This window comes from Heterodontus francisci, chromosome 25, assembly GCF_036365525.1.
Source record: "Heterodontus francisci isolate sHetFra1 chromosome 25, sHetFra1.hap1, whole genome shotgun sequence".
Lineage (NCBI taxonomy): Eukaryota > Metazoa > Chordata > Chondrichthyes > Heterodontiformes > Heterodontidae > Heterodontus > Heterodontus francisci.
In genome coordinates, this window is record NC_090395.1 from 32,951,727 (window position 1) to 33,023,815 (window position 72,089).

At 45.0% G+C, this 72,089-nt stretch overlaps 1 protein-coding gene across 1 annotated transcript; it reads right to left on the minus strand.

Annotated features, from left to right (window-relative positions):
* Positions 1-11,738: 11,738 nt before the first annotated feature.
* On the minus strand, positions 11,739-45,474 carry LOC137383808 (uncharacterized). The gene is made up of 5 exons (XM_068057046.1): positions 45,394-45,474; positions 17,400-17,442; positions 15,021-15,140; positions 13,205-13,279; positions 11,739-12,247 (listed from the first exon to the last, which is right to left on the minus strand). Exons 1-5 carry the CDS (start codon positions 45,398-45,400, stop codon positions 11,854-11,856), a joined length of 639 nt encoding a protein of 212 aa, XP_067913147.1. The 5' UTR covers positions 45,401-45,474; the 3' UTR covers positions 11,739-11,853.
* Between the last annotated feature and the right edge of the window lie 26,615 nt (positions 45,475-72,089).

Sequence of the window (72,089 nt, forward strand, 5' to 3'; positions counted from 1 at the left end):
AGAAGACCCGAGAGTTGTACAAGGTATTACTACAACAATTGCTGAGACAGAAATTTGGTGAAGAGGGAATAATAAAGGGAAAGAGGCGAAAACGTAGTTTAGTGAACGACGCAGCTATGGTCTTTAATATAGGAACTTCAATTGTCAATGCTATAAATTTGGAAAATGTGGACCAGAAGGTTAGAACTCTCAGCCAGATAGTAAAGCATATTTTGAAAAAGGAACAAAAGGCACAGAAGTGGTGTAGCTAAAGTAGGACAGGATTTGACGAATGCTGTGACAGGACTGGTGAGAGTACTGGAAGGTCAAGCTCATACTATTAATGATATAATAGAAAAGGTAAAGGAAGTCCATGACATTTCAAATAATGAAAATGTTTGTAGTGAATGCAGGTCATAGATGTTAGAACAAACGAAAGACAGAAATGATAACAGTGACAGAAAGTATTAAGGAGAATTTGACAAATTACCTCCGGGAATACGAATATACTATTCAGCCATTGCCCACGCGCTTGGGTAAAGAGAGACAGCAGCTAGAAGCCATTGGTGTAGTGTACTATAATCTGGAACAACAGTCGAAGATACTACAAGATGAGATTGATGAAATAAACGATTCTACCTGGTGGGAGGACTTACGGAACTGGGGATCAAACGTGCAGATACACCCCTGATTTAGAATTATCTCCCATGTCCTGATAATGGTTTTGGGTGTCGTGGTTATATGTGACATACTTAATTTTGAAACTTAAGAAATGAATTAGGCAATGTGAGAGGATAAATGAACACAGGTTGAACTGCTACCTTAAAGGCTATCAGTGTTTGAACTTGCTCTATAAAAGGATAAGCAATTAGTTATGCCACACAAGGGTAATTGTATAACCTATTCATATATACTTAAAATGAGTTAATGAATGATCAATGTACTCTAAGAATGAAATTACAACTGTATTATGTTCGCACAATTGATTATGTAATAGTGATGCTTAAATTGTGCTTTCTTTAACACCACACTGCTTATGCTGTTGCTTTGAAAATGACATTGTAATTGCACAAGTGTACTACCTAAGAGACATGAGAGTGTGATCCCTTGGGCATAGCCCTGCAGGATCAAAGGGGGGACTGCAGACCCAGCAAAAACACATATAGTAAAAACACATAAGAACTTAATTAAAACAAAGGGGCCAGTAACACAACAATGAACAGTGTGTTGAAACATAGGGAGGATGAGTAGAAAGGGGCACAGCACACAGATAGCCGAGGAATTGTAGATAGTATAGAAAAGGTATTGAGGAGGATCCCAGAAACTGTCCTTGCACGTAGCAGATATAGGGAGTTGTCATGGACACCAGATATGATTAAACTCATAATAGACAATGGGAAACTGTGAAGTTTTGAACAGGTTCTCACTGAGTCAAATAAGGAATTATCATTACGTTATTATACCAGATCCCTATGAGTAAGTAAGAGGGGCGGGTCTTAGAAACAAGATTTAACCCCTGACTGAATCTGAGGAAGGTACGAGAACCCTGGGGAAGAACACTCGAGAAGATACCCTGAGCCAGGGGCTCAGAGAACAGAAGAGTAGCCACAAGTCTGAGACTGATCACCTTGTGTCTTGACGGGTAGTATACTGTGCAAGTAGTGAGAGTTTGTACTTTGATGAGTTTTGATACTGTGCAAGCAGTGAGAGCTTGTACTTGATGATTTAGTGTGTGAATAAAATATTGATATACTTTTCACCAATTGAATTCTGTGGATTATTTAAGAGTAGAGTGCGTGTTAGGCACAACAACAGATCCAAAGAATGTTTTAACCAGAGTAGATTCGATGCCTTGGCTTGGGTAGGATGGTGTGGTTCATTAGAGGAGTCAGAGGAGATTTGTTAGTGGTGTTGCACCAGACAATGAAGTTAGTGAGGGAGATGTGGCGGAGCTTAAAGAAATTTATGAGAGCGTGGTAGGAAAGTGTGGTGCACAGAGAGGGAAGTATGGAAGTTTCGTGCTCATGTGCGAATGATGGGCATGCTGGAGGATGCTTAGATTGAGACAAAGGGAAGCTGTAGGCCTGGCCTGAGGGGCAAAAACAAAAAGAGAGAAGTTGAATGAGGAAGAACTCACTGAAGCAGATAGTGAGCAGTTCATCAGGTAAAGTTGGGGTATTTGACATTTAGAAAGGATAGGAATAAAGGAAAAGGAGGTCGGATAGCTCTGTTAATAAAGGAAGAGATTAGCACAGAAGTAGAAAATGATCTTGGCTCGAAAAATCAAAGTTTAGGATCAGTCTGGGTGGAGGTAAGGAAGATCAAAGGTAAGAGGTCACTGGTATGAATAGTTTATAGACCCCCTAACAGAAGCTACACTGTAGGACAGAGTATAAATCAAGAAATAATGGGGGCATGTAAAAAAGGTACTGCAATAATCATGGGAAATTTTAATCTTCATATAGATTGGGGAAATCAAATTGGCAAAGGCAGCCTTGAGGACGAGTTCATAAGAGTGTATTCGGGACAGTTTCCAAGAACAATTTGTTGTGGAATCAACCAGGGAGTGGGCTATTTTAGACTTGGTAATGTGTAATGAGACAGGGTTAATTAATGATCTCATTGTAAATGATCCTCTTGGGAAGAGTGATCATACCATGATAGAATTTCACATTTAGTTCAAGGATGAGAAACTTGCGTCTAAAACTAAACTTAAATAAAGGCAATTACAAAACTATGAAGACAGAATTGGTTAATGTGGACAGGGAAATAGGTTAAAAAGGTAAGATGGGAGATAAGCAGTGGCAGACATTTAAGCAGATATTTTGTAACACTCAACAAAGATATATTCCATTTAGAAAAAAGATTCAATGGGAAGGATGAACCATCCATGGTGAACTGAGGAAGGTAAGGATGGTATCAAATTGAAAGAAAAGGCATATAATTCTGCGAAGAGTATTGGCATCCAGAAGGTTGGGAAAATTTTAGAAACCAGCAAAGGATGACTAAAAATAAATAAAGAGGGAGAAATTAGAATATGAGAGTAAACTAGCAAAAAAAGACAGTAAGAACTTCTACAATTATATAAAAAGGAAAAGAGTAGCTAAAGTTAACCTTGGTTGCTTAGTGGATGAGACTGAGGAATTAATAATGGGAAATAAGGAAATGGCAGAGACTTTGAACAAATATTTTGTATCTGTCTTCGTGGTAGAAGATACTAAAAGCAACCCAATAAAGTAGAAAAGGGAGGAAGGAACTTAAAACAATCACTGTCACTCGAGAAAAAAATACTAGGTAAACTCATGGGAATAAAGGCTGACAAGTCTCCTAGACCTGATGGACTGCATCCTAGAGTCTTAAAAGAGCTGTCTGCAGAGGTAGTGAATGCATTGGATGTAATTTTCCAAAATTCCCTAGATTCTGGAAAGGTCCCAGCAGATTGGGAAGCCACCAATGTAATGCCCCATTCAAAAAAAGTGGGAGACAGAAAACAGGAAAATATAGGCCGGTTAGCCTAACATCTGTCATTGAGAAAATGCTGGAATCCATCATTAAGGAAGTACTAGAAGGACATTTTGAAAATCGTAATACAATCGAGCAGAGTAAACATGGTTTTATGAAAGGGAAATCGTGTTTGATAAATTTATTAGAGTTCTTTGAGGATGTAACAAGCAGGTTGGATAAAAAGGAACCGGTAGATGTAGTGTATTTGGATTTGCAAAAGACATTTGATAAAGTACCACATGAAAGGTTACTGCACAAGATAAGAGCTCATGGTATTGGGGGTAACATATTAGCATGGATAGAGGATTGGCTAACTAAAAGGAGGCAGAGAGTTGGGATAAATGGGTCACTTTCAAGCTGTCAAACTGTAACTCATGGGGTGCCAGAGCGATCAGTGCTGAGGTCTCAACTATTTACAATCTATATTAATGACTTGGATGAAAGAATCGACTGTGTTGTAGCCAAATGTACTGACGATGCAAAGATAGGTAGGAAAGCAAGTTATGAGGAGGACACAGAGTCTGCAAAGGGATATAGGTAGGTTAAGTGAGTGGGCAACAATTTGGCAGATGGAGTACAACGTGGGAAAATGTGAGGTTCGCTTTGGTAAGAGGAATAGAAAAGCAGAATATTATTTACGTGGAGAGAGACTGCAGAATGCTGCAGAGGGTCTTCCTGTACATGTTAGCATGCAAATACAGCAAGTAATTAGGAGGGCAAATGGGATGTTGGTGTTTATTGCAAGGGAGATAGAGTATAAAAGTAGGGAAGTCTTGCTACAACTGTACAGGGCGTTGGTGAGACCACACCTCGGGTACTGCGTATTTAAGGAGTGATATACTTGTATTGGAGGCAGTTCAGAGAAGATTAACTCGGTTGATTCCTGGGATGAAGGTTTTGTCTGAGGAACGGTCAAGTAGGTTGGGCCTATACTCATTTGCGTTTAGAAGAATGAGAGGTGATCTTATTGAAATATTTAAGATTCTGAGAGGGCTCGACAGGGTAGGTTCTGGGAGGATGTTTCCCCTAGAGGACTTGATGTCGTCGAGCAGAGCTCCTCTGTCCTTTTGTTCCTGTTGGCCTTTGTCACTGTTGTCACTCGTGGGTGGTTTATCCTCACTTTTGGGCATTTTGTCTGGCTTTTTCCACCCTTCTAAAACCAGTTGGATAATAAATCTGTTGATAAAAAAAATGACACGTCTTCCAAAGTACTGCTGAGCCACACGTTTTCTGTCATCCAATCAACAGCACTTTCCTAATTCCCTGTATTTTTAGAATGGTTACCTCAAGGACTAACAGTTGCATCATAGGAGACAAACAGCTAAATCTCGCCTCCGTGTTGCAAAACTCACTTTTAAAATCGGCTCTCAATCATAGAATCATATCATCGAAAAATTTTCTGGAAAATAAATTGCTTGTGGTGCTGTATCCTCACACACAAGTCCTTGCATGTACAGAGGCCCACCTGCAGCCTTGCTGTTCCTGAGACCCTGGCAACTCTCAATCGTGCAGAGTGTAAACATCATTGCCCCTTCGGCTCCTGATTTTTTTTTAAAGCAGATGGCCCTCAAAACCCTTGTCAGTTATACATTTGTACAGCATGCCCTGAATAAAAGATAGCAATTCACATGCTATTATTCCTTTTTCTCCTAGAATGCCTCTCCTTGCTGACTTCCACTGCCTCACCATCTCTTATTTTGGAATCCTTGTCCTTCTTTATAAATTGCTTCATTGCCACTTCCCACATCACCTTTCTAACTCCCTCCAGCCCTACTTCCCAGCTTGCCCCCTGGACTCTTCCAACTCTGGCCATCTATTTCCCCCCTCTAACCATCACCACCATCCACCTCATCCCCTTTCCTCTCCAGAATTGATGGCTTCAGTTGTCACACCCCTTCACTCTGTGCTTCCCTCCTACAGCCCCCTGCCATGCCACATCTTTCCCCAGTTTCAAATATCTCTGCAAAATCTCTATCGCCAACTCTGTCTTTGGTCACCTCCCCAAACATTCCTTCCAAACTGCAGCTGAGAGACTGTTTCTTGTCTTTCCCCCTATGTTTGATGTTACACTACATTAAAGATTTTATAAGTGCCATTGTTCTTGTTGAGATTGAATATAAATGACCAAATATCCACAAGTTTGTGCAACGCCATTGATTGAGGAAATGATTTCCTTTTCAATTGAGTTAATTCAAAACTATTGCTTTTTTATAAGTCTTCCCTGTGTTTTATGATTCCCCCTTCCCTCTCTCCCCCATCCCCCCATCACCACCCCCCCCCCCCCCCATACTGTCCGGTCAGTGCTGACCCAGGCTCGGAAACAGGTGCTCAGGCTACAGCCACCCACCAAAAATAAACCAAGCTGCCATCTTCCATCTGTGAATCTAAACAGAGAACATGGGAACCTCAGGGCCATTACAGTCAAGTCCAATCCTGTCCTCACCGGACATCCATATATACAAGACTCACCTGGAGTTCAGGTACTTTTCTCTCATCTGCTACTATTTTTGGCTCAGGATTTGGTGCTGGTAACATCTTCATACAGGCTCTTGTTATGTTTAAAATTGGGTTAGAAGTCATGCTTCAGCCATACAAAACCCTGGTTAGAACACACCTGGATGGCTGTGATCAGCTCTGGGCACCACACCTTAGGAAAGATATATTGGCCTTGGAGGGAGTGCAGTAAAGATTTACCAGAATGACACCAGAACTCCAAGAGTTAAATTACAAGGAGTGATTACACAAACTAGGGTTGTATTCCCCAGAATTTGGAAGGCTAAACTGATATTTGAACAAAGTTTTCAAAATAGTAAGGGGAACTGAAAGGGTATGTTTAGTTTAGTTTAGTGATACAGCACTGAAACAGGCCCTTCGGCCCACCGAGTCTGTGCCGACCATCAACCACCCATTTATACTAATCCTACACTAATCCCATATTCCTACCACATCCCCACCTGTCCCTATATTTCCCTACCACCTACCTATACTAGGGGCAATTTATAATGGCCAATTTACCTACCAACCTGCAAGTCTTTTGGCTTGTGGGAGGAAACCGGAGCACCCGGAGAAAACCCACGCAGACACAGGGAGAACTTGCAAACTCTACACAGGCAGTACCCAGAATTGAACCCGGGTCGCTGGAGCTGTGAAGCTGCGGTGCTAACCACTGTGTGTAGATTTCTCTCTTGGTTGAAAGTTCAGTTGAAGCTAACAGATCACTCCTAGTTCACTGCTGTGCAGTGTAAATGCAGAATTCTACAGCAGGGCATGTGGCTTCTTGTTCACTGGAACCAAGCTTCTGAATGCTGTTTTTCATCTTTCTCTGGGCTGCTTTTTTAAAGTAAAGCCGTGTTACTACTCACCACCTGGTAGGAGACGCTTTGCTCTCTTCCCTATGGTGATCGCCCAATGGCCCAGTATGTGATTACTTCACACCTTCTTTGTTTCAGACGAAGACATGCAATTTCGGAATGTTTTAGGATGGGTGTAGGATGGGTGCAATTGACACCTCTTAGTTTTGAAGATTTTCCTTTGTCCCTGTTAGACAGTTTGAATATGCAAAAGCCGAGTCCTTTTTTTTCTCTTTGGTGGCCATTTTGGAACATTGTTTACTCTTTAAAAGAAAGGTTCATTTTTAAAATCAGAGTCAGTTTTTATAACTCTTCAAATTTTGTCCATAATATTTGTGTCATCACACTGCTTGGGCTGGATTTTGTTCCCAGCCTGTTGTCGTGTTTCGTGGTGGGGTGAGGAGGGGAGAGGGGTTGGTGGTGGGCTGGCACCGGAGATTCAGAGCGGCGATGGCCACCATAGAACCCGACACTGGAATTGCCAGGGCGCTCCATGGCGGCCCCTCTGCTGCTCTGCGACGGGACCCGAGTTTGCAAATGCAAATGCAAAAAAACCTCTCTGCATAAATTATCATGTGTCCCGGTGCGATCCTACCAGCAGTTTCCAATCTTCAGCTGGACCTGCGCCAGTCGCATGCCTTCACCTTCGCGTCCTAGAAAAGCCGGTGCCACTGAGGCGAGTGTCCTCAGAGCCTGTGAAGGTCAGTAAGTAATGTCCAGCTCCCCTCCGTGTTCAGTGCGAAGCCGGGTTAAATTGCCTGAGGGAGGTCGGAACTCTGTATCCATGCTGTGGGGGCGGGGGAGCCCTGCACCCTTGTTTTGTAAAGGAGGCCACTCTGCACCTGTTCATGGATGAGGGAGTGTAGGGGGCTCACCCTGCATTTGGGCAGGGGGGCAACACTGAAAGTGGATGAACTGTTTCTGTGGGGGAGGGGGGAGGGCACAAATTTGAAACGTTATACACTCCTGTTGCTGGTGGTCCACTGCAGGCAACTCGAATGATATTACAGCAGTCAGGCTGGCTCACTCTTACTTAAAGTTAATGCGGGAAACGTCATGCCATGCCATACAGCTGATGCTGCAACACCGCTGGAGCATGAATTAACACAACCTTTTGCCCAGATAGATGCTATTGACCTTGTGAAGGAATCGAGTTTACCAGGAGCATGGAGATGGGGATGGTCCACCCTGTCTTTCTGGATCCTCGTGCCATATTGAGGCATATCTGTGGGAGGCGGAATCAAGAGACAGGTGCGGCCCATGTGGAAGCTCCCAGATGCAAGCAGCAGCAGCCACCAGGCACAGACTAGCTCAGAGACGCCAGCGGGTCTATGGGACTTGGATGACTTACCTGTAGATGTCGGAGTGCCAGTGTCAGAGAGGTGGTCACAAATCTGTGCACTGCTGAATACTAACCTGTAGCCACTGGGCTTTGGTGGTTCCCCTATGCCTGTGGCCCTCAAACTGACAGTGGCTTTAAACTTCTGTGCCTCTGCATCATTCCAGGGATCCGCCGACGACTTGTGTGGGGTCTCTGAATCCGCAGTACACCGCTGTATCAGAGAGGTTACTGATGCTTTGTATAGGAGGGCTGGCGACTATGTCTGCTTCAGGATGGACCTTGAGAGTCATGCCGAGATGAACATTGGATTTGGGGCCATTGCAGGATTCCCACAGATGCAAGGAGTCATCGGCTGCATGCATGTGCCATCAAGGCTCCCACAGAACAACCAGCCGCAGAGCTCAATGGAAAGGACTTTCACTTGCTCAATGTTCAGCTACTATGTGACCACAGAAGTGTGTGCTCGCTTCCCAGGCAGCTGCCATGACTCCTTCATCCTGCGCCAGTCCCAAGTGTGGCTGCTGTTCACTCCACCCGCTCAACTTCAGGGATGGATTCTTGGGGTACGGGCTACCCCTTGCTGACATAGCTTCTGTCGCCAGTGAGGAACCCCAGCAACAATGCAGAACAGCACCACAACGCCTGCCACGGCTCCAACCGAGCTACCATCTAGCAGGCCATTAGCATGCAGAAGATGCGCTCCACTGTCTCGATAGATCGGGTGGAGCCCTACAGTACATACCAGGCAGGATTGTGCGCATTGTTGTTGTATGCTGCATTCTGCATAACATCGCAGTACAGGGGGGGAGGCCTTGCAGAATGAAGAGGTACGGGATGATGAGGACACAGAGGGCATCAAGTAACAACCATGCGTGGGCTTTCAGAGAGCTGTGATGGAGGGCAGACATGGCGAGAAGCGAGCAAGGGATGCAAGACAATGCCTGATTCTTTCGTGCTTCCACAATCCCTGAAGTGTGACATATGCTCCTCACACCACACACCACCATCCTGCATCTCATCTGAAATCTTCTGCCTCTGTAACATCTGCCTCTCCAGCATGACTGGCAGCAGCTGACTGAGGCATTGCCCATGTGACTGTATCAGTGCAGTGCCACATCATGCATATTGGCATGGCAATGATGTTATTCCTTACACTGGCAGTACTATACTGCCAGGCGTATGATGCAATGGGAAGACACATAATCGATACATGGTGGTAAAGCCTGGCTCGGGTATAAAATTAAAACCTGACCCTGGCCCAACCCGACAACAGCCAACCCGAACCCAACCCGGGCCCGAGTCCTTTAATTTTTTTAAATGCCTGACCTGACCCCAAAATAACAAACATATTATTGAAACAGAAAAAAATCGTACATTAAAATGAAAACAGTACGAAACAAAACAGTACAGATCAGCCCGACCCGACCCGAGCCTGGATGCTGGACACGGAATACAGACCTGACCCAACCCAATACAGATCGTCGGGTTTGGTCGGGTTCAGGTCGAGTAGCCAGGCTTTACATGGTGGCATGTGTTATTCACACAGGAAAGGCTGAAGTTATCAGAAAAGCACATTTAATTAAACTGCATGACATATCTGTCTCAACCATGAAGACCCATATGTGTCAAAGTGTCTTTTGAAAATGTTTATGGGTGCTCCTTTACAGTGTGACCTCTGCATTAGCAGCTGGACTGGAGGCATGCTGCTGGCTGATTCCCTGCTGTTATGGGTCCTCTTCTGAAAAAGCAAGGATGCAGATAGTGAACAATGCCAAACGTCAACATCACGGTTGTACCAACAAGGACGTGTCAGCAACACCTGGGAGATGCTCTGTCTGGCTCAGACCTGATGAGTATTTCTCGGACTTTTTTGTTCTTATTTAAGGTTTCCAGCATCTGCAGTATTTTGCTTTTAATTTATTAACGAGAGAGACTTGATTCACATCTGCTGCCACTCATGTGCCATCAACCCTCCCTGACCTCCTTGTCTCTGAAATGGCAGTGGCACCCATTTGGCATACCGTGTGGTGCCAACCAGACCACACCGAGTAATGTGGAAACGTGCCACTTACCTTTGCTGAACGCAGGAGGTCATTGACCCTCTTACGGCACTGCACCCAGTCTCGTCTGACGACCCCACGACTGCTGACCTCTTCCAGGCCTGCTTGGTCAGGTGGGAGAGCCTCTTCTTGCCGTCACTGGGGAAAAGGACCTCCGGCCTTTCCCTTGCAGCCTGGAGGATAATCATCAGGGAGGCATCACAGAACAATGGGGCCACCCTTGGTCAGACCTCAGGCATCATACAAACGTTGATCAGTGGGGCTTCTTGCTGAGTTTGTGGTGTTTTCCACACTCCTACAATGCTGCTGTCAGAACTGTCACTACAATGCAGGGAGAGAGTGAATGCAAGGCTGGCAGCCTTTTAAAGATTGTGCCAGCACCTACTCCTGCATCAGGTGACGCCTTTCACGTGTTGCCAACGCCGTCCCTGCCACGTGATTGTGGGGCAGGGGAGTGGGGAAGGGGCCAACTCTGCATGTTTTGCATAGGGGCGTGGTTAGGGGCAAACTCTGCACCTTTGGAACTGTCTGCAGGGCTAGCAGGCTTTTAAAAATGGTGCCAGCTCCTGCTCCTGTCTCAGGTGACACCGTTCGCGGCGTCACCGAGGCCGCCTCCGGCACATGTTTGGGGGGGGGTGAGTGGGGCGGTCACCATGCATATGTTAATGAGTTGCTGGAAATAGGATCAGGGCAGCGTGACAGCAGCAGCCCGTGCGTGCAGGCCGCCATTTTTTCGCCTAGCAGCAGGACAAGAAGATTCAGCCCCTTGTGTGCGTGAATAAGCGGTTTCCCATTTAAGACAGAGATGAGGAGGAATATCTTCTCTCAGAACGTTGTTAATCTTTGGAATTCTCTACCTCAGAAAGCAGTGGAAACTGGGTCATTGAATATATTCAAGGTTGAGTTAGACAGATTTTTGATCTACAAGGGAGTCAAGTGTTATGTGAGGCAGGCAGGAAAATGGAGTTGAGGCTACGATCAGATCAGTTATGATCTTATTGAATGGCAGAACAGGTTCGAGGGGCTGAATGGGCTACTCCTGCTCCTATTTCCTACATTGTTATGTTCTTATGAATGAAAGGGGTAGAACTGGGGAAAAAGAGGGAAATAGAGCGGAGCATTGCATGGAAGGAGGGAGATGGATAAGGGGACAGAAGAAGTCACTGCATTGTGTCTTTGGAAATAACAGCTGATACTGTGCCAGCACTTTCAGTGTTAATAGATTTTACTTCCCTTTGTATTTTAAACCAATGCTCCTCTGTTTTAACTTTGGTTGGCATTTACAAAGATGTATTACACTGTTATGAAGTTCTGGTGTGTGAGTCTTTGCAAAGGACATCTAAAGAAATATTTGTGCAGTAGCAAAGTTGGACTAAATTAAAACAGGAAAGAAATCATAAAATATTAAGTGTGTATAGTTATAATCATTTCACAGAAAAACATTTAGCACTGGATTGTGAGACACCACTAAAACTTTACAGAAAACGCACATGCACACACATATATATCGGTCATGAATGTTTATTTAGGGTCTGAACTAATGATACAGAGCACAGACTGTTAGGAGTGTTTCATGATCCTATTCAAAGATTAATAATGATTATTTGTGACTCCTTTTCTAATTTGATACGGTTACACCTAAAGAAGCAACATCCTCTAACATAGTAGTGACTTTCAGGCCGTGAGTCTCCAGGCTCTGCAGATACTCAATTTCTGTGATTGATTTCCTGGTAAACATGCCTGAGCTTTCCATCTCATTGTGCATGGCCTTGTACAGATTTTCATCCAGTATTATTTTGTCATCTCGAACATTCACAGCGCACACTGGAGGGTCTGACTCACTGTAGGCAGATGGTTTGTAGAATAGCACAACCAGTTGCTTGTCACCACACTGGTAGCTGATGAGCCCTGCACAACCCTTGTCTGAGTTTTCCATGAAGGCAATTTTCTTTTCTTCTCCTTTTTCAACAGGCTCCAGTGGTGACGTTGCCTTTCCAGCCATGATAAAAAGTCTACAAACAGTAAAGAACATTAATTCATCCATGTTGTATTGTTGCAATAAGAGAACTCAACAATAAACTGCAAAGAAATTTTCTTCACTATAATGTCGTTGTTCTTGTGGCAGGTTAGAGAGGAATTTGGGTCCCTACCACTTTACTCATCCATCAAAATTTCTGACTCATTTAGGGGTCGTTGCATGAGATATGGTAATGACATCAATCCTGCTTTTGCTTCCTTATCAACACTGGGTAGTAGCAGCACCTGGGGTATAGGCCATCAAAGGTTTTCAAATTGTAAAAGGCCAGTGTCTCCGCACTGCAATTCATCTCAAAGAGATTGATTCTGGTACAGAAACTGGCCTAATTATCAAAGGCAGCAAATGTTTGATTTCCTGCTATTGGCAGCCCCAGTTCTGAATTTTCTGTGGTTTGTGCCCAAAGGCACTAATACAGTCACGTGTCCCTGATCCCAGGGATTGGGACAGATCAGGTCCACATTCATGGGGTGACAGAAGTTTTGTCTTGCTTGAAATCTGCACACCCTTCAACCCAAAAGGAAATTTGGGGCAAAAGTCCATCAACTTACAAGGAGGTGTGAGCTTAAATTATTTTGTCATCTCCAATGTTAAAAGTGTTGGAGATGATTTTAACATGGATGTTATCAGAACTGATCCTGAGTCTGTTTGACTTCCATACTTGTGATTTTCTGTACAGTTCACCTCTCCCTAGACAAGAGACACTGCGCTCCATTGTAGCACCTTTACCACTGCGCTGACTGAGATTAGGTAACTCAGTACAGATAAGCAATCAAACTTGAGACCTTACTAGTCTATATGACTTGGTACCAAACTGACCAGTACATTTTACACACTGAGCCAGGAGGAAAGCTGCCTGTTATTGTTTCAGGAGGGAGAAGAGCTATATCTGTTCTCACCATAATAATGCCAGAAATTTGCAGAACATACTTACTCTGGATCAGTCAGCTTGATGGTGCCTGTATTATTTTTAACGTAAATGTAGTTGGTTTTGTCACCGGTCTGGCCCCTGTAAAATAGAATACAAAATAACACTCAGATACAAACTCAGATTAAAAAGAGGAATAGTGCAATGCTGGCAGGCTTGTCAATCTCTTGAGGAATTGAAGATTAATCATCAGGACCCTGCTAGGACCAACACAGGAGAAAAACGATAGGTGCAGGAAAAAACATTGTGTGTTTGTTTCATTCCCTTTTACACTTCTATTTATTTGTTGTAAGAGTACAGGAGATTAGAAAAAAAGGCTGTTTGACTGACAGTCAATAATCATGCAATCAGGTAATAAAGAGTCATTTTACTTCCCAGTTGAGCATGGGATGGCAGTGTGCCATGAGTTTGGACGGGTTCAGTCACCAATGGTGGGAGGGAGGGGCAGGCATTTGGAGGCTGGAAGTCATGTGATGAAACCTCCAGGAATATGTTCAACTGGAGTTGGCAAACTACCAGGTAGATCAGTTTATAAAAGCACTGACCAGTGTAAAACATGGTTTGATCCATGTCTGAGCTGAGGGAGCTGATTTCAGTGTTAGGGGTGTAACAACTGTCCTTGATGTACCCGTGCTGGGACCAGGATAAAATCATCCCGGGCTCTTGGTCCTGTTGGCTATCCATTGTTAACTACTGGAAAGTTCATATCTATGTATATTGTATAAAAACTGGTGGTAATACCCCCTTGGTTAAATTGCTTGCAGAGATCCACTGTCCAGACTGATTATATGAAGATTATACCAGAGCTGCATACAGCAAATGGTGCCCACAGATTTCAGGGTGAATTCTAATCCCATTGCCTGCCCAGATGAAGAATTGAACCTAGGTCAGTATGACTCAGCTGGTCCCTGATTCATAATCTGATAAATATACATAACTTGTCTGTGTGGCCTGGTGTTCAAATCATTCTATTCACAGTGTTCAAAATCTGCTTTTTCTTAGAGCTTAGTGTTTCAATATATATATATGCTTTTTCAGATGCAATTCTCATCATTTGCCATTACCATTGCTGTAAGACAATCTATTACACTATCAACATATTAAAAATAATTTCTCCTTAAAAGAGAAATTATTTTACTTAGAGATACAGCACTGAAACAGGCCCTTCGGCCCACTGAGTCTGTGCCAACTAAGAACCACCCATTTATACTAACCCTACAGTAATCCCATATTCCCTACCACCTACCTACACTAGGGGCAATTTACAACGGTCAATTTACCTATCACCTGCAAGTCTTTGGCAGTGGGAGGAAACCGGAGCACCCGGGGAAAACCCACGCGGTTACAGGGAGAACTTGCAAACTTCGCACAGGCAGTACCCAGAATTGAATCCAGGTCGCTAGAGCTTTGAGGCTGCGATGCTAACCACTGCGCCACTGTGCCGCCCAATTAGTTAATGTCTAGTTAGTAATTTCCTATTTTGCTGACTAAATAGCAAAATCACATTAGAACAAACCTTGTGCTTTCTTTTTTCTATAACTACAGTCCTGTTCAGGTCTTGAACTGGTAGAATGGCAATTAGCAGCTAAATAGAAGGACCCCATGCCAAATCTCAGTGGGAATCATAAATCAGTATATCAATTGACATAAAAATAGCCAGTAAGCACCAACCTTTGCTGTCTACGTAAGTCACTCATTTAAAGAATTCAACCTGAACAAGAGTACAGTGAAAATACAACACATGCAACTTGACTTATACCATGCCAGTTTCTATTAACTACGAACCATGATACTGTACTGAAGCTAAATGTATAGAACATACTTAGACGCTTGGTCGGTTGATGTGACAGCGCCTGCATCATTTGTGGGGCAACTTCTGACAATGTACCCAGAATTACAATTGATGCTTGAATTGTTTCCCATTCTGATAACTTCTTGGTACCTGTAAAAGAGAAAAGAAAGTTACCCTCAGATAGAAACACAGTTTAACAAGATAAAATTGTGGGAGGATTATAAATCCTCCAGGATTGTCCTGGAGTCTCCAGACATTGAAGATTAATCTCCAAAACCCGACTGCGGGAAATCCTGTAGAAAAGTCATTGGGCCAATAAAACACATTGGCCGGAATGTTATCAGTGTGGTGGGCCTGAAAGCCAGGATCAACCCGACCTCAGACATTTTTGGGAGACCTGGCTGCATTTTCCGGATGTCCGGCAACGAATTAGTTGTCGTTGGGGCTCCCGTTCCTTTAAAGAATGAGCACCTACCCCGAGGAACTGCCGGCCAATCGGAGGGAGCAGTGGCTACTAATGGGACTGCACCTGGAAGAGAGGACGCCATGGAACCAGGCCACCCTCCCAAACATGCAAGTAGGGTCTGGGGTGTTGGGGACAGTCAGGCAGCCCCTGATGAGTGGGGAGAGATTGGGAAGGCTGTGGAGTGGTTGCTGTGGGGGTGGCCATTGCTGCTGGGGGGCCCACCCCGAGCCACAGAGTATCTGAATAGGAGGGCACCCCCACCCCCAAGCCTGCAGGGAGGCCGCCAGAATTTACCAGGCAGTCTCCCCATGCTGCGGAGGGCCCACCCGCCACTCATAAAATGCCAGCCGTGGCAGGAAGAGCCACTTAATTGGCCACTTAATTAGCCTCTAGGCGGGAGAGCTGTCCTCCACCTTCCCTGCTGCTGGTAAAATGGCTTGGTGATGACAAGACGACAGGCACTCCGCTACCCCACTTTTCCTCACCATTTTATGGGCCCCCCTGTCTCCCAGTCTGTCCCCAGACAGTGGTAAAATGCAGCCCGTTGTGTTTGTTTCATTTCCTCTGAACTCTTCTGTTTATTAGTTCTAAGAATGCCAGAGATTAGAAAAATGGCTGTTTGACTAACAGTCAATAATCATCCAGTCAGGTAATGAAGATTTTTTTACACTTTCTAATTGACAGTGGGAAGGCGGTAGGGAAATGGATGGGTTAAGCCACCGATGGTGGGAGGGTGGGTGTGGGCAGTCAGAAGTCGGGGGTGGGGGGGGTGGGGTCATGTGATGAAACCTCCAAGAGTACATTCAGCTGGAGTTGGCAACCCTAGCTTATGGATCGATTTATAAAAGCACTGACTGGTGTAAAACTGAGCCATATGCAGCAGGAATGTCCATGGTTTGACCCATGGTGTGAGCTAAGTTAGCTGACCTCAGCTAAGACAGTGATAGGGATGCTGCAACTGACCTTAAATAAAAACAAGAAATGCTGGAAATACTCAGCAGGTCTGGCAGCATCTGTGGAGAGAGAAGCAGAGTTAACGTTTCAGGTCAGTGACCCTTCTTCGGAACTCAACTGACCTTGCTGCTTCTGTGCTGGGAACAGGATAAAGTCAGATTGGGTTCTTGGTTCCGTTAGGTATCCATTGACCTCTATGGGAAATTTCATATCTATGGATCAGTGTAAAACTGATTGTAACAGCCCCGTGGATAAATTGCTTGCAGCGACTTACCATTCAGACTCACATGTGATATGAAGGGTGATGTACCAGAGCTCCATAGAGCAAATGGTGCCCATGGAACCCAGTGCGATTTAGGGGCTACAAGACAGACATAGAGAAAATTGAGAGGAAAGCAAAGAAAAAAATAAACAATTTCCAGAAAAATATCAAAATGAAAAGCATATTCTTAAATCCTTCACAAAAATCACAATAAATCAGAGTCAGAAAACAAATCTTACAGCTAAATACAGAAAGAGACAGAGTCTGGCTGCTGCAAATTGCTTCATTATTTGGCACTACATCAATGGGGACATCGATGGAAATTTCAGTCAATGAAAATTCTGATTTTACTGAGTTTCATAGATGATACAGGCCATATTCCAGGAGACTCCCAGGTATTCCGGGGGATTTGGCAATCCCAACTGTGCTCTCGAGGCATGGGTTTGCGCCAGAAAAATGACCCGTCCTCCCCCAACAGAAAATGTTTGAGGAACTTCCTGCCCGTGACCTTGTACTAACAGAGAGTGCCACTCACTCCCTTCAGCAATTACTTCAAGCCAGACCTACCAGCACTATTGTAATTGACAGAAGTCTGATGTGGGAAATTACAATCTCACATCTTATTGCAAATTAAACTCTGGCAATAAAGAGCTGCTTCATCCAATACTCACTTAGATTTTACATACAAATGGAAGAAGAACTCAAGTGTTAGTTATTTTAATCTTACCTGGCTCTTGGAAGTATTGCTGTGATGCTACAACTCAGGATTCCTGTTTGATGAAAATACTGAGAATCACCAGCTCTCATTAATATATGTTGCACACTAACAATAAAAATGGTATTTGAGCCAATCACATTATAGTTACCGGGAATTTCAACAAATGGTGATTATGTCAACATTTTTATTCATTCACAAAGTGTGGGCGTTGCTGGCAAGGCCAGCATTTATTAAAATCCTCCATTGCCCTTGACAGGGCAGTGGTGAGTCATGGGCAGAAACTTTCCGACCAATATGACAAAGAACAAAGAACAAAGAACAAAGAAAATTACAGCACAGGAACAGGCCCTTCGGCCCTCCAAGCCTACGCCGATCCAAATCCTCTATCTAAACCTGTCGCCTATTTTCTAAGCGTCTGTATCTCTTTACTTCCTGCCCATTCATGTATCTGTCTAGATACATCTTAAAAGACGCTATCGTGCCCGCGTCTACCACCTCCGCTGGTAATGCGTTCCATGCACCCACCACCCTCTGCGTAAAGAACTTTCCACGCATATCCCCCCTAAACTTTTCCCCTTTCACTTTGAACTCGTGTCCCCTTGTAATTGAATCCCCCACTCTGGGAAAAAGCTTCTTGCTATCCACCCTGTCTATACCTCTCATGATTTTGTACACCTCAATCAGGTCCCCCCTCAACCTCCGTCTTTCTAATGAAAATAATCCTAATCTACTCAACCTCTCTTCATAGCTAGCACCCTCCATACCAGGCAACATCCTGGTGAACCTCCTCTGCACCCTCTCCAAAGCATCCACATCCTTTTGGTAATGTGGCGACCAGAACTGCACGCAGTATTCCAAATGTGGCCGAACCAAAGTCCTATACAACTGTAACATGACCTGCCAACTCTTGTACTCAATACCCCATCCGATGAAGGAAAGCATGCCGTATGCCTTCTTGACCACTCTATTGACCTGCGTTGTCACCTTCAGGGAACAATGGACCTGAACACCAAAATCTCTCTGTACATCAATTTTCCCCAGGACTTTTCCATTTACTGTATAGTTCACTCTTGAATTGGATCTTCCAAAATGCATCAGCTCGCATTTGCCCTGATTGAACTCCATCTGCCATTTCTCTGCCCAACTCTCCAGTCTATCTATATTCTGCTGTATTCTCTGACAGTCCCCTTCACTATCTGCTACTCCACCAATCTTAGTGTCGTCTGCAAACTTGCTAATCAGACCACCTATACTTTCCTCCAAATCATTTATGTATATCACAAACAACAGTGGTCCCAGCACGGATCCCTGTGGAACACCACTGGTCACACGTCTCCATTTTGAGAAACTCCCTTCCACTGCTACTCTCTGTCTCCTGTTGCACAGCCAGTTCTTTATCCATCTAGCTAGTACACCTTGGGCCCCATGCGCCTTCACTTTCTCCATCAGCCTACCATGGGGAACCTTATCAAACGCCTTACTGAAGTCCATGTATATGACATCTACAGCCCTTCCCTCATCAATCAACTTTGTCACTTCCTCAAAGAATTCTATTAAGTTGGTAAGACATGACCTTCCCTGCACAAAACCATGTTGCCTATCACTGATAAGCCCATTTTCTTCCAAATGGGAATAGATCCTATCCCTCAGTATCTTCTCCAGCAGCTTCCCTACCACTGACGTCAGGCTCACCGGTCTATAATTACCTGGATTTTCCCTGCTACCCTTCTTAAGCAAGGGGACAACATTAGCAATTCTCCAGTCCTCCGGGACCTCACCCGTGTTTCAGGATGTTGCAAAGATATCTGTTAAGGCCCCAACTATTTCCTCTCTCGCTTCCCACAGTAACCTGGGATAGATCCCATCCGGACCTGGGGACTTGTCCACCTTAATGCCTTTTAGAATACCCAACACTTCCTCCCTCCTTATGCCGGCTTGACCTAGAGTAATCAAACATCTGTCCCTAACCTCAACATCCGTCATGTCCCTCTCCTCGGTGAATACCGATGCAAAGTACTCGTTTAGAATCTCACCCATTTTCTCTGACTCCACGCATAACTTTCCTCCTTTGTCCTTGAGTGGGCCAATCCTTTCTCTAGTTACCCTCTTGCTCCTTATATATGAATAAAAGGCTTTGGGATTTTCCTTAACCCTGTTTGCTAAAGATATTTCATGACCCCTTTTAGCCCTCTTAATTCCTCGTTTCAGATTAGGCCTACAATCCCGATATTCTTTCAAAGCTTCGTCTTTCTTCAGCCGCCTAGACCTTATGTGTGCTTCCTTTTTCCTCTTAGCTAGTCTCACAATTTCACCTGTCATCCATGGTTCCCTAATCTTGCCATTTCTACCCCTCATTTTCACAGGAACATGTCTCTCCTGCACGCTAATCAACCTCTCTTTAAAAGCCTCCCACATATCAAAAGTGGATTTACCTTCAAACAGCTGCTCCCAATCTACATTCCCCAGCTCCTGCCGAATTTTGGTATAGTTGGCCTTCCCCCAATTCAGCACCCTTCCTTTAGGACCACTCTCGTCTTTGTCCATGAGTATTCTAAAACTTACGGAATTGTGATCACTATTCCCAAAGTAGTCCCCTACTGAAACTTCAACCACCTGGCCCAGCTCATTTCCCAACACCAGGTCCAGTATGGCCCCTTCCCGAGTTGGACTATTTACATACTGCTCTAGAAAATCCTCCTGGATGCTCCTTACAAATTCTGCTCCATCTGGACCTCTAACATTAAGTGAATCCCAGTCAATGTTGGGAAAATTAAAATCTCCTATCACCACCACCCTGTTGCACCTACAGCTTTCCATCTTATCATCTTTGGAGATTTGCTTGAAAGAAAATGAAAGTGAGAAGTGAATCAAAATGATTAACCTGAATTAATTCAGTGCTTGAGCTGTACCTAAATTCTATAACCAGCGACTCTATTGTCCTACACATTGAGAGTGCTCTTGCTTAGTTACATTCTTTCCTGTCTAATCCCTTCCCAACCCCATCATTACTCTCAGAGTTACCCAGCAATCTATCCTCAGAGCCCCCTCTTCCTCATTTGCATACTGCCCTTGGTTGTTGTAACCATAGTCCAAAAGCATCTCTCCCCATTAGAAGGAGACAGTTGGAACATGGAGCTTGAGGGTCACTACTTCACAAACATAGAGCAAGGCAAGGAGGCAGGCCTCCCTAAACCAATACAGCTAGTACAGGAATTGAACTCATACTGCAGGTATCTTTTTATATCACATGCTAGCTATCTAGCCAACTGAGCTAACTAACCCACCATATAGCACGTGATAACTTCAATTGAAAACATGGGTCCAATTCATGGCAACACCCAACTTTACCTCTTCAGTAGCTCTCCTGGTGCCTCTTCTGTCTGTGTTGTCAGACTGGTAGTCCAACATCCAGTACTGGATGAGCTGGAATTATTTCAGTTAAACATTGAGAAGACCAAAGCCATTGCCTTCAGCCTCGCTATGAGCTCCGTACCCTCACCATCGATTCCATTCCAATCTCACTTTTGCTTCCTTCAACCCAATCAGATGGTGGAGTTTAGCTGGAAGATAGGGAAATTGGCTGTTGTCCAAAACCTATTCTTCACTGTCGTCTGAATGTGGCAGTGCAGGCGAAGGGCGATACTATTGTATTTACCTCTACTGGCTAAAATTTCAAATTGAAGTTAACTACACTTGTATCATATAACAACAACAACTTACATTTATATAGCTCTATTAATTTAGTAAAACTTCCCAAGATGCTTCACAGGAGCATCATCAAAATAATTTGACACTGAGCCACATAAGGAGTTATTTGAACAGATGACCAAAAGCTTTGTCAATTAGCTAGTTTTTAAGGAGCATTTAAAAGAAGGAAAGGGAAGTAGAGAGGTGGAGAGATTGAGGCAATTTCAGGGTTTAGGTAAGAGACAGCTAAAGCACAGGTGCCCAATGGTGGAGCAATTAAAATTGGGGATGCACAAGAGGCCAGGATTGGCCAAGCACAGAATCATAGAGTCATAGAGAGATACAGCACTGAAACAGGCCCTTCGGCCCACCGAGTCTGTGCCGACCAACAACCACCCATTTATACTAATCCCATATTCCCTACCACATCCCCACCATTCTCCTACAACCTACCTACACTATCCCGCTGCTGTCCTTGCTGAGATTAGCTAACTCAGTATCAACAGTTTTATTTTAGTCCAAACGTAGCTCATAAAAGTACACTCGATCTTCTGATTTTTGTATGCTTTTCATTAGTTGTGCTGCCAGTCCTGCCCATCTGCTCTTTATGCCAGACATCACAATTTATTATTCATTAGCCAAATATAATGGGCAGGAAGGCTTCCCCCTCCCCTCTTCTCCCCCACCACCCTACCCACCAACCGCTCCCTAAAAGAGTCTGTGTAGAGATCTCCGATGGTTGTAGGGCTGGATGAAGATACAGAGATAGGTAGGGATGAGACCATTTGAAAAAAAGGATGTGAGTTTTAAAATCAAGATGTTGTCAGACCAAGAGCCAATATAGGACAGTGAACACGGGGGTGATGAGTGAACGAGGCTTGATGCAAGTTAGGGTCTAGATAGCAGAACTTTGTATGAGCTCAAGTTTATATAAGGTAGGCCAGCCAGGACAGCATAGGAATAATGAAACCTAGAATTAACAAAAGCATGGATGAGGTTTTGAGCAGCAGATGACCTGAGGTAGGGATGAAGTCAGACAATGCTATGGATGTGGAAGTAGTCGGTCTTGATGATGCAGCAGATATGTGTTTACAAGCTCACTGTAGGGACAAGTAGCCCACCAAGGTTGTGTACAGTCTGACTTTGCCTCAGACAGTTGCCAGGGAGAGGGATAGAGTTGGTGGGTAGGGAACAGAGTTTGTGGACAGGACTAAAGACATTGGCTTCAGTCTTCCAGTATTCAGTTGGAAGAAAATTCTGCTCACCCAGAACTGGATTTCAGACAAGATGTGTGACAATTTAGAGACAGTGGTCAAGAGAAGTGGAAGTGAGGTAGAGTTGAGTGTTGTCATCTTCAAGGTGAAATCTGATGTGTTTTGGGATATATATTCCTGTGGCTGGGGAAGCAGTTATAGTTTGATGTCAAGATTAACAATCCATTCAATGGCATCAGCTGATGCAGTGTGAATCATTGTGATGCCTCCAGGAATGGATCTCTCAGGGCGAGAATTCAATGGATGGGCAAAGATCTGACTTGGGTGGCTACAGTCATAGATAAAATTGCACAGAAATGTTAACATGGAAACAGGTCGTTAGCACCACCATCACCCAGTGCACTACCATCAACATTAACCAAAAGCTTAACCTGAATAGCCATTCCAGTATCATGATTACAGAGCAGGGCTAATGGTTCAGATCACTGAACAAAGACACTTTAGCCAGGATTTTGCCCTGGGATCGCAAAACCCAAAATCAGAAGCATTTCTGGGTCCTGACAAGACAGTTTACTACTGATCCTGGAACATTTGTCCTACATTATGTTGCCTAATGCTAATAATTCGGCTATATTTACCGAGTATTTCTTTGATATCTTCTATCATTTTGATTCAACGAATATTGTACTCTGCAGTTCAATCTCCTGGTATTTCAGATGCAAATTGCAATAGCCATCTTGGCTGCTTGTTTTTCAAAAGTTACTGTAGTATTTCTTCCATTAAAAGTCTAATGTAAGTTTCCAACCAATGAAATTCATATTTCTGATTTGGCATATGGGGTTTTCTTGACAGTGCCCTTCTATGTGCCAGTTTATCCTGTCTCTCAATTGATTCCACTAATTTGCCCACTACTGAGGTTAGACTGATTGGCCTGTAATTATTCGGTCTATCCCTCGCTCCCTTTTTAAACAAAAGTACAAAGTGAGCGTCCTCAATCCTCCGCCACCACACCAGTATCCAGTGAGGACTGGAAATTTATCCCCCTGCAGAAATGCAGCTTTTATGTCAATTGATCTACACTGCCATGAATATGCAGCCTATAGAGCGAAAAAGATTTTAAATTACTTTTCCAGCTGTGGGAGACTACACTCTAACTTCTGTATCACCGAGTCACTATTCAAAGCTCCGAGCAACGAGTGTCACTTGAGCCATGTAAGTTCCACCTGCAAGGACATTACAGTACAATTAGCTGGAGCTGTTACATGGTATCCATGAAGGAATCAGTGTTTAAGAGAAGAATAAGGAGGAAATATTTGGCTAAGAAAATTGACAAGCAAAGTTTTAAACAATAAATGGAGGTAAATTATAACTTCACTGCCAAGTGGTCAACTGGCAGTAGTGGATTGGCCACTTTTATCACACCGTGGCCAATATTCCTTTCCAATTCTGGGTGTATGGCAGGAGGCTGGTCCACGACTGCTTGTATTCAGTCCTATTGTGAAAGCTGAGATCTACCAGACTGTGTCGAAATATGTTTGTCGAATCCAAATTTAACCCCAGTACTCTTTGTTGTAAATCAGTAACAATATCCAGATTCATTAACCAAGAAAAGGTGTGTTCTTATCAAGACTATTCCAAGGAATTGTAGTCATCAGTTAAGAGTATGTTAACACTTTATTTGCTGAACTAAACTTGTCAGCTGCAAACTCCTCATTTCCTGAGGATAGTCAGAATATATTTCAAGTAATTGTCGATACTATGTAATTGATAGCTAAAATTGCATAGAAATGTTCACATGGAAACAGGTCGTTAGCACCACCATCACCCAGTTCGCTACCATCAACATTAACCAAAAGCTTAACCTAAATAGCCATTGCAGCATTATCATGATTACAGAGCAGGGCTGACGGTTCTCGACAATGAGTGGTTCATCTCACCGAACAAAGACACTTTAGCCAGGATTTTGCCCCGGGATCGAGAACTCGATATCAGAAGCATTTCTGGGTCCTGAACCACTACAAACAAGACAGTTTCCTAGTGATCCTGGAACATTTGTCCGACATTGTGCTGCCTAAGAGTAACAATTTGGCTATATTTACCGAGTATTTCTTTGATGTCTTCTATCATTTTGATTGAACGAATACTGTGCTCAGGATCCAACTCCACAGATTAAAATTACACTCGGATGTTATTTATACTTTAACATATGTACAAAAGCAGGGATCCTAGACTTTATTGCAAAGCACAAGAAAATGTCATATCTGTACAAATGGCTGTGTAATTTCCAGGAAGGGAGGTATATTTCCCTTTTTAATCTCCTTTTGCCCGACCAAGGTCGTAAATATACAGGAATGCTTTATTAAAAATGATCTTTAAATAGGGTTCTTAGAAAACATGATAAATAAATCTCCAGCTTCTGGATTCTGGCAGCTGCTCAATACCTGAATGGAACTGGCTTTTCTACCTGATCCACTGGAAAATGTCAGCAATTGGAGCAACCTCCAGCTTGTTCTTCATCATTATAAAGCAAGGTTCTTAGCTGAGCTTGACTACACCACCAAACACAAAGCACCGTGCAGGTGGTGGAGATGGTGGATGTTGAGTCAAGTGGCGGGGCAGCTGATGAAGTTGACTACTTTCTCCTAGATGGTGTCAAACTTCTTGATTGGTGTTGAGGCTGCATCCATCGAGGTGAATTACAAATATTCAATCACACATCTGATTTGAGCCATGTAGAAGGTAGAGGGCAGGATACGGAGGAGGGCGGGCATGTAATTTCACACCGCTTTCCGTTGTGCCAATTTGCTGTTGCCATTCTACTTCCAGCAATTTTTCTCAAGAATCCGTTAAGCGGGACCCAGCAACCCACCTGCTTCAGATAATTGACCGACTGATCTTGTTAACGAGCTTGTTGTCAGCCCATCAAAGGCCAGTTTATTTGTGGGGCACACGGATGATACAATGGATCAGGAACACTCCAAGTGGAAAGCGATGGCAACACAGCGGGGAGCTAGTCATAGCTGTGCCACACAATTAGGCGGACCCATAAATGGTACACGACTGAAGGGGTTACTTATCTATTGTGGTACACATTTCACCTGAGCACTTCTTATCCAGCAGGACTGCATGCTCTGAATTCACTTTGATCTGCCTGTGAGAATACTTCCATTGAGGATGCATCCTTGAATAGATCCACTCTTACCAAGGATTTATGGTGTGCACCTGTCCAGCAGTCTCACTCAACTTCATCCTTCTTTTCCAGACAGGGGTCGGCAATGTGTCCATACACGAACACCAGTGCCGGCGGTTAAACATTTTGAGGTCCATGACTGGCAATTCCGGGAATGAAAAATTTCCCATTGCCTTCTTCTTTCCAGATAAGTCCAACTTTGAAAAGAATTACAGCGGTCAGTTTCAACTTCACAACTGACAGGTGCTGGGAGTGGGAACAGCGACTTCTAAACTCAGGGCAAGTTTGGGTTTTGTCGGCGGGTTCTGATTTTTAAAAAAAGCCACCCCTATCTGTGTCTCTCTGTCTCCCACCTTCTCTGTCTCCCCCATCTCTCTGTTTGCCCCTTCACTCTGTCTACCCTCTCAGTATTTCCCTCGCCCTTCCCTCTGTCGTTCTCCCCTCTCTCACAGTGTCTCTCTCTCGCTCCCAGGTCTCTGTGCACTGACCATAAATGTGGATGATAGAGAATGCCGCCTCTCTACTGGTCCCAGCCATGTTGTATGGGCGCAGGGTCATGACAAACCTGTAGCTGTCCACCAAGGTGCCTGACATTCCGATAGTGCTGGGTTGACCCCGGAGCAGCCGCGCTAAGAGGAGTTAAATTTGAAATTCCGATTCAGGGGAAGGACAAAGAAAATGGATGAGGGCAGAATCTGCACAGTGAGGAGGAATAACCAGCTACGGTATCTCACATGATTCAGCTGCATCCAGTTTAATAATCAGCAAAATTAGAGAAGATTTATGAGTGAACAACAGGCCACGAACTAGTCAAGAGGATCAGGCTGTGCCTGTTACCTTGTACAGAATTTCAGGGATTTTTATTTGCAAAATGGTTTCAGGCATCATTTACTTTAGTGATATTTTTCTGCTTTTATGTAGTCAGTCTTACCATCTAGAACCCATTCAGAAACTTAATACATTAACAAACTATAATAGTCTGCGCACTTTAACATGTGTGCCCCAAATGATGATGCTATATACTTTAATACCAACATTTTCCTTGCTGTAACCCCACACCATACCCCAACCCAACACCAAATGGAGAGTGAACTACAGCCTGGACTAGCCCATTCAATATATAGTGGAGTTAAATTTAAACATGCTAACTTGGACCCCTGCAAACTCTGCTCTACATTGACTGTTTATTAAACCCATGATCAAAACTAACCCAAGTAAAGACAACACAGGATCCATACTTCATATCCTATGTCACATACATTCCATCACTGGAGTTTGAACACACCACTCCTTGGGCATCCCAACCTTCACCACCTTGGTTATCTCAGAGGCGATTTACTGCCTGAAGTATCTGGGGACGTTCATCCCCATTATCTATAATGTGAGCGTTTAGCAACTTAGTCAAGGTGACCTTAAATATTATTATACAAAGTGACTCCTGACAAAGCAAAGCATGCGCAGAGCGATTGCAGGCGTCATCAGTGCATTCAAACATTTGCCAGCTTGCCAGTATGAATGCGTGCGCATGACGTCACCACTCAATGATGTCCTCACCACTCAATAGTTGCCTCCATTCCCCTGAACAGTACCCCGCTCCCTCCCACCATGTCTGTTTCAGACACCGCTTCACCCCCTCAGCCGCTTGCTGCTGCCTTCTCTCAGCCACTCGCTCCCGTCCTTGCCATTTCCCCCAAGCCCAGTCTGCTTCCCCCCCACCTCAGCCACTCCCCCTCCCCACCACCCCCTTGACTGCTTGCTCCAGGCCGCGCCGCCCAAAGAAGCGACGGGGAACAGACTGCCAAAGCGCAAGGCAGGGAGCAAGGGGTGACGGGGCAATGCAGAAGTGAGTGGCTAAGTGGAGGGAAGTGGCGCGGCCTGGAGCGAGTGGCTGGAGGAGGGGGGGAAGGTGGGGAATGAGCGGCCGAGGGAGGAAAATAGCAACGCTGGGAGCAAGTGGCTGAGGGAGGGCAGTGGTGAGGTGGGAAGTGAGCAGTGAGAAGACGGGCGCAGGAGGGAGTGGTGAAGAGAAGCATGATGGCAGGAGGCAGCAGGGTAACTGTTGGGGGTGGGATGGAGGCAGTGATCGCAGCCTTTGAGGGGATTTGAGTTTAATTTGTCTTTTGTGACGTATTGAGCAGCGCCATCGTTATTACTGGCAGCTGCCTGAGACATCACAGACAGTGATGTTTTAGTGATGAGGCTGCATTTGCACGTGTGCTACTACTGCACCACCTAATGGTTGCATTGTCAGCAAATGCAGCCATATTATTATTCTGTATAGCAGTCAAAACATTTGTGATAGAGCATTGCTATCCGACCCGAACCCGACCAGGCCCGATGACATGTGTCAGGTTCAGGTCGGGTCGGGTTGCTCTTCCTTGTCCGGCATTCGGGCTCGGGTGGGGTCGGGCCCGGTCGTAAACAATGACAGCCAGGACGTCAAGGCGGGAAATGTGCATCCGGACTCCACACTAGTCTGCAGTGAGCGATTCCATCGAAGATAGAGCACAACCTCTTTAAATATAATCAACTGCAGTCCAATGGTTGGGTCGGGTCGGCACGAAAAATAATTAAAGGACTCGGGCTGGGTCCGCCTCTGGTCGGATGTGGTTCTGTTGGGCTCGGGTTGGGTTTCAATTGCAGACCTGAGCAGGCCTTTAATTTGTGGTACAAACTTTTGTGATTTTATGTGTTTTAGGGAAAGGGTACTGCCTACCCGTGGAATCTGCAAATAATAAGAAAGAAAGAGGACTTGCATTTATATATAGCCTTTCACAACCTCAGATCCCAAAGCATTTTACAATTTATTTATTTTTATTTAGAGATACAGCACTGAAACAGGCCCTTCGGTCCACTGAGTCTGTGCTGACCAAGAACCACGCATTTATACTAACCCTACAGTAATCTCATATTCCCAACCACCTACCTACACTAGGGGCAATTTACAATGGCCAATTTACCTACCACCTGCAAGTCTTTGGTGGTGGGAGGAAACCGGAGCACCCGGCGAAAACCCACACGGTCACAGGGAGAACTTGCAGACTCTGCACAGGCAGTACCCAGAATTGAACCTGGGTCCCTGGAGCTGTGAAGCTGTGGTGCTAACCACTGCGCCACTGTGCCGCCCTTGATGAAGTATTTTTTGAGGTGTTGTCACTGTGGCAATGTGGGACATGTGACAGCCAATTTGGGCACAGCTAGATCCCACAAACACATTGTAACATGGTGCTGTGCACAGTATGTTTAGTTCCATTTACATAATACAAATAGAGTGTTAGAGAATGACCTTATACAATGAAAAATCATATACAGTTCCTTCATAAATTGTCTAGGCAACCAATGGTGTATTTTTCTAGCACCAAGAGCATTAATTTGTGGTTTCCTTTGTTTGGCCCACACCTCACGATCTCCTGTCTTGATGTTTCTTTCCATATTACCATTATTGGTTTATTTTTGCCCCAGTCTGACTTTTATGAACTTGTATGGCAATTCACCTCTTCCATGCTCAATTTAGTTTTGTTTTTTTAATTTTCTATTTTTTCCTGTTGTGTTGTAGCTATGACTTTTGAATTCAAAATTCAGTTTTCTTTTGCATTATTTGTCCCCCAAAATATTGAGAGACTCCTTGGAATATTGACTGATATTCAAATATTTATTTGCAGTCTTCTGGTGCTGTGGCAGTGCATGTTTGTACAGCAAACAGAGTCAGTAGCAACCCATGATTACACATTGAAATGTAGAGTGATTAAAACAAGTGGGTAGAGTTTCTGCGCACGTTTACGTACAAGATTCAATTTTCCCGAGTCAGGTTCCTCTCGCAACCTGGCCACACCCCCAGGTCGAAAATGCAAGCTTACACTAATAGCGCTGGTTCGGGAAGGCTCTTCAAATTACATTCATTTTCTTCGGAACATGAGCACATTTAAAAAGTTTTACCATATCAAGAAATATTTAATTTTCGAGGAAAGTGGCTAGTGTATGCCAATGAAGCTATTAAATGGTTCAGTATTGTTTTTTTTTAAGTCATTTTCAGTGATTTTAAATAACAATATTCACAGGCAGAGGATTGGAGACCCTTATTAAAAATGCTTAGTTTTCTCAATAAACCCAATTTAAGCAGTCTTAGTAAAACTACATCTTGTTACCACTCTGAAATACATCAAGGAAAATGTTAGAATGGAAAAAAAATGAATGATTTTGTTCTATTATACTACACTGCATTCTTTGAACATTTTGGGTGGAATTTTCTCGGCCCATGGTAGTGGGCTTAGAGGCAGGGGGCTGGAAAAATGGGGGTGGGGGTTGGGAGGGGTGTCAGGATGGCTCCCTGTTGCATTCCCGCCGTGGGGAACTTTGCCAGCGGCGGTTTGGGAATAGGATTGGCGGCTCACGCCACTAAGGTAGGCAGCCAATTATGGTGGTTAAGGCCCCAATTAGGGATGATTTTGTGGCCTTGCCAGAAACTAGCTGCCACCGGAGCTGCCCCCACCCCATCTTGTGCGGACACTGCCAGCTCAAAGGAGGCGGCCTCCCTGCAGCAGACCAGGGTGCTATCGGAGCTGAAGGCTCCAGACCCTGATGATGGGGCTGCGGGCAGGAAAAGCCACATCCGCGACCCAAACAATTCCTCCAGATGGTTTTCCCCTTCACTCTGAGGGGCCTAGCAGCTTCAGGCCCCATATTTGTTAGATTTGGATCCACCCCTCTGAGGGTGCCTCCGTGTTGAGGCGCCCTCGTGGTTCCTAACCTGCCTCAGCAGTGCCACCTCTCTTGGGGGGCTACCAAGACTCCAGAGCTGCTGACCCTCTGATTGGGCATGGAGCATTGAGAGCCCACCCACCACCCTTAAATGCATAGGGAACACGGAGGCAGCCAATTAGGAGACTGCCTCCCGGAAGATTGCTGAGCCAGTCTTACTGCCAGAAAGTGCGGGCTCGGGACCCCCATTTAATCCCAACATCGGGGTCCCGAAGCCCGTCGCAAAATCCAGCTCTTCATGTTTGTGATTATGCAAATTAGTTTTTGTGGAAAGTTGAACTGTAAATTCAGCAGCACAATTTCAAACACATTTTGGATGAAATTTCCTGATTGCACTCGAAGTGGAAACTCTACCCCATAAACCAGAGTCAATCAGATTTATTTCCCAGTAAAATGATTACAGGGCTTTCATTGGAATGGTACAGTCAGTAAATTGTTTCAATGATGCTCAAAGCTCCCTTCACTATATTCTGTCCACCATTCAGCTCTAAAAATTTAATCACTTGGTTTTGTGCAAATGTTTTAACCTGAACAAATAGATAAAGATGAACTGATTTCATGCTGGTGCTTCGGAAATTGATGTTGTCAATGGTTTAATAAATTCTAACACTTCACGATATTTTTAGGCACAATAAAAATGTTATAAATTGTTAAAGGATGAGTGGAAACCTCCTTAATGCTGATCAGAATACAAATCATGAAGGAAAATTGCATTGAGTTAATCATGAACCTCATTCAGACTTCCGCTGGTCTTTACCAGTGCGCTAAGCATCTCTAACATCTATTTTGACTATGGAACGAGACTCATTTGACATTGTGGCAGAAATAATCAGACCTTCTCCAGTAACAGAAATTGCTTCACTTTTTGCACCCAGTACTTGTTTAGCATAGTTCTTTTGTGGTGTCAGCTGTGAATACATCTTCCTGTACAGATGTTTGTCAGTGAACTCTGGTGTGTTAGTGATGTATAAAGCAAACTCAATGGAGTATAAGTTATAATCAAAGGGGTTGGAGAACATCAATGAAAACTGGCTCGCACCAAACTTATAGGACAGTATCCCAACACTGCCACGTGCTGCAGATTTGGTCTTGACAAACATCGCATCACCTTTCTCCCCGGGGCTGATAACAGGTGGTGCTGGATTGTACAAATGACCACTGTAGTTATATGTCCTATAAAGATAATGACATGTAGAGTATTAGAGAATTAGTTAGCTGCCCTTATTTCATGTATTTTAGTCAATCACAAATCAAAACAGTTTGTCTGTACAGTTAAATTTGCACAACCTGAGTCTTCTCCAAACAAACTCCTTGAGATTTCCTTTAACCTTGAATTGAAGTTGATTGCAATTCAAGCTAGAATCTGCCACTGCCTCATTTTATATCAACAACAACTGTATTTATATATCGCCTATAATGCAATAAAGCATCCCAAGGTGCTCCAGAGGGGCATTATAAAACATTATGACACTGAGCCACAAAAAGAGATATTACAGTAGATGACTAAAATATTGGTCAGTGAGGTAGGTTTTAAGGAGTGTCTGAAAGCAGGAAAGGGAGGTAGAGAGGTGGAGAGGTGTAGCAAGGGAATTCCAGAGCTTAGGACCTAGGCAGGTGAAGGCACAGCCACCAATGGTGGAGCAATTAAAATCAGGGGTGCTTAAGAAACTGGAATTTGCAGACCCTCAGATATTTTGGAGGGCTGTAGGGTTGGAATTGCCCGGGTGACTTACCTGTCAGGGACCACAAAGAACACACATTTTTGACCTGCACTACTCAGCAGGCAGCAAGGCACTGGGCCTATTTCAAGCATCATTGGGGTGCACAGCATCGCCCTGCAAAATGATTCGCCATTGCTCGCATTTTTCACAATGAGGGCCAATTTTTACCCCAATGACTCAGGAGCCAGGTCCCAATATGAATAATAAGCTCACTAAAGGAAAGACAGAGACGTTCTGCTGTGTACCACTTTGAGTTCACATTAGATGTAATATAACTGCAGCCCAGTGCAAGACTGCATTTTAAAAGTGCCGAAGTGATCCACGGCATTCAAGCCTTTATGTGAAACTCATACTCATTGCAATAAAAAATTAGCTGCATAGAAAGTGGATCTCAGTGCAAGCACAGAGCTCCTTTATTGCAAAATTCAGCTGGCAATGATACCCACACATTCACACATTGCATCATCCAAGTACCGTTTTGTCAGTATTGTCAGCTCTGATTCTTACATCTGATATCTTGCAATATAATTACCATTTTTACTCAAATATAAGTCACATCTTTTAATGTAACAGATATTTTTCAGTTTTAGCTAAAGCTTATGTGTCAGTTGTTAATGATAAATAGTTTTCCCAGGAGAGAGAGATGTTGCCTATAAGCAGATCCAAGCTATGTTTTTAATAGACTAAACTTCTTCCTTACACTTTATTGATTGGCTTAAAGTAAAACAGCAGCAAATCAGAATTGAAGAGGTAGGGAATGCCCGTATCAAAAGCAAAGAAAGGGGCTAAAAAGCCAAGAGTACATTCAGTGTCTCATAGCATTGCATTCCCAATAATACATTCTCCCACACCTGGCATCCCATCCATGCTGTTGCTTGTCAGCCAGCCAGCCCAGACTGCTGCTGCTCATGCCGAGATGGTTCAGTCTTCAGTCAGGCTTATAGAATCAGAAATATTTACAGCATAGAAGGAGGCCATTCAGCCCATTGTGTCTGTGCCAGCCAGAAAACAGTTATCTAGCCTGCTACCACTTTCCAGCTCTTGGTCAGTAATTGTGTGGGTCCATATCCTTTTAAATGTTATGAGGATTTCTGACTTTAACTCCCCTTCAGGCAGCGAGTTCCAGACTCCCATCACCCTCCGGGTGAAAAACAATTCCCTTAACTCCCTTCTAATTCAACATTAATTCTCTGCCCCCTGGTTATTGGCCTCTCTGCTAAAGGAAATCCTATCCTATCCACTCTATCTAATTTTATACACTTCAATGAAATTTCCTCTCACCCTTCTCGGTTCCTAAGAAAACAGCCCCAACCTATCCAATCTTTCCTGATAGCTAAAATTCTCCATTCCCAGGATCATCCTCATAAATCTCTTCTGTACCCTCTCTAGTGTGATTACATCCTTCCTGTAATGTGATGGCAAGAACTGTATGCAGTATTACAGCTGTGGCCTAACTAGTGTTTTATATAGTTCTAATATAACCTCCTTGATCTTATACTCTAGGCCCTGGCAAATAAAGGAAAGTATCCGGTATGTCCTCTTGACCTTTTTATGCGCCCATAGCAATTTCCTATGAGCAGTGCTGTACACCTGGACCTTTCATTCATGGAAGCAGGCCCTTGACTTTGCCCTCTCAGAATATCAAACCCTCCGTTTTCCTGTTGAATCATCCAGTTACATCTGAAATAAACCTCAGTGCTGTGTCTCAAGCAGCCATCCAAGAAAACATCATTCATCTGTTGCGAATGAATACATTATGAAATCTATCCTAAATTAATTCTTCACAACCCCAAACCTGTGCTCTATTTCCTCTCTCCTGTTATTTCCAAGAATAACATTTTAAGTTGACTTTTTCGTTAAGTACTTTATATAACTTTATTAAGTCCCACTTGAGACATTTGTTTTCAAAGCTGAACAGCTCTAGTTTATCCAATCATTCCTTGGAGCCTTTTCCTCTGAAAATGGGGATCAATCATGTTACTGTCCTCCACAGTGTCCCGAGAGATTGGATGGTCTCCTTGGTGGTGCTAAGGTTGCAGCCACCTCGAACGGGGAGGTGTTGAGTCAAGGTTGCGATATCTAGACCAGTAATTAAGGTGATGGAGGGATTATATTGTGACCAGCGACTATGACAATTGTGTATGTTCTCACTGGAAAAGAGATGGTTGAGAGGTGAAATGATCGCTATTTTTAGGATTCCAAAGGGAATAGATCATGTAGACAATGCCAAGCTGTTTCACCCTGTCCAGAACAGTAGATCCAGATACACATAGACTTAAAGGGGTGGTAAATTCAAAAGGAATTTGCAGGAACAATATTTCAATGAGCGAGTGGTCAAGCTGTGGAACAGGCTCCCTAGGGAGATGGTGGATGCAGTTAGTATTGATTTATTCAAACACAAATTAGATCGATTTATTTCAGAAAATAACATTTTAGGATACATTATATGAATAATTTGAGACATAATGGGTTGAATCTTCTGTTCTCGCACCGCCATTGGCGGTGGGCGAAGAGAATGGCGGCCTGCCCATGTTGTCAGCATGTCGCGGAGCTGCCGCAATCTTCTGTGCGGCGGCTCATTATAATAGCTGGGGCGACCCCCCTGAGGGGGCAGGGGGCAGGCTGTCCGTCCCCAGCAATGGTGCCAGCTGCCTGTGCGTAGGTGCTGATACCATTTCTAAAGGGTATTGGGCCCTACTGGTAAATTTAGATATTTAAAGCACAAATGCATTTTAAAAAGACATTTCTTCTGTCCCTCTCTTACTCCCCCAATAACAATTTAATTAATTATTTGCACTGTCCCTGCCAAAATACTTACCTTGTCCACCTGACTTTCCCCCCCACCCCAAACTAAATAAACTTTAAACTATAACCCTTCCAACCATCACCTACACCAATGATGTAACTTTGAGCCCGCTCCCCGCCCCCCTCCTGCACTGAGAAACTTACCTCCTCCCCCCTCCCCACCAGAGTGGCGCCTTGTTTCCCCAGACGGGAATCTGAAGGCACTGGAGTGACAGCCACCGGACTGAATATCGGAGCAGGAACTCAGGTGGTGACATAAGTATCATTAATGCATTCATTTTAATTTATTTAAATATAAAAATGGAGATCCCATCACCAAGTGCTGGGGGAGCCACCATGAGGCCTCGCCGCCACCGGTAATATCGGGCTAGGCCCTCCCAGCATCGGGGTGCATGGCGACCCTCGCCTGGAGGCATCTTCAGGCTCTCTACGCCACGGACCCATGCCTGGGGGAGAACTAAATCCAGCCCAATAAGTGGTAAATGCAGCATTCTTCGGAGGAACGGATAACTGTTGAGGTGCAAAATTACTTCATGTAGTGGCACTACAACGGCCTCTCTGAGGATTTACAGCAGTGGAAACAGCACTGGCTGTTACCCCCACTGCCCGCTTGGCATGACTGAACTGGAGTGGCCCATACAGGTACATCCCCTGTGTGCTCCTGAAGTCACTGAATGTGCACGATCATGATGTCATTGATGTCAACGGGTTGATGCCACAAATGTACAGGCAATGTCATCCTTATTCACTCCTGAAACAACAACTATTAGGAAGCAAGATGAATCCTGTTCTGGGGCTATTTAAAAGGGCACTCAACAAGTTGCAGCTGAGATGCATTTGACTTACTTGTCCTCAGGCAAAGTTAGTGGAAGCGTTATGGTGAGTTGCTGAAGCAATTTGGAGATTGTTGCTGACCACAGAAAGACAGAAAGTAACATTGCCTTGCATAGGAATGGGGGCAGTCGTTGCAGTGCTACTTTCTCTGCAACATGAGCAGGACATGGAGAGAGGGAGACAGAGAGGGATAGCTCTGTGAGAATTGAGGAGTAGGAGGGCTCTCTGTAGAAGGCCTTACTCCAAATGGGTCTTCCAGGAGCACCACTCCTATGTCGGGATGAGCCAGGAGCAGTGCCTCAGGGGGCTTCGCTTCACAAAGGATCCCTCACAACAACCTGGAGCCTCAAACTAGGACGAGGATGACCCTCTCAGTGTCTGTGAAGATCCCCATCGCCCTTTCTTTCTAAACAATGGGATCCTTCCAGGCGGGATCAGCAACATGCTGCAGTTTTCTGTTCATAGAAATATCAGAGGGGTGACATAGGCGCTCTCCAGGAAGAGAGGGGACTTCATCCTCTTGTCCCTGAGGAGGGAACAACAGGACGAAAGGTCACATGGGATCACCAGGATTGTGGGCTTCCTGATGGTGCAGAGCGTCATTGACTGCATCCATGAGGCTCTGTGGGCTCTCCCATGTCAACCAGCAAGGGCTACCACTCTGTCAATGTGCAGTTGGTGTGTGTTCATACCAAGAAATTCATCTCAGTGAATGTCAACAACAACAAGAACTTATAGCTATATAGCGCATTTAACGTAATAAAACGTCCCAAGACACTTCACAGGAGCAGTGTAAAACAAAGTAATTATACTGATCCACATAAGGAGATATTAGGTCAGGTGACCAAAAGTTTGGTCAAAGAGGTCGGTTTTAAGGAGTGTCTTAAAGGAGGAGAGTAAGGTGGAGAAGTGGAGAAGGATGCAACCAGTACTTGGGGCCTGGCCAACTAAAGGTGCAGCCACCAATGGTGGAGCAATTAAAATCAGGGATGCTCAAGAGGAAATTACTGAGATAGGGAGGGGTGAGGCGATGGAGGGATTTTAAAACAAGGATGAGAATTTTAAAATCAAGGCATCGCTTGACCCGGAGTCAATGTAGGTCGGCGAGCACAGGAATGGTAGGTGAATCGGATTTGGTACAAGTTAAGGCACAGGCAGCAGAGTTTTGGATGACCTCAGGTTTACGGAAAGTGGAATGTGGGAGGCCAGCCATTGTTTATATTTTATATTTTTTGCCAGCACTACATTTTTATCCTGTGACTGTCAGCAATTCTCACTGTCTTCAGGTCTCCAAGGCAGACTGCTCGCTGACAAGGGCTCTGTATGGCTCATGATCCCCTTCTGCCATTCCACCATGTGAGGTCAAAGGACCTTCAATGAGAGCCATGGAGCTACCTGCAACACTGTGAAGGAAGGCATTGACCTCCTAAATCAGAGATTTCACTGCCTAGATCACACTGGATGATCTCTGCAGTACACGTCCATGTTTGTGGTAGTATGCTATGTCCTCCACCACCTTGTAATAATGAAGGCTCAACCATTAGCTCCTGGGATCTGGGGCCACCTCGGCAGGAGGAGGAAGAGGAGGACGGGAGGAGACCACATTCACCTCGTGTAATTGGATGGAGCGAGAGGGACCACATTGTGAGACTTTGTTTCAGTTAAAAGGAACTTCCTCACCTCCAACATGGATCCACCATTCCCTAACAGTACATCCATTTCAGATCCCCTATCTCAAAGTCCCCTTGGCCAACATCATTCAATAAGGCCAACAGCAAAAGCTGTCACTCAACAGCTTTATCCAGCAACACAAAATACAAAAAAACCCAGAACTAGTCATGCTTGTGCATCCCTTTAATGCCTTTCTTATGGGTTCCCTTGCTTGGCCTTGTGCTCCTATGCAGTGCTACCCCAGTGGTTGCAACATGGCTGGTGGAAGGCTGCTGACTTTAACAAGGGGAGACTGTACATGGCCTTGCAAGAGGACCTTGAGCAGCTCTGGGCCTTGAGGGACCGGCTACAGACTGCACCACCTCGACCTGGGTGGCAGCAGTCTGGGCTGGCTAGCTGAGAGGCAACAGCCAGGGCCCTGGTTGAATGGCAGTGATGGAAGCACAAATGCTTCATCCTGAGGTTTGAGCTGCCCGGTGCCTCAGCCACTCCCACGGGCAAGACCTCAGCAATCCTCGTAGCCTGCTGGAGGGCAGATTGCTGGACTGCTGTGAAAGCCTTCATTCCCCTTTGAGGACTGAGATCCACATCCAGGATGGCAACAGTCTGAGACTGGATTGCAGCAGTCTGAATGCCTGCAGACAGGGATTTCATGACTTTTGTCTGAGCTTCCACTGATCTATCAGGAGGGCTCCACCAGTGGAAGCTGAGACAGCAGCCAGCAGATGTTCCATCATGGGCCAGTCTGGCAGTGCTGCCATAAAGTTACCCACCACTTGCATGATGGAAATGATGGGCTTCAAGCTCTGCATGATGCTCTGTGCCACAGTGGAGCCAGACTCCTCCTTGTTCCTAGCCAGTGACTGGAGGCTGTCCGGCAGGCTTACCAATGCACCACGTGTCTCAGTATTTATCAGAGTTCTCCTGTAGTCCACTCCAACAAGTTCCTCATCTGAGTTCCCTGCAGCAGAACTGGTATGCAACCTAGCTCTGTAGGGGGTTTGCACATGAGCTGACCCATTCACCCTGGCCTGGCTAGAACCCACTTGTGCCTGCTGACTCACCACATGCAGATCTCAACTCTAAACTAGCCTCCAACGTTCATGCAGTGCCAGTTTCTGAGCTGGTGGCTGCAAGTGTTAGGTCAAGTGACGGTCCTCCTTCATCAGAGCTCTCTTCCTGCCCTCGCCCTTCCGCTTGAGGCTGTAGTGGATGAGCAGTTCTTGACTATCTGAAAGCACAAAAGCATAACGGGAGGGGAGGGATGAGGTAGTGGGTGACAGCAAAATGTCCACGTCACTCCATCAGCAGTTTCTATTTCATGGCACTATTCAGGATGACGATGAGGAGTGAATGGAGAAGGTGCATAGGCAGCAACTCACCATCATCCTCGATGGGCTCAGCAGCACTGGGTGCCACAGGCTCTGTGGCACTGGTGTCCATTATTCTGTGGATCATCTCCTCGAGGGTGTTGAGGGATGGATTAGTGATGGTCCTCCGGCAGTCTGCTAGCTCTCTCTCCTGTTGTGTGCAACTTTCTCCTGAAAGCGAGAAGGCAAAATGTCAGTGCCTGTGTGTCAGTGTGATTGGGTGATGTGCCTGCCATAGCTGAATAGCTGTAGGTTTGTGGATGCATATGAAGTTGTGTGTGCGGCAGGCATGACTAGGAGGTGTGTGTGGGTGATGTGCAGAATCAGGATGTTAGGAGTGAATCCTGGGTATCAGGATGCGCTGCTGGGTGAGCGATGGGGGTGTGGTGCATTGAGCAGTGTGAGAGGTGGGTGGTGTAGTTTTTCTGAGATGTGATATATAGATGCATTCACTCACCTTGAACACCTGAGTGAGGTCATTAAACTTTTTCTAGCACTGCTGCCAGGTTCTAGGACCAAGGTCTGGGCATTGACCAACCTCAGCACATTCTCCATTCCCTTTGGAGGCTTAAGCTGGAGGGCTTCCTGCCCACTGCTGGAAACATTGCTTCCTTCCTGGTCTCCAACTTACAGCATAATGCATCCAGTGTGGTGTCACTTAAGCAGGGAGCTTTCTCCTTCCCCTGCTAGGCCATACCTCTTATCTCTCAGTAGCATAAATCAAATATCCAGCACCCTGCCATGCATTGGTACAACTTCCCTTTTATCAGGACTACACCTTTAAAAAGGGAAGGCTGCTCGGACCATGTGGTTTTTCTTCACAACACTACTCGCCCCTCTGCAATGTGCAGAGGACACCGGCAGCAACATGAAGTGCAGGACTGCACAGGAGCTGCTAATGGTCATGCCACCATCAGGGCAGTGAGGAGGATAGATGAATTTTACATCTTACCCATCTCGTTCCAGCAAGCGCAGGCACGCCACGAATCACAACCCTCATGCCCAAAGATTGGGGTGAATTCATTTTGCACTGCGGTTCCCAAAGCTCTCCCCCACTGGAGTGTTTCCACATGCTTGAGTTGTGTACCTATCATAACCTCTGCATCACCAACTCATTCTTTCACACTAAACCCTGTCATCAGGTTTCTTGGAGGCACCCAAGATCACGTCGTTGGCACCAGCTGGACCTCATCGTCACAAGGCGAGCCTCTTTAAACAGCGTTCAAATCACACGCAGCTTCCACAGTGCGGACTGCGACACTGACCACTCCCTGGTGTGCAGCAAGGTTAGCCTCAAACCAAAGAAGCTGCATCATTCCAAGCAGAAGGGCCACCTGCGCATCAACACTAGCAGAATTTCTCATCCACAGCTGTTACATAAGTTTCTAAATTCACTTGAAAAAGCCCTTCAAAGCACTCCCACAGGGGATGCAGAGACCAAGTGGGCCCACATCAGAGATGCCATCTATGACTCAGTAATGACCACCTATGGCAAACGTGTGAAGCGGAATGCAGACTGGTTTCAATCTCACATTGAAGAGCTGGAACCTGTCATAGCCGCTAAGCACATTGCACTGTTGAACTACAAGAAAGCCCCCAGCGAGTTAACATCCGTAGCACTTAAAGCAGCCAGAAGCACTTCACAAAGAACAGCCAGGCACTACGCAAATGACTACTGGCAACACCTATGCAGTCATATTCAGCTGGCCTCTGACACTGGAAATATCAGAGGAATGTATGATGGCATTAAGAGAGCTTTTGGGCCAACCATCAAGAAGATTGGCCCCCTCAAATCTAAATCAGGGGACACGATCACTGACCAACGCAAACAAATGGACCGCTGGGTGGAGCACTACCTAGAACTGTACTCCAGGGAAAATGTTGTCACTGAGACCACCCTCAATGTAGCCCAGTATCTGCCAGTCATGGATGAGCTGGACGTACAGCCAACAAAATCAGAACTCAGTGATGCCATTGATTCTCTAGCCAGCGGAAAAGCCCCTGGGAAGGACGGCACTACACCTGAAATCATCAAGAGTGCCAAGCCTGCTATACTCTCAGCACTGTACGAACTGCTTTGCCTGTGCTGGGACGAGGGAGCAGTACCACAGGACATGCGCGATGCCAATATCATCACCCTCTAAGAACAAGGGTGACCGCAGTGACTGCAACAACTACCGTGGAATCTCCCTGCTCAGCATAGTGGGGAAAGTCTTTGCTCGAGTCGCTTTAAACAGGCTCCAGAAGCTGGCTGAGCGTGTCTACCCTGAGGCACAGTGTGGCTTTCGAGCAGAGAGATCCACCATTGGCATGCTGTTCTCCCTTCGCCAGCTACAGGAGAAATGCCGTGAACAACAGATGCCCCTCTACGTTGCTTTCATTGATCTCACCAAAGCCTTTGACCTCGTCAGCAGATGTTGTCTCTTCAGACTACTAGAAAAGATTAGATGCCCACCAAAGCTACTAAGTATCATCACTTCATTCCATGACAATATGAAAGGCACAATTCAGCATAGCGGCGCCTCATCAGACCCCTTTCCTTTCCTGAGTGGCGTGAAACAGGGCTGTATTCTCGCACCTACACTGTTTGGGATCTTCTTCTCCCTGCTGCTCTCACATGCGTTCAAGTTTTCAGAAGAAGGCATTTTCCTTCACACAAGATCAGGTGGCAGGTTGTTCAACCTTGCCCGTCTAAGAGCGAAGACCAAAGTACGGAAAGTCCTCATCAGGGAACTCCTCTTTGCTGACGATGCTGCATTAACATCTCACACTGAAGAGTGTCTGCAGAGACTCATCGACAGGTTTGCGGCTGCCTGCACCGAATTTGGCCTAATCATCAGCCTCAAGAAAACGAACATCATGGGACAGGACGTCAGAAATGCCCCATCCATAAATATCGGCGACCACACTCTGGAAGTGGTTCAAGAGTTCACCTACCTAGGCTCAACTATCACCAGTAACCTGTCTCTTGATGCAGAATTCAACAAGCGCATGGGAAAGGCTTCCTCTGCTATGTCCAGACTGGCCAAGAGAGTGTGGGAAAATGGCGCACTGACACAGAACACAAAAGTCCAAGTGTATCAAGCCTGTGTCCTCAGTACCTTGCTCTACGGCAGCGAGGCCTGGACAATGTACGTCAGCCAAGAGCGACGTCTCAATTCATTCCATCTTCGCTGCCTCCGGAGAATACTTGGCATCAGGTGGCAGGACCGTATCTTCAACACAGAAGGCGGCCAACATCCCCAGCATATTCACCCTACTAAGCCAGCGGCGCTTGAGATGGCTTGGCCATGTGAGCCGCATGGAAGATAGCAGGATCCCCAAGGCCACATTGTACAGCGAGCTCGTCACTGGTATCAAACCCACCGGCCGTCCTTGTCTCCGATTTAAAGACGTCTGCAAACGTGACATGAAGTCCTGTGACATTGATCACAAGTCGTGGGAGTCAGTTGCCAGTGATCGCCAGAACTGGCAGGCAACCATAAAGGTGGAGCTAAAGCGTGGCGAGTCGAAGAGACTTAGCAGTTGGCAGGAAAAAAGACAGAAGCGCAAGGGGAGAGCCAACTGTGTAACAGCCCTGTCAACCAATTTTATCTGCAGCACCTATGGAAGAGTCTGTCACTCTAGAATTGGCCTTTATCGCCACTCCAGGCCTGTGTCGCCTGAGCCTACGGAGGATAGGGTTCTCCACTTCTTTGGACTGGCTGCAATGGAGCCCGTGGCATCAGGCATCACTAAGAACATTGAGGATGATGGTATTTTCCTGTTCTATGTCCCTTCTCAACTCCCAGCTCACCCCCATCTTGCTATCTAGCATGATGAGCAAACTGCTGATAGTGTGACTGAACCTCTTGCTTCCTATCTCAACCCTCTTCCCTCACACCAACCTTCCACTTCTGATTTTCTGCTTTCTGCCACCTTCCCAGCCACACCAGCTCAACAAGGAAGAGGAAAGTAAGCAACAGCACAGCACTAATGAAGAGGCCCCGTCACTCGATCAGGACACTCACAGCCACCAGCTCAGGTACTGGCAATACGTACCTTGGAGGCAGGTACAGTGTTGCGATCGGCACATGATGAGTCATTTGGGAACAAATGTGCTGCAGCCAGGCCAGGGGACAATGATGGGTTGTTTGCCAGCTCTCCAGAGAGTGAGGTCACAGATGAGTTCTGATGCTGAGGACACAAATGAGAACCTCGATGAGGCTGCATCCAGCAGAGCACTGATGGGGAGGCACACCCAGATGCTGGCTGGCATGCCAGACAGCCTCCTCTCACTGCCAATGAGCATGGAGGAGTCCGGCTCCAAGTTGGTAGAGGTCACCTACTGCTCTGCCCTCCCAGTGAGGATGCAGCAATTCTCCAGCAAATTCAGGAATTCACCACAGCACCTCTCAAAACACTTCAGAGTACTTCCAGACACCGCAACAGCAGAAGTTCTCAAAAATGATCTTACCTACAATTTGTGTGCCTGGCCCTTTAAGCAAAGCTAATGCAGGGCCCATCCTGTAGCTTAATGCTTGTTGTTTGCAGAGAAGCCTGCAAATTCCTGGTCCGGACCTGTGTGCTCCAAACCAGGTATCCTGGCACTGCATTAGCCTTTTGGCTACGTGACATTGGAACGGCACTCCTCCACAGGCTTCCAGCACATGCATGGGCACCATTCTCAAGAGGGCGCAGTGCATGCACTGTGATGGAATTGACTGGCAGCATTGTATGCCCCAGCAAATGGCGTTAGGCCTCTAGCACCACACAGAGATGAAACTCGCGTCCAATATTTTTGTGTTAACTCCCTGTTGGATAAACTCAGTTCAGACACTTTCCGGCTCCTGTGGCTCAGTTTGGAACTGATCCAAACAGATGAGGCAGGAGTGCAGTTTGATCCTGTTTGCCTGTTAGCTGATGGAAGTGGAACTGGCACCAGGAACGCTATATCTGTGCTAGTGATCCAGGGTTATTATCCCAGGTCACCATCAAGTGATGTGTGTGCATGTAGATTAAGTGAGGACAGTCTCAAATCAATCTGCCCTCCCAGACTGAATAACCTGTGTTGCCATTCACTTATAGACTCAGAAATTGAGTGGTCTGAGCATATGGAGGAACCGTACCTCAACATGACTCAGCACCTTCAGAAAAGAAAATCGCAGCTGCAGTGGGAGTTAAGGAAAACTGCACATTTCAATTAAACTTGTCATTGATTTATTCATAGCTACACTCCTTTAGTTAATGAATTGTGCGGGAAGTGTTTCATAACACTGTGGGAGGAATCAAAGCTTTGGCTTGTTTGAGAGGGCATGAGATAGACTTACCGGAGAAATAGTAAACATATTGAGCTGCTCCTACACCTCTAAAAAGTGCTAACATAAACTCTGTTTAGCCATGCTCTTCCCCATTGGATTCCCTGCACCTCATAACAACCCCAACTTTGAGACTGGCTATCAGCCTACTCCGGTGCCTCGGTTAGTGCAAGTCAACAGCTAGACACTGAGAGTTGAGTGAGCGAAACCCCATCTTATGCTGACCCGAATGCAACAACAATAATAACTTGCATTTATACAGCTCCTTTATAATAGTAAATGACTTAAGGCATACCGAGGAGGATTATCAGACAAAATTTGACACCAAGCCACACAGAGATATTAGGACAGGTTAAAGGCCTGCTACCTGACCCGGACCCGACGACATGTGTCGGGTTTGGGTCGGGTTGGGTTGCACTTCCGGATCCAGCATTCGGGCTCAGATCGGGCTGGGTCAGACACGATCTATCACAGGTAAGTGGCTCCAATGTTAACTTAATTTTTGGACTAGAAAGGTGGTTTTGCTACAGTTATTTTAAGCTTGTGCAGATCAGCAACAAAGTGAAAAACTGAAGGTTAACTGATGGTCGGGTCGGGTCGGGCACAGGAAAAAATGGAAGGACTTGGGCCGGCTCGGGCTCAGGTCGGATGTGGTTCTGTCGGGCTCGGGTCGGGTTTTTTTTTTGCAGACCCAAGCAGACCTTTAGGGCAGATTACCAAAAGCTTGGTCAAAGAGGTAGGGTTAAAGGAGTGACCTAAAGGAGGAGAGGGATGTAGAGAGGCGAAAAGGTTTATGGTTGCCAATGGTGGAGCAATGAGAATCGGGGATGCTCAGAAGGCCAGAATTGGGGGTATGCAAATATCTCAAAGGGTTGTAGGGTTAGAGGATATTATCAAGGTAGGGCGGAGTGAGACCATGGAGGGATTTGAAAACAAGGATAAGAATTTTAAAAGTGATGCATTTCCAGGCTGGGAGCCAATGTAGGTCAGTGAGCACGGGGATGATGGGCGAACCGGACTTGGTGCCAGTTAGGATACAGGTAGCAGAGTTTTGGGCGAGCTCAAGTTTACGGAGGTGAAAGGACAGTGAGGAGAGTACAGGAATAATTGAATCTGGAGGTTTCAAAGGCATGGATAAGAGTTTCAGCAGCAGATGAGCTGAGGGAGGAGCAGAGAGGAGCAATGTTACAGAGGTGGAAGTAGGCAGTCTGCTGTCTTTACATTGGCAAATACCTTCCAGGGCTGGGTACCTCTATCTGATGGCATGGCCTAGTCATGAGTACAATGCCATGCCCTTCCACACAGTGGCACACCCCATTCACGTTCCAGCATGCAGAAATAACATTGCGCCCTGCATTGGCTTTCATATAAAATGAATACAAAATTCTTCAGACATTTACATGCTGATATGGCGATTGGCTAAGGAAAAAGAAGCGTACTGTCTTCCAATACTTACGCAGCATCGAAGAGAACTTGACTTTTGCTGTGGTTCTCGATGTGAACTTCAACAGTTCTCTCAGAAATAGGTTGTCTTGCCCTGGCTTCTGCTTCAGATGTCATTCTGTAACAAGAAGACAAAGGAGATTCATTCAGCACAATGAATGAACAAATAGAAATGACAACATTAGCAATAAATATTTGTTTAACACACTCATAAATGCATGTAACTTGTCTGTCTTCAGAGGATAACCTTCTCCTTTTGTTCTCTGTGTTCGCAATCTTTCCTATTGTTGGGCTTGGCTTAAATAGGACCAGTGAAGAAGCAGCCGGACATCAAATTCTTGTCTCTGTCAAGCTGATAAAAACAGGAACTCCTAATGAGTACTGACAGTTGCTAAAGATGTATCTAATTTCTCCCAAAATTCTGCTTCAATTAGGATAGTGTATGAGCCTGGATCTCAGTGTGTTCCCATTTGATGCAGGACATTGAGAACTTGTTTTGTTACAAGCTATACAGATCAGAAGAAAATGTAATATTACACCAGAGCCCTGAGATCAGAGCAGGGAAGACTTGGAGAAACATTGTAGTCAACTGTGAGTGAGGGTTTCCTCTTAATACTAGAACTTAATGGTCAATATTGGACAAATCCTAGGAGTGAAAGTTTCAGCCATGAAGCATGTACCTGAGGCACTAACTCATAGAATCATAGGATGATGTAACACCGAAGGAGGTTATTCAACCCATCGTGCCTGTGCCAGCTCTTTGAAATAGCTGTCAAATTAGCCCATATCTCCTGCCCTTTCTTCATAGCCCTCCTTCAAGTATTTATTCCTTGTGAAAGTTACTATTGAATCTACTTCCACCAGCTTTTCAGGCAGTGCGTTCCAGATCATAACAACTTGCTGTGTAAATTTTCTTTTCCTCATGTCACCTGTCACCTTTGGTTCCTTTGCGGTCACCTTAAATCTGTGTCCTCTGGTTACTGACATTTCTGCCTGTGGGAACAGTTTCTCCTGATTTACTTGAGCAAAACCCTTCATGATTTTGAACACCTCTATTAAATCTCCCCTTAACCTTCTCTGCTGTGAGGGGAACAACCGCAGTTTCTCCACATAAATGAAGTCCCTTCTGCTTGGTACCATTCTAGTAAATCTCCTCTGCACCCACTCTAAGGCCTTGACATCTTTCCTAAAAGGTGATGCCCAGATTTGGACACATTTCTCCAACCAGGGCCTTTATAAAGGTTTAGCATAACTTCCCTGCTTTTGTACTCGCTAGGTGGAATCTTACCAATTTATTCCCTGGTGCAATAGCAAGACCATTTTTTGGGTTACAAATCCAACCTCCTGATTAGTGGGTCTTCCAGTTGCTCTTTACCAGAGCAAACCAGTTAAGAGCCCTCCTCCAGGTTCCCTGTCCAATTAGGGGGACGGGCGGAATGACAGCCATTAGAGGAAGAATTTCTGTTGAAGGGCCCACGGCATGTTTCAGTAAAGCTCAGCAGCACTTGGATATTCAAGGCTGCAGCACCCACAGGAATGGAGAGGAGACCCAGGAAGGCTGTCCCCGGATCTCACTCTTACCCGAGATCCTGCTGTGGGATCTGAGGGGCTGAAGTGAGGTGAGCTCTCCCAAGGATGGAATGAGAAGGACAGACTCTTCAACCAAGCAGACGTGGATGGAAGCGCCCGAGGATGTCATCAGTCGAAATGTGTTCCCTACAACCTGAAGACCGTATACCAGGAGTATCAAGGACCTCAGGAGGGCATGGCAGGTGAGTTGCATAATACAGTCAGGTGCCAATCCCCACACTCTGACATGCCCAGCATTCTCCTGCACAGAACTCCTCAAGTCAGCACACTTTGCAGCTCCACTCATTCCTCTCCCTGCAGGCACCTCACAGCCCCATCTGAGAAGCCAACACTCACCCTCAGCCTACTGACCTCTCAGAAAGACGGAAGGAGGCAGGAATACACCAGGATACCAGCCACACCGCATTTTCTGCAATTTTCCCAGCCCCGTCACCCCTGAACTCACCACCCACGGCCTGGGAAAATTCCACCCTCTGCCTTTATTTTGTAAAGCCAAGGATCCTGTATGCTTCAGTAACAGTCTTCTCAACTTCTCCTGCCACCTTCAAAGATTTATGTACATACTCCCCCAAATCTCTCTGTTCCAAAACCCACTTTAAAATTGTACTGTTTAGCTTATATTGCCTATCCTCATTCTTCCGACCAACAATCACTTCACACTTCTCTGCAAACTAACATAACTACGGTTGCAACCCGCGTGCTGCATTTATCATGTAGGTTGCAGGACAGGATCAAATGGAGTTAATACATTCTCCTTTCCTCCGTCACTTAAACTCTCCATTGCACTGCTCCATCTCATTTTGTACTTCGTGTTATCAGTTCCCTCTCTGGCTGTAAAATTTCTTAGGGACTAAGTTGGAAAGCCCCCAAAAGCGGGCAGGGGGAATCGTGATGTGCAATTATCCTGTGCCCGTTGACTGAAATGCAGGCAGCATGACAACTTCGTGCTGCCCGCACATTAGAATGATTTTTATGTATCACCAGCATTAACCATGCTGTTCACTGGCTGCACACATCAGCAGGGGGCCCAAAATCATAACTTCTTAGCAATGCTTTAAGATAACCATAACTGCTTAAAGATAGCTTACACCTCTTAAAGGGGAGATCCATTGTGGCTAGAGCAGGAGCTGGCAGTTGTGCAAGAAGTGGATGTCCTGGTAAGATCCTGCACAACTGGAGGCACTAGAAGCTAAGTGGAGACAGACAGGCATACCTGCATGCCCTAATGCCCATGGAGGAGACAGTTGTGGCCAATATTGGAGTGCCCATTGCGGAGGTTGTGGCCAGTGGTAGAACTGAAACCATCAAAGGTGATGGTATCTCATGGGCTTTTACTTTTATGACCAGTCTGCTATGTGGAACCTTGTCAAAAGCCTTACCAAAATCCATGCAGATGGATTCATCCATCCCTCTCGGCTCAGAGCTGCTCAAGGTCTGGCACAGACACAATGTGCTGTAAATCTTTCTATGTTTCTATTAGGTCGCCCTCCAAGGCCTTTTGCTGCCTCCCCCACTTAATGTCATCAGCCTTTCACCAGTCATGCTGCAGCCAATAGGGTAGCACCTTTTAGGAGCACTAGAACAGGCAAAGAGAAGTAGAAGACAGGCATTGAGCGAATGCACAAACGTGAGTAGTTTACATTGATATACAATATGTCATGATTTCAACTATAAATTTGACTTGAAATATTTATTTTGTGTCGGTTTTAATTTTTACATTGTGACCAAGTGGACACTGTAATGGTCAGTGACAGAGGGAAGATTAGTTCTTCTCAGACAACCCTCCTAGAAAGGCTGTCAAGGTTTCATTCTCCTTTTTTTCCTCTCTTCCGTCTCTTGCACCTCCTTATCCTTCTTCTCCACCTCATTCTCTTGCTCCTCAGCTGCTCACGGTATAGCTGGTGGCAAGGGCTGTCCCCTCATGATGGCAAGGTTGAGTAGCATGCAACAGACCACCACAAATCTTGAAAAGTGTTCTGCCGAGTACTGCAGGGCTCCAGACAGTGCAAGTGTTGTTTTAGCAAGCCAATGGTCTGCTAGCCACATTTCGTGTGGCAGCATGGCTTCCATTGTATGCATAATGTGCATGTGTGCAATGGCTCCACACTGGAGTCATGAACCACGTGGTCAGTGGACAGCTCTTGTCAGCCAGTAGCCACCCTTTGGTTTGCCGTGGTGGCTGAAATGCAGTTGGCACAGTGATCTGCCACAGAATAAAGGTATTGTAACTTCTGCCAGGATACTGGGTACTAACCTGCGTGATGTGCTGCTAAGGTCACACTGGCTGGATGTTGAAGGAATGGAATCTCATTTGGTTCTGGTATAGTTGACATGCTGTACCCCCCAAGAGATGTGCCCACAATTAATGTCAGCCTGCACCATGTGGAAGCCTACAATACTAGCAAAGCTGCGAGCCCACTCTGCCTGCTGGACTCTGGCAACAGAGAATGAAATGAAGTAAGCTCTCTTTGAATAGAGAGCCTGAGTGACTTCCCTTACGCAACAGTGGATGGCAAATTGTGAAATGTTGAAAATATCTCCAGCTCCAGCCTGGAAGGATCCAACCACATAAAAGTTCATTGCCATGTCAATTTGATAGCCACTGGAAATGTGGTCGTTGCCCTGCTCTGAGGTTACAATTGTGCCTGCAGCAAGTGGCAAATTTCAATGAAGACATCCTTAGTGAAATGCAGACATCCCTCACATTGCTCCTTGCTGAGGTTCAGGCAGGAGAATTGCTCCCTGAACACCCTGGGCAGATACGGCATCCTGCTGACAGCCCTCCTCCCCCTTCTCCTTCTCCCTCTTCTAGCGGCTTGTCCTGCTCTGCCGTACCTCTGATCATTCTGCTCGTTATGCTATATTCCAAGGGGAATGCCTACTGCTGCACCTTATCTGAGAGCAACTGATTTGTGCAGCAGCCTTGAAGTCAGGAAAAGGCCCTTCAGCATCTGCCACACCACTCCCTGTACATTTTCGCAACTTGGAAAAGCTATAGAAAGCAAACTCTTGTATAATTGTAGCAACAGCCAGAAGAAATAAAGCAGCAACTAACTTGCAAGTAGTAGATGAGTAGATGATCCCTTAATAGCACTGGTGGGGGGGTTGTGGGGGGGAGGGGACCTTCCTGCTACTGGACGCGTGTTCAGCTGGGTGAGATTAAGAGAGGGCATTAGCTGTAGCGCTGAGCTCCAAAATGGCACAGCTGATGTCAAATCAGTGCTGCATGCTGATTGATGTCATGATCTGGCAGCTCTACATACTTTGGGCATACGTTAGCGGTTTGCCAGCTAACGCTCACCAGTATGGCAATTGGTATGATTCGCAACAGTAGCTCAGCTACTGAGCCCAATTTTGTGCCCGTTGTGTTTTCACTTCCTTCTCTCCCTTTATAGATTTAATAGAAGTCTTTCCCTACCATTATAAATGCTGTGAAAGAGTATCTCCACACCATCTTTCATTCTCTAGAGAGGTGGATTGCAATGCTGCACCTTATATTTCAGATATTGAGGATCAATCAATGGGTTGAATGGTATGAAAGTTGATTCATTCAGTTCATTAAATCGCTCTCTGTGATTGGAGTATCTGTTGTTTTCCTTTTATTCATTCCATTTTTTTACAACCCTATTGAAAATACCTGCTTAAATTTGAGCTTTTAGATCTGCTGAAGGATCTGTTCCCAAAGCATGTACTTGCCCTCCTTTCTCTTTTCAGATGCTGACTGATCTGCTGTGTATTAACAGCAAGATCTGGCAGTGAAGCAGAGGGATTAGGAATACAATTAGAAAATACAGGGCCTTGGTGACTGACAGCCTGCCATTGTTTGCTACATGGAGGAGAGAAGGAATGCCGTGTCGGAAGAGTGGACTGGGATGTAGGACAGAAAACACCACAGAGCAAAATCAGTGAAGAGTCTCTGCTGAGGCACTCTCATACTTTCTGATGACCAGCCAAGCGCAGCAACCACAATGACCTATTAAGCCCTATTAACCTCATGGGAAGTGTGAGCCAGCAGCGACCACAAGAGAGCAAAGAGAGAAAATAAAGTCAATATAAACACAATTTATTCAGTTGTTGAAGATACTCATTTCAAAAGTGTCAATATGAATACCTACACCAAAGAGAAATATTCAAGGGAGCAAGGAAAGAACAAGGAAATAAGATTAGAGTAGAGAGCAATGTATTTCTGGATAGCAGGACTGGAGGCAGAAACTCTGAAGTGCAAACCTTTTTGGTGTTGTGACTGGGAACTATAGTTCCTTTCTGACTGTTGAACAGAGATGGACTTGCTCGCCTCGTGATTAGCTAAATCTTCACAGTTTAGGAATCAAGGCTGTGAGGTTCCTGGCCTGGGTTCCTTGGTTTTACACTCGGCCTTTACCCATTGAGCCATCAGATAATCTGAGAAGAAAGCTTTAACAGTTATAAATAATAATGGCAGTATTCTGAAATAAAGCACTTCAATTTTTTTCCCTGAAATGCATCCGGTACAACTAGCTTGATTTCTGGTGAAATCACGTCCAAAACATAGAGGATGTAGAGAAAATGGTTCCACTTGTGAGGAGTCCAAAATTTAAGGGCATAAGTATAAGGCCACTAGTAAATCCAATAGGGGATTCAAGAAAAACTTCTTTACTCAGAGAATGTTGAATGTGGAACTCTCTATCAGATGGAATGATTGAGGTGATTAGCATAGATGCATTTAAGGGGAATCTAGATAAGTAGATAAGGGAGAAAGGAACAGAAGGATACTTGATAGGATTAGATGAAGTAAGGTGGGAGGAGACTCATGTGGAGTATAAACACTGGCACAGATCTGCTGAGTTGAATAAGCTCCTTCTGGACTGCATTTATTAATGTCCATGTGTTATTACATTGAAATATGCTCTTATTAGCATAAAGATGTAATAAATGAAGGCATAAACATCAGAACAAGGATTTCATAACAGCTATCCGGTGACATATCGTCATGACTTTAAAATCCAGGCTGACCACAAAGATGGTCTATTGTTTGAAAACATGACTTTTTTTTGGAAATTGAGTTCCAAAAGATCCACAATTTGAGCATTATGAAGCCAAACATCAGAAATTCGATTCTACCAAATATCGCATGAGTCTCCCTTGATCCTCAAGACACATAAACAATTGCCCCTTAGTGCCATTAGGGAATACAGGTGCACACTGGACTTCAAAGTACCATAGATAAGATACAGATTTTATCTCCTCACACCACTTTAGTTGCTGAATAATTCGCCCACGTTCTACTCTCTGTAAACTTGAGGTCATCCCAAACTCTGCTGCCCGAGTCTTAACTTGCACCAAGTCCCATTCCTCTATCACCCCTGTGCTCACTGACCTACATTGGTTCCCAGTCAAGCAACATCTTGATTACAAAATATATCATCCTTGTTTTCAAATCCCTCCATGGACTTGTCCCTCCCTATTTCTGTAATCTCCTCCAGCCCCACAACCCTTCAAGATATCTGCGCTCCTCTAATTCCAGCCTCTTCAGCATCCCTGATTTTAATTGCTCCACCATTCATGGCTGCTCCTTCAGTTGCCTAGGCCCAATCTCTGAAATACCCTCTCTACACCTCTTCGCCTCTCTACCTCGCTTTACTCCTTTAAGACGCTCCTTAAACCTACCTCTTAGATTCAATGCGGAGTTGGGGTTACAATCAGATCAGCCATGATCTAGTTGAATGGCGGAGCACGCTCGAGGGGCCGAGGGGCTTACTCCTGCTCCAAATTCGTATGTTTGTATGTACGTTCATATGTTTGATAAAGCTTTTGGTCATCTGACCTAATATCTCTTTATATGGCTTGGTGTCATATAATGCTCCTGTGAAGTGCTTAGGAATGTTTCATTACATTAAAGGTGTTATATAAATATGAGTTGTTGTTGGTGTTGTTGTTGAATGATTGATTAGCAAAGTCTTCTTTGGCCTCCTTATCTTGAGCGACAATGGGTAAGTGCCTGGAGGTGGTCAGTGGTGTGTGGAGCAGCGCCTGGAGTGGCTATAAAGGCCAATTCTAGAGTGACAGGCTCTTCCACAGGTGCTGCAGAAAAATTTGCTTGTTGGGGCTGTTACACAGTTGGCTCTCCCCTTGCGCTTTTGTCTTTTTTCCTGCCAACTGCTAAATCTCTTCAACTCGCCACACTTTAGCCCCACTTTTATGGCTGCCCGCAAAGTAACACCTCTGAAAACGGAGGTATTGCACTGCCTGACATCAGATGATGCACATACATCCCATAACTCACAAGGGAGATCAGGATCATACTTGTAGCTCCCCAAATGGCTTAGACTTCAAGTCACCATTTGATGTATGTTGTTTAGGATGACCCAGTTTCAGTCATCAATCTGTGTTGACTGAGTTGATTTATTGTCATATTGTCAGGGCATTGGAAGTGCTAAGCTTTACAAGAATGATACCAGAACTGACAGCTTATAACTTTCAGGAAGAAAAGAGAGGGCCAAGGGGTGACCTGATGGAGATCTTTAAAATTATGAAGGGTTTTAATAGGATAAATGTAAAGAAGATGTTGCTACCTTTGAGGAGTCCAAAACTAAGGGCTACAAATATAAGATAATCACTAATCAATCCAACAAGGAATTCAGGAGAAATATCTTTACTCAGGGATTGGTTAAAAAGTGGAACTAGCTAACACATGGAGTAGTTGAGGTGAATATCACAGATGCATTTAAGGGGAAACTAGGTAAACACATTAGGGAGAAAGGAATAGAAGGATATGCTGATAGGGTAAGATGAAGTAAGTTGAGAGGAGGCTTGTGTGGAGCATAAGCAACAGCATAGATCTGTTCAGCTTTGGCCTTTTCCGTGCTGTAAAATTCTATGTATTTCTATGTAAAATGGTCACAGCTTACGGTTACACAAGAAATATGGACCAGAGAAAATCGCTGCACCAAGTCTTCCTGTGGTATTCAGTGCTCACAATTTCATCCAGATAAACCATAGGCAATTGTCTGTCTTTGTCTAAATCTTAGGTTTTTTACTTTGGATTTTTCTCTTTTTGCATTAAATTGTTAACTAATTTGGGGTGTGATAGGAGGAGTCGCTCGCTGGCTGTTACGAGTGAGGTTGAAACAGAAAATGCTGCCAGTGCCCAGCATCAACGGGTTAACCCCATGCCACCACCATACCTGATACATGCATGCCCAAGATTCTGATTTCAACTTCCCAGCTTTTGCTGTTTTTTAAAAAATTCTTTTTGATTTCTTTATTTTTGTACAAAGTCCATGGAAATACCATACAGATCTAATACAAGCAGAATTTTTGAATACATTAGATATGTATTAAGCAAGGCTCAATTGTGTATATAGTCTGTAGGAGTACCTTTTTTTATTAGCTTGATGGAGAGGAGAATTAGATGTCAGGGGTGTTCCTTGGCTGTTTCTATTTGGGATAAAGATTTTGAACACAGAGAACTGAAGCAGCTTTGTCTCCCAAACCAAAGAGAAGCCACATATATTTAAGAAGACGTAGGTGATATTATTTGTTTACGGCTAAAGTTTGCATTGTAACACATTTATTTGTGATGTTATCATGTTGAATGAATTGCCTTTTTCCACTTACTATAAGAATAATTGAAGAAGTGATAGCAACTGTGGCCTCCCCTAAAGGTGTTTTGATTGAAAATAGCTGGTTCTGTTGCCTCATGGAAGCTGCCTAAGTATTCCAGGAGGTGACACTGTCTTCTCCTCTTCTGATTGTGTGTGACAGGCAATTAATTGTTCAAGGTGTACTTTCAATAATTTTATATTGAATCTGTACCGAGCACAATGACACTATAGCACACTGCAGAGTGGACATGGTACATCATGGGGCGGGGTGCATAGAGGGTATGGTACCACCCCTATTTCTTAGCCTGGCATCTGACCAATGGAGAATAAGAAAGAAAGAACTCCCATTTATATAGCATCGTTCAGGACCACAGGAAGTCCCAAAGTACTTTATAGCCAATGACTGTTGTAATGTAGGAAAAGTACAATTTGAGTAGAGCCAGCTCCCACAAATCTGATAATGACCAGATAATCTGCTATAGCGATAATGGTTGAAGGATAAATATTCGCCAGGACACTGGAGAGAAGTCCCTGCACTTCTTCAAGTCGTGCAATGGGATCTTTTACATCGACCTGAAGGGGCAGACAAGGCCTTGGTTTAACATCTCATCCAAAAGTTGGTACCACCAACAGTGCAGCACTCCCTCAGTACTGCACTGGGAATTCAGCCTAGATATTCTGCTCAAGTTTCTGATGAAAATCAACCTCACGCCCCAGGTTCATCTCAGGCAGACTTTCAAGAGAAATCCATATTTAGAATATATGTTTAATTCATACTTATCTTTGTTGTTTGCCTTACTTTTGCCCATGCAGCACTTGATAAATAAAGGCATGCTAATGCTCTGACTGTGAGATCCAAAGGAGAATTGAGATAGCCAAGACCAGCTTTGTCAAAATGAAGGACTTATTAACATTAAAGAAACTGACCCTGAATCTTAGGAAAAGAATGCTGAGGTGCTACATTTTGTCATCTATGTAATATGCCTCGGGGACATGGACAATAAATAAAGACACTATTGATAAGCTGAATGCATTTAACATGTGGGCATATAAGAGGATGTCCTGCATATCTTTCACAAACAGAAAGACTAATGAGGAAGTGCTGGAAATGGCTGGAGAAAAGAGGAAATTAGTATATAACATCAAAGAGAGAAAGATACAATACTTCGGTCACATTATTAGAGCAGCAAGTAGACAGAGACAATTATTGGAAGTAAAGATCGATGGAAAATGTAGGAAAGGGAAGCAGAGAAGAAAATGGATGACATATATAATGGACTGGATGCAGTTGACCAAGAAGAATGTTTAAGGACAGCACTGGACAGGCAGAGGTGGAGATCCATGATAGTCAACCTTCTGGGAACAGGATGACACCAACGAAAGAACAAATGCTCTGAATTATATACAGAGGGCAGGGCAATTTATTAAGAAGATGTATATTATATATATGGAACATATTCTATTAGCAGTGATTCCATTCTTGAGATGACTCCCATTGTTGTCAAATTGCTCCAATCAAATTGCAGGGTAGATTTGTTACTGATTGGATGATGCGCACATGGAAGCTTTGCATATGAACACAGCTGCTCAGAAGTGACAAAAATGGCTTTAAAGGAACTGTTCTCATGCCAATCCTTGCGACAGTAGGGGTAATCTTCACTTTTGGGTTATGGTGGAAAATGGGGAATATTGTTCTGGATTTTGACACAGTGGCAGAGGTGGGTTAGAGAACAGGCAAGCCGGCAAATTTGCGCTGCAGCGTGGCATGCCAATTCCCAACGGGAAGTCGCCTCTGTGTAATTTTTCCGGAGGTGGCTTCTCTGGGAGGATGGTCACCTGCCCAGTTGTGGCGGGTCTAAATTATTAAGGAGGCAGTTGAGAGATAGTTTAACTTGGAACTGAGATTTTAATCAGAGGTGGATGGGCCCCACATTGTGTCAGTAACTTGTCTAAGCTGATGAGGCGGCTGCACAACGGGAAGACTGCGACTACAGTGGCAGCTATTTAAAAATACGTCTAAAAGGAGGAATCATTTAGCAGAAGCTCATGCATGTCCACTAACCTGCCATTTTTGAATGTACAATTGGGATTGGTGATAGTGAGGGAGGGTCTTGGAGAAAGTCTCTTTCAGAAAGGTGCAAGGGAGGTTTGGCAGCTGAGGTCCTCATGTCTGTTACTGTTTCTGATAATGGGTCAGCTACTCAGAGATTGGCTGAACAGTGGGAAGGAGCAGCGACCCCAGCAACAAAGGCAGTCACATGGTGTCCATAGCCACAGAGGTGCTGGTTGAGGGTCAGGACGGGCCAGAAGGCGAAACCTGGGGAATTGAGGGTACTGCCAGAGGATCAGCTTCTTGAGCATGTGGGAGTAGCAGTGCCACCGATGGCTTCATCTATCTAGGCAGATGGTTGCTGTGTTGTGTGCCCTCCTGGAAGAGGACCTTATGCCACAAGGCACAGGGGACATCCTATTCCAGTGGCTGTCAAGCTGACAGTGACCTTGAACTTATTAGCTTCAGGCTCTTTTCAGCGGTCAGCAGCTGACCTATGTACAATCTTACAATTGGCCACCCACAGCTGAATAACGCAGGTGACGGGTGCACTTTTTGTGAGGGTATCTGACTTTGTCACCTACAGCACGTCCAGGGCATGATCGACTGTACATGTGGCCATCAAAACCCCATTGTCTCAGACCGGATCATTCATCAACAGAAAGGGGTTCTACTGAAAAACCTTCCAGCCACTGGAATAGAATGTCTCCTGTGCCTTGTGGCATAAGGTCCTACTCCAGGAGGGCAAGTACTTTGTAAAGATGGCAATTTCACTGGCAGGATCATCCTGATCGAATGTTAACACAGTTGAGGCCACTACTCTTTAGAGATTGACTCACTGGCCTGGATTTTGAGGTCAGTCTTGAATATACTCATCGACTGAGCATCCACAGCCTTCCAGGGTAGAGAATTCCAAAGATTCACAACCCTTCGAGTGAAGAAATATCTCGTCATCACAGACCTAAAGTATCAACCCCTTAATCTGACAACATGACCTCTAGTTCTAGACTCTCCAGCCACTAGCCTTGAGGAAAGCCTTGCTGAGAGATCTAACAATCTCTGTGGTGGGAACTTTACCTCCTCACACCGTGCAATTGATTATAGTATTCTTTAATGGGGATTTCCAGTGTGGAGCTTTAGTGATGTCATCAAGCTGTCCAAGTAGCCAATCACATTAAAGAATACCCATAGACAGCCAACCAGGAAATGAAAAGCATGAAAATTGTCTTCAGGTCCTCGAAATGAGATGAAATCTGCCAGGGTTCATGATTTGTGTGTCATCAGGTGACTCAGCAGGCCAATGCTGAAACCACAGGTCTTTGCGCAGAGAGAACAAGTGTTTTCCTGAGGGAGGGGGTGTTCTTGATCCAGGGTTCTGCTCTCTCTCCTTCCATTTTCAACGCTTCTCTGCAGCAGAGTTTATATTGTCAGTTTCTGACTATGTTGTGGCTTGTTGGATTAGGCGTCGCCACAGGACACGGTTAGTGGCAAGTTCCTCCCATGCACTGGTCAATTTTTTCCCCTTTTCAATGAGGCCCTCAGAGTGTTCTAAAAATGTTTTCTCTGTCCTCCTTAAGATTGGGTGCCATCCGTAAGTTGCGAAAAGAGAATCTGCTTTGGAAGCCAATTATTTGGCATGCGGCTGCAATGGCCAGACCAGCGGAGCTGATTTTCCATGATCATGGTTGCGATGCTGAAGGAATTGGCTTTGGTGAGGATGCTGGAGTTTGTTCACCTTCTTCCCACCTAACTTTGAGTATCCTGCTGAGACACCGCTGGCGGAAATTCTCCTGCAACCAGAGCTGCCTTTGATAGGTGACCCAAGTCTCACTTCCATATAGAAGATGGTGACAATAACAAAAACAATAAGACAATAAGACTAAAACCTTTGTCCTCTTATGGCGATCTCTGTTGTTGAAGACCCAGTTACACAATTTTTGGAAAGCTGCACTGGCACAGTCAGTTCTGTGCTAGATCTCCACTTCAATGGTGACCATTTGAGAAAGCTGAGATACGTTCAACAACTTCTAAAGCCTCCCCATCAATAACAACAGCTGGAGATGTAGGTTCTTGTCCAGGGGAGGGCTGGTGGAGGATTTTGGTCTGCTGATGTTGAGTGAGAGACCAACCATTTTGTATGCTGAGTTGAAGAGGTCGAGGGTGGTCTGAATGTCACTTGCAGTGTGGGCCATAACGGCACAGTAATCGGCATATGATAATTTGTGAATGTGCTGGAGAGTCACTTTAGTCCTATCTCTCAGCCTATTGATTCTCGCGTTCTTGAATGGGGATTCCCAGTGTGGAGCTACGGTGATGTCATGAAGTTGTCCAAACAGACTATGACAGTAAAGAATTCCCACAGACAGCTAATTAGGACATGAAAAGCATGAAAATTGAATCACTTTTAAAAATTTTTACAAAGATTGGGACATACATATGAGGTGAATGTAGAAGCTGAAATATAAAAAAGAAACTTTTCAAAAATGCAATTATTTAAAAAATCCAGTTTAAAATTATAGCATTTAATCATAATTGAGACATTCAACATAAAGGAATAACATGCAATTTTCTACACAGGAGTATAGAATTCAGATTCAGAGCGCTGAAAACATCAGAGGCCCTAGAGGAGTATAGGAAGTGTAGTGGGGGTGGGGGGGGGGGGGGGGGGGTACTTAAAAAAGTAATTAGGAGAGCAAAGAGGGGACATGAAAAAACACTGGTGGGCAAGATAAAGGGAAGTCCTAAGTCATTTTATAAGTATATTAAGGGCAAGATAAGCAGGGAAAGAGTAGGGTTCATTAGGGACCAAAGTGGCGATCTGTGTGTGGAGCCTGAGGAGAATGGTGACGTTTTAAATGATTACTTTTCATCTGTGTTCACGATGGAGAAGGACGATGTAGGTCTAGAGATCAGAGAGGGGGATTGTGATATACTTGAACATGTTAGCATTGAAAGGGGGGTGGTATTAGCTGTTGTAGCGGGCTTAAAAGTGGATAAATCCCCAGGCCCAGATGAGATGTATCCCAGGCTGTAATGTGAGGCAAGGGAGGAGCAGGGGCTCTGACACAAATTTTCAAATCCTCTCTGGCCAGAGGAGAGGTACCAGAGGACTGGAGGACAGCGAATGTGGTACCATTATTCAAGAAAGGTAGCAAGGATAAACCGGGTAATTACATGCTGGTGAGTCTAACATCAGTGGTTGGGAAACTATTGGAAAAAATTCTGAGGGACAGGATTAATCTCCACTTGGAGAGGCAGGGATTAATCAGGAATAATCAGCATGGCTTTGTCAGGGGGAGATCGTGTCTAATTAACTTCATTGAATTTTTCGAGGAGATGGCTAGATGTGTAGATGAGGGTAAAGCAGTTGATGTAGTCTGCATGGACTTCAGTAAGGCTTTTGATAAGGTCCCGCATGGGAGATTGGTTAAGAAGGTAAGAGTCCATGGGATCCAGGGCAATTTGTCAAATTGGATCCAAAATTGGCTTAGTGGCAGGAGGCAGAGGGTGATGGTCAAGGGTTGTTTCTGCGAGTGGAAGCCTGTGACCAGTAGTGTACCGCAGGGATCGCTGCTGGGACCCTTGCTGTTTGTAGTGTACATTAATGATTTAGACGTGAATATAGGAGATATTCATCCAGGGAGAAGACTCGGAGGGCGGAGTTCCGGACTGGTAAGTATAAAAAACTTACCTCGGGGATTCGCGGCCTACATCCAGGGAGAAGACTCGGAGGGAGGAGTTCCGGACTGGTAAGTATAAAAAACTTGCCTCGGTTTAAAAAAACTGAAAGTGACGTCACAGGAAAGTGTGACCTGATTGGCTGGTAGGGAATCTGTACTGAATTTGAAAATAAAACATTGATAAAAATTGATGAAAACCCTAATTAACTAATTAATTGATAAGTAGAGTAACTACACCAGAGGGAGGAAATTACTGTATTTAGTAAGCATTTAATATTTATAGTAGAAATCTAGCACTAGGGACCATATAGTTAATTGTAACATAATTTAGTAAGGATTTAATAAGTATTTATTTATTTTAAATTAATTTATTAATTAGGGCTAGAAATGTCAGTTAGAGGGGTAAAGTGCTTCAACTGTGAGATATGGGAAGTCCGTGATGTTTCCAGCGTTCCGGACGACTACATCTGCAGGAAGTGTACCCAGTTGCAGCTCCTCACAGACCACATGGATCGGTTGGAGCAGCAACTGGATGCACTTAGGAGCATGCAGGTGGCAGAAAGCGTCATAGACAGGAGTTTTAGAGAAGTGGTTACACCCAAGGTGCAGGCAGGTAGATGGGTGACCACTAGAAGGGTCAGGCAATCAGTGCAGGAATCCCCTGTGGCTATCCCCCTCTCTAACAAGTATACCATTTTGGATACTGTTGGGGGGGATGGCCTATCAGGGGAAAACAACAGCAGCAGCCAGAGCAGTGGCACCACAGCTGCCACTGTTATTCAGCAGGGAGTGACAAAGCGCAGAAGAGCAATAGTTATAGGGGACTCTATAGTCAGGGGCAGAGACAGGCGCTTCTGTGGACGTGAAAGAGACTCCAGGATGGTATGTTGCCTCCCTGGTACCAGGGTCAAGGATGTCTCTGAACGGACAGGGGGCATTCTGAAGGGGGCGGGTGAACAGCCAGAGGTTGTGGTACACATCGGTACCAACGACATAGGCAGGAAGAGTGATGAGGTCCTGCAGGGGGAGTTTAGGGAGTTAGGTAGAAAGTTAAAAGACAGAACCTCCAGGGTTGTAATCTCTGGATTACTCCCTGTGCCACGTGCCAGTGAGGAGAGAAATAGGAAGATAGTGCAGCTAAACATGTGGCTGAACAGCTGGTGCAGAAGAGAGGGTTTCAGATATCTCGACCATTGGGATCTCTTCAGGGACAGGTGGGACCTGTACAAGAAGGACGGGTTGCATCTAAACTGGAGGGGCACTAATATCCTGGCTGCGAGGTTTGCTAGTGTCACTCGGGAGGGTTTAAACTAGTGTGGCAGGGGGGTGGGAACCAGAGCAGTAGGACAGCAGGTGAAATAACTGAGGGGGAACTAGGAAAGAAGGCCAGTGAGACTAAGAGGAAGAGCAGGCAGGGAGATGTTGCGGAGCACAGCGGGACTGGTGGTCTGAAGTGCATTTGTTTCAATGCGAGAAGTATAACAGGTAAGGCAGATGAACTTAGAGCTTGGATTAGTACTTGGAACTATGATGTTGTTGCTATTACAGAAACTTGGTTGAGGGAAGGACAGGATTGGCAGCTAAATGTTCTGGGATTTAGAAGCTTCTGGCGGGATAGAGGGGGATGTAAAAGGGGTGGGGGAGTTGCATTACTGGTTTATGTCGTTATCAAAAAGGAGGAGGTGTTGGGTGTCTTGCAAAGCATTAAGGTAGATAAGTCCCCAGGGCCTGATGGGATCTACCCCAGAATACTGAGGGAGGCAAGGGAAGAAATTGCTGGGGCCTTGACAGAAATCTTTGTATCCTCATTGGCTACAGATGAGGTCCCAGAGGACTGGAGAATAGCCAATGTTGTTCCTTTGTTTAAGAAGGGTAGCAAGGATAATCCAGGAAATTATAGGCCGGTGAGCCTTACGTCAGTAGTAGGGAAATTATTAAAGAGGATTCTTCGGGACAGGATTTACTCCCATTTGGAAACAAATGAACTTATTAGCGAGAGGCAGCATGGTTTTGTGAAGGGGAGGTCGTGTCTCACTAACTTGATTGAGTTTTTTGAGGAAGTGACGAAGATGATTGATGAAGGAAGGGCGGTGGATGTTAGATTAGATTAGATTAGATTAGAGATACAGCACTGAAACAGGCCCTTCGGCCCACCGAGTCTGTGCCGACCATCAACCACCCATTTATACTAATCCTACACTAATTCCAATATTCCTACCAAACATCCCCACCTGACCCTATATTTCCCTACCACCTACCTATGCTAGTGACAATTTATAATGGCCAATTTACCTATCAACCTGCAAGTCTTTTGGCTTGTGGGAGGAAACCGGAGCACCCGGAGAAAACCCACGCAGACACAGGGAGAACTTGCAAACTCCACACAGGCAGTACCCAGAATCGAACCCAGAATGTTGTCTATATGGACTTCAGTAAAGCCTTTGACAAGGTCCCTCAGGGCAGACTGGTACAAAAGGTGAGGTCACACAGGATCAGAGGTGAGCTGGCAAGATGGATACAGAACTGGCTCGGTCATAGAAGACAGAGGGTAGCAGTGGAAGGGTGCTTTTCTGAATGGAGGGATGTGACTAGTGGTGTTCCGCAGGGATCAGTGCTGGGACCTTTGCTGTTTGTAGTATATATAAATGATTTGGAGGAAAATGTAGCTGGTCTGATTAGTAAGTTTGCGGACGACACAAAGGTTGGTGGAGTTGCGGATAGTGATGAGGATTGTCAGAGGATACAGCAGGATATAGATCAGTTGGAGACTTGGGCGGAGAAATGGCAGATGGAATTTTCTGGACAAATGTGAGGTAATGCATTTTGGAAGGTCTAATGCAGGCGGGAAGTATACAGTAAATGCAGAACCCTTAGGAGTATTGACAGGCAGAGAGATCTGGGCGTACAGGTCCACAGCTCACAAAGTGGTAACGCAGGTGGATGAGGTAGTCAAGAAGGCATACGGCATGCTTGCCTTCATCGGTCAGGGCATAGAGTATAAAAATTGGCAAGTCATGCTGCAGCTGTACAGAACTTTAGTTGGGCCACACTTAGAATATTGCGTGCAGTTCTGGTCGCCATACTACCAGAAGGATGTGGAGGCTTTGGAGAGGGTACAGAAGAGGTTTACCAGGATGTTGCCTGGTCTGGAGGGCATTAGCTATGAGGAGAGGCTGGATAAACTCGGATTGTTTTCACTGGAACGACGGAGGTGGAGGGGTGACATGATTGATGTATACAAAGTTATGAGTGGCATGGACAGAGCGGATAGTCAGAAGCTTTTTCCCAGGGTGGAAGAGTCAGTTATTAGGGGACATAGGTTTAAGGTGCGAGGGGCAAAGTTTAGAGGGGATGTGCGAGGCAAGTTCTTTACACAGAGGGTGGTGAGTGCCTGGAACTTGCTGCCGGAGGAGGTGGTGGAAGCAGGTACGATAGCGATGTTTAAGAGGCATCTTGACAAATACATGAATAGGATGGGAATAGAGGGATATGGTCCCCGGAAGTGCAGAAGGTTTTAGTTTAGACAGGCATCAAGATCGGCGCAGGCTTGGAGGGCTGAATGGCCTGTTCCTGTGCTGTACTGTTCTTTGTTCTTTAAAAGATCAGTAAGTCCGCGGATGGCACAAAAATTGGTGGTGCCGTAAATAGTAAGCAGGAAAACCTTAGATTACAGGACGATATAGATGGGCTGGTAAGATGCGCAGAGCAGTGGCAAATGGAATTTAATCCTGAGAAGTGTGAGGCGATGCATTTTGGGAGGACTAACAAGGCAAGGGAATATACAATGGATGGTAGTATTCCAGGAAGTACAGAAGGTCAGAGGGATCTTGGTGTACTTGTCCATAGGTCACTGAAGGCAGCAGCACAGGTAGATAAGGTGGTTCGAAAGGCATATGGGATACTTATGATACTTATGCAGATGCATGGGAACATCACCACCTGCAAGTTCCCGTCCATGTCACACACCATCCTGACTTGGAACTATATCGCCATTCCTTCACTGTCGCGGGGTCAAAATCCTGGAACTCCCTTCCTAACAGCACTGTGGGTGTACCTACCTCACATGGACTGCAGCGGTTCAAGAAGGCAGTTCACCACCACCTTCTCAAGGGCAATTAGGAATGGGCAATAAATGCTGGCATAGCCAGTGACGCCCACATCCCATGACTGAATAAAAAAAACTTGCCTTTATTAGCTGAGGCACAGAATGTAAGAGCAGGGAGGTTATGATGGAGCTGTATAAAATGTTAGTTAGGCTACAGCTGGAGTACTGTGCACAGTTCTGGTCGCCACACTATAGGAAGGATGTGATTGCACTGGAGAGGGTGCAGAGGAGGTTCACCAGAATGTTGCTTGGGCTGGAGCGTTTCAGCTATGAAGAGAGACTGAAAAAGCTAGGGTTGTTTTCCTTGGAGCAGAGAAGGCTGAGGGGGGACGTGATTGAGGTATACAACAGTATGAGAGGCATTGATAGATTAGATAGGAAGAACCTTTTTCCCTTAGTGGAGGGGTCAATATCCAGGGGGCATAGATTTAAGGTAAGGGGCAGGAGGTTTAGACGGGATTTGAGGAAAGATTTTTTCACCCAGAGGATGGTTGGAATCTGGAACGCATTGCCTGAAGAGGTGGTAGAGGCAGGAACCATCACAACATTTAAAAAGTATTTAGATGAGCACTTGAAACGCCATAGCAAACAAGGCTACGGGCCAAGTGCTGGAAAATGGGATTAGAATAGGTAATTGCTTGATGGCCGACACAGACTCGATGTGCCGAAGGGCCTGTTTCTCTGCTGTATGGCACTATGACTCTAGAAAAAGCACATTGGCTTTCATCTATGCAACAAATGTGTTATTGAGAAAGATGCAGAACCTCCATATCAAGCAAAAAATATCAGAGGATGATTCAGCAAGAGCAGTTCCTGCAGCTGAGCACAGATACAACCTACACAAGCCCAAAACTAGGCATGACTCATGGCTGGAGCTCCGAGGTTATATCTTATTCCACCATGCTATTCTAGTCTCCATTTTTTCATTACAATTTGTGATTGCAAGAAAATTAGGTTTATTGCTGAGGAAACTTTATTAAGAACTGGGCAGCTCAGTGGATTAGACACTCTGGTACAATTTTAACCAACTCACTGGACAAGAAACCCATTGCATTAGCTGGAATGCAGGTTTTACACCCTGTCAACATTATTCGCCATTGAATTCAATGGAGAGTAAAATTGGACAGGGTGTAAAACCAGCATGGCCCCCGACTGACGGGTTAGAATCATTTAGAATCATAGAATGGTTACAGCATAGAAGGAGGCTATTCAGCCCGTCATGTCCCCCGTGCCAGCTCCTTTTAAGAGCTAGTCAGCTAGTCCCACTCGACTGCCTTTTCCTCGTCGCCCTGCAAATTTTTTTCTCTTCAGATAATTATCCAATTCCCTTTTGAAAGTCATGATTGAATCTGCCTCCACCACACTCTCAGGCCGTTTATTCCAGATCCTAACCCACTCGCTAAAACTAAAATTAAAATTGCTCCTTCAGTTTTTATCTCTGGGGTCTTGGGCTCAGGTCCAGCCCAGCCTACACAGACAAATTCGGAGCAGGAGTAGGCCATTCGGCCCCTTCGAGCCTTCTCCGCCATTTAGTAAGATCATGACTGATCGGATTGTGGTCTCGACTCCACTTTTTCGCCTACCCCCGATATGCTTTGACTCCCTTATTAATCACAAATTTATCTACCTCTGCTTTAAAAATATTCAATGACCCTGCCTCCACCACTGTCTGGGGTAGACAGTAGGATGAAAGTCTCCTCTGACAGTGGAGGCCATATGAAGAATGAGCTTGGATAGTTTCAATCCAGGTCCTTGTGGGACCCTGACACAAAGCTGCTCCTAATTTGGCACTCACTGACTGCAGTTGTCACACTCGCACTTGGGGTGGAAGAGACTCTTTTGAGCAAGCGAAGAAACTTTACTCTGCTTCTATCTGTGCTGCTATACCTTACGTGGGAGTGCATACTTCAACTTGATGAGTGATCACCTTCACAAAACACTTCAATTGATGTCTTCTTTGCTGCATGAGTGATGTGTAGCTGAGCGGTATAAGACCAGGAACGTTCACCGTTTGACTGTCTTGTCTGTGCTGACTTAGCTGATCACAGCTGGTTGCAGTAAGAACATTACACTTAGGCTCAGTGCCCCTGGGTTAAGGACGAGAAAGTTGGCCAGAGTTCCTGCTCCTCATTGCGATCTAATAATGCTGCTTCAAAGATCGATCAGCATGGGCATATATTTTCATTGTGGTAAAGATTTGCACTTTGTCAGATTTAAAGCAGCGCTTGTGCTCAGTCATTAAGCATAATATATCGTCAGTGCAACAATATGCTTAACAATATTCGTCTAATTATCTTGTGCCAGGTTTTATTTTACAGAAAGGCCACACATACGACATACTGCCTGATTCAAGTGATGAATTCATGACTGTAAGCATGCTATTGAGGGTAGTTACTTTAACTTCCACTGAGAGTGCTGTCTGGAAGTTGCTCTGCAGTTGCAGGTTTCATTCCAGAAGCAGCTACAGGTCTGTAATTACATCCCTGCTACGGCAGAGCCTGTTTACAACTCCTGTGTGAAGGTAGGAAATGCCTGTGGGTACGATGTAAATCCTGAGTACCTTTGCATGCTAATGGTCTTAACAAGCAGTTAATAAACAAATAAAAACAGAAAATGCTGGAAATACTCAGCAGGTCAGGCAGTACCTGTGGAGAGAGAAACAGAGTTAACTTTTCAAGTCCAGGACCTTTCATCAGAACAATAGACAAAGATGTGCTAAACGTTGGATCTCTACATCCATATGAACAGGAAAGTAAATTTCAATAAGATCCTTCACCCAAATTTTCAAGTACAGCTCTAGTTTGTGGAACAGTTTTGGTCATTTGTACAGGTGAATCCTCCCTGAAGCTCCATGTTTTGTGGGTCCTTGAGATGGGACTAATCACTGCAGACTCTGGTAAGTTTGTAATCACGTTTGTGTGAGCAATAAGGTTATTGTGGAACTTTTTTGTTTTCAAATGCATCAAAAAACAACCATTGAACTTTATTATATTTATTACAAAAGTAAAACAGAAAATGCTGGAAGCACTCAGCAGGTTAGGCAGCATTTGTGGAGATAGAAACATTTAAAGACGTGGATTCTAACTTAATCTGATCTGCCGGGAGCAGTGGGGTAAAGGGGGTACAGGATGGGGGATGCAGTAAGGCACAGGGAACCCGGAAGTTGGGATTCCCTCATACACTGTTGAGTTTTAAACGTGTGCGTGTTGCGAGCTCACAGGACACCAGTCTGGTGTATACTGAGTCTTTATTGAAACTGACTGTCCCCAGTCAGAGTGCCTCATGGTAGAGATCACATGACTATGGCAAGCCAGGTGGCACATCAGTACAGTATTACATTTCTATCCCAAACAGTGTGTGTGTGTGATGTCACTCATTGCTTCCCCTCACAGAAGCTAGCCTGATTGACAGCCGTGGCTTCCAGTGGGTGGGGAACAGGTCGGTGGAGGCCGCAGCTCAATTTGGGTCCAGCTCGGGTGAGCGATCTTGGTGGGGTGAGGAAGGTCAATTGGGTAAGGTTGTGGTGGGGGGGAGGTGGGAAATCTCAGTAGAGGGTAAGGGGAAGCCATTTGGTGGGGGGAGTCTTGGTGAGATGGGGGTTGATCCCGAGGAGGCATCTGACAGCTCTTGAACGGATGTAGCTGCTGGGTTTCCTGAGGCTTGGGAAACTGATGGTTCACAGTTTAATTCGAAAAGTAGAAAAACAATGAGCCTCATCATAATATTTAAAGTGTCAGCCTGCCTCTTTGCAGTGTGTTAGTCACCTGTCCACCTTCCCCTCTCCGTTTAAAGCTGGACGTGTGTGAGCTGATGTTAGGTTGTGTGTCGGGATTTGGATTTATAAGAATTGAAACCCCACCTGATCCAACCTGTCCATTGTTTTGGTTAAAATTCCCTCCTACATTTCAGGCCGATGACCTTTCTTTAGAACTGGAAGATTCAGTTCTGATGACAGGTTATCGACCTGAAAGCAAGATTTCTGTTTTTAATTCAGATTTCCAGCATCCAAAGTATTTTGTTTGTTATATTTAGTATTAGCTCGTATTTATTTTTAAATATTTATAATTCACCGTTTCCAACCATCACTTGTGATTCTTTCATTTATCTCTGTTCCACAGTCTGCTCGGGAAAAACCATCTTGAATGTAATTAAGTCATCTTTGACTTACAATAGCACCCCATGAGTACGGGAAAAATGATCATGTGATCTTCATCCACCCATCAGATTATTTAAAATAAAATTATTAGCAAGGCTGCCTCCCAATTTTCACCGATACTTTGTTATCCGTATCCTATCACATCTCTAATTCCATCACTCTCATTCTTACAGGCGTACATTGACACCCAGTCTTCTGTAGGATTTTATTGAGTTTATTTTATTATAGCACAATTAGAACTTAGTTATCATATCCTTAGGTATAACAGTTATAATTGTATTCAGTATGTAACAGAGCCACAAAGCTTGATGTTAGCTAAAGTTCTGGACAAGTCATGACAGGTTGAGATCCTTTATTTAAAAGTCGTTAGACCGTGGTTACCCAGAGAGACTGTTAGCCTTTTATCTGGTAAAAACTGTAAATAATCCTTATCTGGCTGCAAATCTGTGCAACGATATAAGCGCATACCAATCTCATTAAGTGGTCACTGTGGTTGCATCACCACAGCAGGGTGGCATCAGATCAAGATAAGAGCTTTGGTGAAGTAATTCATTGAGACAAGGAAGATCGAATCTGGAGGCCCCCCCGCACCCACTGAATGACAATGACAATGATTGAAACCAGGCTCGAAGTACCATCATGGAAAGGCAGTTAGGTAATGACTGACCAATCAGATGTACAGAAATGGGGTTTTACCTAATATCGCACAGAACCAAGCTGGGAAAGGTGAATAAAGTAAGAACCTGTAAGACCCCAAAAGCGCACATCATTATCAAAAAGAAGACAGAAGATAGACTTCAAGGAAGAGACAAGGTGCTGCAGTTAACCGGATGTTGAGGACTGCAGTTGCATTGTGAACACAACTGCAGACCACAGCCCTTTGGTAAGTATCATGATTTTATGCTTATTGTGGAAAACTTAATACAGTCTGTGAAACTTGTGAAAACACCCTCATACCCGTGTGGTTTTGTAGCTAGTCTGAGCTGTAAGACTCTTTTATATCTGCTCTCCCAACTTAGATTGTAATTGATCTAGGGCTTACAATTAAAGCAAATGCTGAAACCTGGGACTTGGTACATAAACCAAGGATGTTGAAACAAGTTTCACAAACATGGGAACATTCGTTTGCCTGGCGATAATTCTTGCAGGAAAAGCCTCTTCTGAGTGGTAGCAGATTACTGGGAAACATATGAGGAAAGGTTAAGCACTAATTGTAATAGGGACAGTATCCAGTCCCTGTTAGGAAAGTGCATACGGAAGCAGGAACACATTCCATTTAACAAGATAATGAAGTTACGACCAGGTGAGAAAGGTGTCTAGGGGTCTTTTGCTGTCTTCACCTGGTCTTATTGTAACAGGGTTTAATTTTAAACACACTGTGTTTTGAGCTCCCTCTTTGGGAATGCTTGTTCACAGCTTTCCAATTATACCCAAAGAAATGAGCATAAACAGGCTTTCTTTGGTTTAAAGGAGAAAAGTGAAATTTATTAAACCTTAAACTTAAACTCTAATATCGTTAACACCTACGGATATACGACACACCCACACTAGCATGCACACGTGATACACATATGCAAATATGGAGACAGAAAAGAGCAGAAGAAAAATAAAGTTAAAAAGTTTGAGGCAATCTCTGAAGAGGGGTTTTTACTGTGCTTCGAGCTTGCTGTAATCCTTGCTGATAGGTAGTCCTGCTTTTTGTTGGGGCCCAGTATTCTTCTTAAACATTTTTCAATGGAGGAGACTTTTCTCTCTTGGGGGTTCATTATTTTTTTTATTCATTCATGGGATGTGGGCATCGCTGGCCAGCCCAGCATTTATTGCCCACCCCTGATTGCCCTTGAGAAGGTGGTGGTGAGCTGCCTTCTTGAACCGCAGCAGTCCATGTGGGGTTGGTACACCCCGAGTGCTGTTAGGAATGGAGTTCCAGGATTCTAACCCAGCGATAGTGAAGGAACGGCGATATAGTTCCAAGTCACGATGGTGTGTGATTTGGAGGGGAACTTGCAGCTGGTGGTGTTCCCATGCATTTGCTGCCCTGGTCCTTCTAGTTGGTAGAGGTCGCGGGTTTGGAAGGTGCTGTCTAAGGAGCCTTGGTGCATTGCTGCAGTGCATCTTGTAGATGGTACACACTGCTGCCACTGTGCATCGGTGGTGGAAGGAGTGAATGTTTGTTGATGGGGTGCCAATCAAGCAGGCTGCTTTGTCCTGGATGGTGTCGAGCTTCTTGAGTATTGTTGGAGCTGCACCCATCCAGGCAAGTGGAGAGTATTCCATCACACTCCTGACTTGTGCCTTGTAGATGGTGGACAGGCTTTGGGGAGTCAGGAGGTGGATTCAGAGCCTCTGACCTGCTTTTGGAGCCACAGTATTTATATGGCTACTCCAGTTTAGTTTCTGGTCAATGGTAGCCCCTAGGATGTGATAGTGGGGGATTCAGCGATGGTAATGCCATTGGATGTCAAGGGGAGATGGTTAGATTCTCTCTTGTTGGAGATGGGCATTGCCTGGCACTTGTGTGGCGCGGATGTTACTTGCCACTTATCAGCCCAAGCCTGGATATTGTCCAAGTCTTGCTGCATTTCTACACGGACTGCTTCAGTACCTGAGGAGTCGCGAATGGTGCTGAACATTGTGCAATCATCAGCGACATTTCCACTTCTGACCTTAAGAATGAAGGAAGGTCATTGATGAAGCAATTGAAGATGATTGGGCCTAGGACACTACCTTGAGGAACTCCTGCAGTGATGTCCTGGAGCTCAGATGATTGACCTCCAACAACCACAACCATCTTCCTTTGCACTAGGTATGACTCCAACCAGCAGAGGGTTTTCCCCGATTCCCATTGACCTCAGTTTTGCTAGGGCTCCTTGATGCCATACTCGGTCAAATGCTGCCTTGATATCAAGGGCAGTCACTCTCACCTCACCTCTTGAGTTCAGCTCTTTTGTCCATGTTTGACCAAGGCTGTAATGAGGTCAGGAGCTGAGTGGCCCTGACGTAACCCAAACTGAGCGTCACTGAGCAGGTTATTGCCAAGCAAGTGCCGCTTGATGGCACTGTTGATGACACCTTCTATCATTTTACTGATGATTGAGAGTAGGCTGATGGGGCAGTAATTGGCCGGGTTGGACTTTTTGTGTACAGGACATACCTGGGCAATTTTCCACATTACAAGTGTTGCAGCTGTACTGGAACAGCTCGGCTAAGGGTGCAGCAAGTTCTGGAGCACAGGTCTTCAGTACTCTTGCCGGAATATTGTCAGGGCCCATAGCCTTTGCAGTATCCAGTGCCTTCAGTCGTTTCTTGATATCACACGGAGTGAATCTAATTGGCTGAAGTCTGGCGTCTGTGATGCTGGGGACTTCAGGAGGAGGCCGAGATGGATCATCAACTCGGCACTTTTGGCTGAAGATTGTTGCAAATGCTTCTGCCTTATCTTTCGCACTGATGTGCTGGGCTCCCCCATCATTGAGGATGGGGATATTTGTGGAGCCACCTCCTCCAGTTAGTTGTTTAATTGTCCACCACCATTCACGACTGGA

Coding starts and splice junctions, on each gene's coding strand:
- LOC137383808 (XM_068057046.1), bottom strand. Junction 15,141..17,399: donor GCAATACTTCCAAGAGCCAG/GTAAGATTAAAA, acceptor TCTCTTTTACAG/GTACCAAGAAGTTATCAGAA. Junction 13,280..15,020: donor TCAACCGACCAAGCGTCTAA/GTATGTTCTATA, acceptor TCTATTTTACAG/GGGCCAGACCGGTGACAAAA.